The sequence below is a fragment of the Physella acuta genome, unplaced genomic scaffold (assembly GCF_028476545.2).
Source record: "Physella acuta isolate Inbredline_101_S28 unplaced genomic scaffold, ASM2847654v3 ptg001441l, whole genome shotgun sequence".
In the NCBI taxonomy this organism is placed as follows: Eukaryota; Metazoa; Mollusca; class Gastropoda; family Physidae; genus Physella; species Physella acuta.
In genome coordinates, this window is record NW_026732956.1 from 1 (window position 1) to 67,500 (window position 67,500).

General features: G+C 37.5%; 5 protein-coding genes and 1 long non-coding RNA gene across 10 annotated transcripts; 3 read left to right on the plus strand and 3 right to left on the minus strand.

Moving 5' to 3' along the window:
* Window positions 1–1,444: 1,444 nt before the first annotated feature.
* On the plus strand, window positions 1,445–8,303 carry LOC131927841 (uncharacterized). 4 transcript variants are annotated; one of them, XM_059283700.1, is made up of 9 exons: window positions 1,445–1,533; window positions 3,351–3,438; window positions 3,842–3,992; window positions 4,568–4,771; window positions 4,877–5,001; window positions 5,433–5,559; window positions 5,959–6,037; window positions 6,771–6,889; window positions 7,176–8,303. In XM_059283700.1, the coding sequence occupies exons 2-9, from the start codon at window positions 3,399–3,401 to the stop codon at window positions 7,474–7,476; spliced, it is 1,146 nt and encodes a 381-aa protein (XP_059139683.1). In that variant the 5' UTR covers window positions 1,445–1,533; window positions 3,351–3,398; the 3' UTR covers window positions 7,477–8,303. The 4 variants fall into 4 exon arrangements, with proteins under 4 accessions (XP_059139683.1, XP_059139685.1, XP_059139686.1 ...); XM_059283702.1 differs by having other exon boundaries at window positions 3,845–3,992; XM_059283703.1 differs by having other exon boundaries at window positions 1,480–1,526; window positions 3,845–3,992.
* Window positions 8,304–10,005: 1,702 nt separating this feature from the next.
* Window positions 10,006–17,996, plus strand: LOC131927847 (uncharacterized). Its single transcript, XM_059283713.1, has 8 exons — window positions 10,006–10,339; window positions 12,520–12,667; window positions 13,404–13,607; window positions 14,260–14,381; window positions 15,339–15,453; window positions 16,280–16,355; window positions 16,924–17,063; window positions 17,525–17,996. Exons 1-8 carry the CDS (start codon window positions 10,315–10,317, stop codon window positions 17,826–17,828), a joined length of 1,134 nt encoding a protein of 377 aa, XP_059139696.1. The 5' UTR covers window positions 10,006–10,314; the 3' UTR covers window positions 17,829–17,996.
* A 313-nt stretch (window positions 17,997–18,309) lies between these two features.
* LOC131927845 (uncharacterized) lies at window positions 18,310–26,199 on the minus strand. The gene is made up of 8 exons (XM_059283712.1): window positions 25,949–26,199; window positions 25,097–25,244; window positions 23,418–23,618; window positions 22,485–22,606; window positions 21,365–21,482; window positions 20,546–20,633; window positions 19,618–19,766; window positions 18,310–19,059 (listed from the first exon to the last, which is right to left on the minus strand). The coding sequence occupies exons 1-8, from the start codon at window positions 25,983–25,985 to the stop codon at window positions 18,657–18,659; spliced, it is 1,266 nt and encodes a 421-aa protein (XP_059139695.1). The 5' UTR covers window positions 25,986–26,199; the 3' UTR covers window positions 18,310–18,656.
* Window positions 26,200–26,533: 334 nt separating this feature from the next.
* LOC131927856 (uncharacterized) lies at window positions 26,534–29,866 on the plus strand. The gene is made up of 3 exons (XR_009383701.1): window positions 26,534–26,744; window positions 29,603–29,697; window positions 29,816–29,866. It is a non-coding gene; the product is annotated as an uncharacterized LOC131927856 (long non-coding RNA).
* LOC131927855 (uncharacterized) lies at window positions 27,305–32,616 on the minus strand. 2 transcript variants are annotated; one of them, XM_059283726.1, is made up of 9 exons: window positions 32,532–32,616; window positions 32,202–32,250; window positions 30,954–31,101; window positions 30,543–30,695; window positions 30,196–30,320; window positions 29,786–29,903; window positions 29,481–29,574; window positions 28,832–28,992; window positions 27,305–27,991 (listed from the first exon to the last, which is right to left on the minus strand). In XM_059283726.1, the coding sequence occupies exons 2-9, from the start codon at window positions 32,236–32,238 to the stop codon at window positions 27,883–27,885; spliced, it is 945 nt and encodes a 314-aa protein (XP_059139709.1). In that variant the 5' UTR covers window positions 32,239–32,250; window positions 32,532–32,616; the 3' UTR covers window positions 27,305–27,882. The 2 variants fall into 2 exon arrangements, with proteins under 2 accessions (XP_059139709.1, XP_059139710.1); XM_059283727.1 differs by lacking the exon at window positions 32,532–32,616 and having other exon boundaries at window positions 30,954–31,066; window positions 32,202–32,243.
* Window positions 32,617–36,328: 3,712 nt separating this feature from the next.
* LOC131927795 (uncharacterized) lies at window positions 36,329–52,271 on the minus strand. The gene is made up of 8 exons (XM_059283623.1): window positions 51,985–52,271; window positions 49,956–50,103; window positions 40,776–40,928; window positions 40,457–40,581; window positions 39,777–39,888; window positions 38,962–39,040; window positions 38,017–38,132; window positions 36,329–37,622 (listed from the first exon to the last, which is right to left on the minus strand). Exons 1-8 carry the CDS (start codon window positions 52,019–52,021, stop codon window positions 37,397–37,399), a joined length of 996 nt encoding a protein of 331 aa, XP_059139606.1. The 5' UTR covers window positions 52,022–52,271; the 3' UTR covers window positions 36,329–37,396.
* Between the last annotated feature and the right edge of the window lie 15,229 nt (window positions 52,272–67,500).

Sequence of the window (67,500 nt, forward strand, 5' to 3'; positions counted from 1 at the left end):
CGCAAATAATAAGGAGAAAAATCAATTGCGGTGTTATTTATCATTGCTGTATACCACAACTTTATACAGATCTATAATACCCCCATTTAGCGCACTAAAACTTGATGCATATCACCAGCCACACGCCGCTCGTGTTAAATAATATTATAATAATGTGGACCACCCCGTGTGACCACTGCAGTGTAGAGCTGCAAAAATATCTGTATCTAACATAACATGATGGCAGACTTGTGTTAAATATTGCTACAATAATGTGGACCACTGCATTGGTGCAGCTGCAAGACATATCTGGACCCAACCAGCAAAGCCCCCCCCCCGAAATTTTTTTACCGCCCCCCCCCCCCCCCCAACGAAATGAAATTTATATAATTTATATAGAAAATATATACTTTTAACAGTGTCCCCCGTCCCCCCCCCCCCCCCCCCCCCCCGAAAATTTCAAGTGCCCCCCCCCCGGAGAAAAAAGTCTGGAAGAAACACTGGACCCAACATGGCACTGTATCATGCAGGCCTATAATATATTGCAAACATTAGGCCTCTATCTAAAAATGCTACGCTTTTGTAATTTTCAGTGACTATATTATTGACCTACCACCATCATCCCTCCTCTGTGATGTTTCGACTTGTCAATGTCAACCAATCTATATATATAATTCTCTTCTGGGAGACGTTAGAAAACAAGCTGCAAGCGCGCCTTGCAGTCCCCTCTCTTCCTCTCTATCGCTACCACCCCCCCACCCCCCCTCACATAGTCTGGTGAGCTGTAGTTCACGCTAAATGTTTACATTTTACAATCGTAGAGCCGGGTTCGGTGACGGCTATTAGGGGCAGATAATTTAGTTTGAAACGATTTTAAACTTAGAGAAGGTAACTAAGAGGAGGCTTTTCACGGGGGGGGGGGGGGGGTTTAGTGTTTTAAAGTAAATATTTTCAGTGGCAGCATTAGTACTGTCGAATTCACAAATTATGAATTACTGAAAAGTAGAAAAAAAAAACAACAACTAAATAGCGGCGTATGATACACCGCGGGTCGGCTCGTACAAAATATTACTTAACCATAATTGATCGAAAAGCTACCTGAAAGAAACTATGCACCAAAAGCCAGCCCCCCCCCCCCCCTCTTTGTGTGTGTGTGTGTGTGTAGCCTAACATTGAGATTAAGGTTAGGTTTGTATGTCTATATAAGCCAATATAAGGCCTATGAAAATTGGTTACGCAATTAAGTTAACATGGATGTATGATGTCATGTCATCTATGGCACTACCCCCCCCCCCCCCCCCCAACCTATCAAAATAATGAGCCTATTGTAGTATCTCGGGGGTTACAGTTTCATCTCAGGTCGCCCCCAACGTTACCAGGTCATGACCTACCTACAAATAACTGAGTTCGTGGGACAAATAATAATAGGTCTCGGTCTCGGTGTTTGTCGCCAATCCCGCGTCCGTGTTGCTACCTGTGTCACACACGCCTGCTGGGACGTCCCGACCAGTAGCGTCACCATCGGATATGGATACACACACAGCAAGGTGAGAGGTAGGCCGCTTTCGTTTCTCTTCCTTCTCGTCGTTATTTCAACATTATTCAATGATTATAATAGACTGTTTCGCGTTTTCAGTGAAGCGTACGACAAGGCCGAAATATCCCGTATCAACAGAAAAGCATAAAATATCTTGACTAGATTCTAGATCTAGAGGTCTGTGAGGCCTACGGTATATTATAAAAACAGGCAAAAAAACTTCCAACTTTTTTATTTCACCTCCAATACCTGGCCTCTCTGACCAGGAAATGACAATCATAATAACAAATGATTCATTGACCAACAACTTCAATTTAAATATGTCATTCATGCTTATTTTTAAAATAATAATATTTCACTGTACAAAAGTTACACAGTAATTTTAGGCCTAGAATTTAGTTTTTTTAGGTTAGATCTAGATCTAGGTTTATTTTTTAGTTCAGGCATCTCTTATCTCTCTCCCCCCCCCCCCCAAAAAAAAAAACGAAATAGGATCTAGTAGAAAATATATAATTATATAGATCTAGATCTAGACCCCTATTCTTTTACTAGATCTAGATTCTATGTCTACTCTTACCAGTGTCGTCGTCCACGTCCGCCGATAAAAAGTCTAAAAGAAATACTGAGTTAGATAATGAGTTTAAAATAAACAAGTGGATGATAGATCTAGACCTTCTTATTTCTTTTTAGTAATGAGTAATTTCATTCATGTGATTTGGGGGATATATGGTGTTTATCATTTTGATTGCTTTAAATACTTTAATGACTGTAAATTGTGGTTGTGGTATTAGGCTTCTATAATATAACAATAAATAGGTTTACACAACTGGCTTAAGTGTGTGTGGGGGTCCTGGAAATGATAAATCTATACTAGAATCTACATGTAATAGATGTATAGATCTATATGATATGTATATAAAGTCCATTCCTCTTGGAAAATTTTGTTGTGTAGTCTTTAATGTAGTCTCTATCTCATCTGAAATGAATCAAAGTGTCATCTGACAGTGATTGTTCAGACAGCCAGTTCTGGTCCTCCAAAAAAAACACATTAAAATAATTATCCGTTTGCCACAACCTACTTTTTTTTTAGTAGAAACAACATGATAGGGCTAGAGATATGACTATGTTTTTGGTTATAGTTAGTATTAGTCTATAGAAAGATAAAAATACTTTACTATTATCAAACTTATACTCCCTACTATTAGCAACCTAACACCTCTACTATTATCAACCTAATACCTCCTGCTATTAACAAGCTAACACCCCTACTATTAACAAGCTAACACCCCTACTATAATCAACCAAACACCCCTACTATTATCAACCAAACACCCCTACTATTATCAACCAAACACCCCTACTATTATCAACATAAACACCTACTATTATCAACCAAACACCCCTACTATTATCAACCCAACACCCTCTACTATTATCAACCCAACACCCCCCTACTATTATCAACCAAACACCCCTTACTATTATCAACATAAACACCTACTATTATCAACATAACACCCCTACTATTATCAACATAACGCCCTTAACTATTATCAACATAACACCCCTACTATTATCAACATAACGCCCTCTACTATTATCAACATAACACCCCTACTATTATCAACATAAACACCTACTATTATCAACATAAACACCTACTATTATCAACCTAACATTCCCTACTATTATCAACATTAAACCCCTTTTATACATTATCTGATTATCATAACATCATAAAAGATTGATGTAGGTTCACTTACTATTGTTACTGTAGTTATGTATTTAATATGAATACAAAATATAATTATAGGTACTGTTAATATGATTACAGATACTGTTCACCTAAAAAGAACTAGAAGGAAAAAATACAGATAGAATAATGGACCAAAACACAGAAAAACAACGCTGTGAAACCTTAGGTGAGATTAAAGTTTTTTCTTCCTTTTTCCATTTAAAAATATTTGTATCTGTTTCTCTTTTTAAAAATAAGTACAATTTTGTTCACTGTCTTTGTGATTCTCTTTGCTAAAAATATGTTGTTTTTTTTTCTTACTAAAATCTCTCATATGTGTACTTATTTATTTGTGCATTGACAAGCATAGGCCAAAGGATATTGATTAATTTCTGAGGGCTTGGCTTAGTTAAGGAGCAATCACTGTGTATAGAGTAGTTATCCCCCTTGTTCCTTACATCTTGCTGGTTGTGATCAAAAATGAATAAGTCATCTATCAGTCAATCAATTAATGATGTAACTAAAAAGCTGTCCATTACTTCTATCAAAGACCAAAATTATTTTTATTTGACGACTGTATCATTGTTTAGCAGGCACCTATAATGAATTTATTGGAGAACACCTGACAGCTATGAAAAAAAGCTGTGAAGAGTACATAGGCTGCATTAATAACTTACTTGAAACTGAAAACCCTTTAGTGGTTCTCAAAGGTGGAAATATCAGCCTCAACCGGACGTGTGGGTTAGTAATTTTTACTAATACAATTAGCTATTATTGAAATCTTGCAAATGGTGAATATTAAAATCTGGCAAAAGGGGATTAGTAATCATCCATTTATGACATAAAAAAAAATCTGGAATTTTAGACCCTTTAAATTTTTAGACCCTCCCCACCACCCATGGAAGACCCCAAATCAAAATCTTGAAAATAAGGTGTTCCCTGACTAAAATAAATATAGAGATGTACCAGAGAAAAAAATTTCTACAAAAATGTTGAGTCGCTGACAACATGAGTGTGAATAATGCTTGGTGCTTCATCCTATTGTGGTCTGCCTTGCTCAGGAGCATTGTCATGCCCTTAAAAGAGATAAGGGTGTATGTGTATTTAAGGGTATTCAATTTACTATTAAATTTTAAACAAACCAAGGGAGACCACTCTTTTGATTAATCTAACATTTACATTTACAAACAACCCAACTGATGTTTAACAAGACTTCTTTAACATTTGTTTTATTTGAGTCAAAACCTTTATCACACGTAATAGTTATGCACTTAAAAAACAAATTAATGTTGAGATGTATATTTATTACCCTACAGTCTTATTTCCCCCAACGAAAATGGAAATTACACCACACTGCGAGGAAAATGTTCATTAACAGAGAGGGAGCAGATCCGTTCTTATACTGACACAGTTTTAACACAAACTTACAATGATGATAGAGCTTGGAAAAATGTGCGAACTTGTATAAATAATAACTATGGCAGTTTAGAGAGAACAACAGTGTTGGATGACATTTGTAGGTTAGTATTTATTTTTAAAATATTAATTTAAGACTTACTTGACTCAAATAATACCTCTGTTAATATTTTACACTTAACTAGAACAATAGTGTTTTTTTTTTTAAGGTTAGCGCGGCAACAGAAAGAAATTTGTAAAGCTGTTGGACCCAATGTGCACAACAGGGTAGAGGACTTTTTAAACAAACAAATCCAAAACCTGCAATGTACTTGTAGAAAGTTAGAAGATAAAGGTATGTTCAATTATTTGAAAAGTTGTCACTCCATACGCTCTGTTAACTAGACTATCATTTTTTCATATGCTTAGAAATCATTGATTCATATAGTATGAGACAAGTGTCCTCTATGCATAGAAATAACTGTTGTTAATTCTAATACTTAAAAATCTTTGTGCCAAACTGAAACTTAGAACTTGCTGTTTCATATGCTTACATTAATCAGCTCTTCAAGCTTTCTTAATGTAAATTTAATAAAATTTATTATTTAATGAATGGTAGGGTTCTAATAGTTATTATGCTATAGTATACAACCATACTCAGACATCTACAATCGTCAATACAATGTTTCACCCATGTTATGTGTATGTTATTAGCATATCTTTAAAATCAATCATCGCTCCAGTAAAAGTGAAAAAGCCATATTTTAAAAAGATGTTTTTATCTAGGTCCAGGTGATCACGACCATGTTTCTCTACCCATGCTGATTGGAGTTGGGGTGGGAGTTTTCCTTCTACTTGTCCTAGTCATTGTGCTGATTTTAGTTGTCTACAGATGTAGAAAATCCAGGAAGAAGTGAGTGTAAATTCTACCACCAATACGTATAATCATACCTGTACATTTTTATGTATTGTGTTAAGACAATCAGTAGTGTAAACAAAGAATCTTTATTACTTAACACTTAAATTAAATTTCAGCTCAGAGCTTTATTAGAATGAGCAAATTATAAAATTTAAACTGTCAATATTTGGATTAACTCCCCTACATCAAAAAGTGTTGTAAAAAAAAGTACAAGTAACAAATTCAAGAGTTCTTAATATTTTCAAAAAGTTTTAATTAATTTAATATTAATTAACAATTTATACCAGTTTATGTTTATCTTTTGTACTCCCACATCAAGGGAGGTAATACAAATACCAAATTGTTACCTACATTCACTCCAAATTTTTATTAGTTCACTGTCATTGATTTCAGGAAGAGGTCCCAGAATGTAATCTACCTGCCAGCCCCAAATTCTGAGACGCCAGTATATCAGGAAGTTTTTGATGAAAAGGTTACAGGAATTTTATTATTAAATTATATCAGGAAGCTTTTGATAAAAAGATTAAAAGAACATTATTGTTAAATTATATCAGGTTCAAGGAATTTTATTTTTACAATATATTAAGAAGTTTTTAATGAAGGGATTAAAGGAACATTATTGTAAAATTATATCAGGAAGTTTTCAATGAAAAGGTCACAGGAATTTTGTTAAAATAAACTTTTCTGATTATTACAAAATTGGCATTAAGGGATCTAGCACATATTAAGGTATTAGCATTGAAGGATCTAGCACATATTATCTAATGTAAATTAGGGATTGGTGGTTTACCATTTTGTTATTTTGTAAATAACCCTGCATTATTATTAACTTATATTTTCCTGTACAGAATGATAGGATGAATAATTTGACATTGTGGCTTACACATTTTTTTTAAAGCAACATAAAACTTTAACTACACTTGTTTCTGATCAAAATGTACACATAGAATTTCTATAAAGTGATGTGACACCAACAATTCATTTAAAAAGTCACAACATTTTTGTAGCACCAAATTGTAGTTTACCTGCTGGATGTTTAGTGACCTCCCTGTTTTTGTGTATTATAATAAGTTCATGGTCTTGCCTCCAGTTTTAATAGCTTAATTATTTCATAGATCTAATGCTGTTAGATTATTTTTTTAAAACCTGATCATTTTCCATTTTAGTTCTAAAAGGCGTTATTATATGTTTTATTTTACTCCCAGGGCTTCCAACGATATGGTCACTCTGTTTCCAACAACCCACCTAGCTTGCCTAACAGATACAATCAGGATGAACCAGCATATCTAGAGCCAGTTGTAGCGGGTTCGGGTTATAAATATAGGTCAGTTTTGTTAAATTAACTTGAAAGCTTACAACCTTTCCAAGATTTTATGTACAATCTTGTAATGTGTTAATGTAATCATATTTATAAGTTTCTTTGTTATTTTTTGTGTGTATAATTTAGTAATGTTAATGTATTTATATTTACATTTTTTTTCATCTTCATGTATAATCAAGTAATGTATTAATGTTTACATATTTACATGTTTCACTGTGATCTTGATGTATAATCAAGTAATCTATTAATGTATACATATTTATAAGTTTCCCTGTCATCTTCCTCCCAGACCCAAGCCAGCGATACCCAACCCAGGCTACGAGTACCCACCTAGATACAGCCAGTATGAAAAAGAAATAGCTGATGGAGAAAATGCATATTTTGATCCTCTGCCCAGTCCATCAGCGGAGGGCGGGTATGAGAAAATAGCTGAAGCTCGCTCCAGCCTCCCACTGGATGAGCCGCCAGTGCCACAAGAGATCGCCTTGAAACCTGTACCAGCAAAGCGAGTTGGATCAGATAAAAAAACTGAGTCACCGTATTATGTGTTAGAAGATGGTGCAAATGTTGATACAAGAAATACTGTCTAAATTTTTTACTTTTTTAATTTAAGGAAAAATAAAGCGAAAATCTTTTTTTTGTAAAAACTAATTAAACTAAATTTAACTGATTACATAATATGGTATTTTATTATTTTTCCAAGCATAAAAAAACAGCAATTATTTTGTTTAATAGTATTTGCTATATAAATCTTAGTTTTTTAACAACTTGAGAAAACTTTTGATTCTCTTGCTAAACAATTTCATCATCAGAGGATACCTTAAAGAAACAATTGGCCATGCTTAGGCCTTGCATTTATGCTCATCTTGTATGAGCATATGATTTTGTACTCTTGTAGAAAGATTAAGTATGTTTCCTTTAAAGCATGCATAATCTTTTACATGGGTGTGACTATTATTCAGGAATGGTTAGCAAAGACTATGTATGAGAATGATAATTGACACAGTTAACATTACTCACGCCTTTAACAAGAATTTTTTTTTAAAATTTGAATATCATTACTTATGGCTTTATCACAACTCATGCTTTTATCACAACTTTTTATCAGATACCATTACTCCTTTTATCTGAAATCATAACTAATGTCTCCATAAAAATCATGCCTTTATCATAACTCATGCATTTTTATCATATCTCTCTCAGCTGCATGTAACAAAAATGAATGCATGGTGTATTTGTTGAGTGTAAATGATGTAAATATGAATTATTTTTAGAAATTCTCTATGACTGTAGATAAGGTTTGTTAAAGGTTTGTTACAATGTTGAAGATATTTGGTGCAGAACAAAACTAGATAAATCTTTACTGCTGTTGAACTTATAAAAAAAAAAAAAAACACATAAAAAATTGGTACTTGCACTTAGTCCAGTGCAAAATATGATAAAAACTATGAAATTGGCAATCTGTTGCAGTTAAATAACATAGGAAAACTGTCCAAAGGGTTAACAGCTTGCCTGTTGTAGTAAGCAATTTTTAAAAACCCTCCATATATTGTTACATGATTTTGTTATTTTAACATTGTGTGAAGTGCCTTTTAACCTTTGTGTTAGAAATAGTTTTGACCTCTGTTAGGGCGTCATATGTCCAATAAATTCAAGGTTTTTTTAATCAAGTTTTCTAATCATTATTTTTACATGTTCACTCTCTTCTAAACTTTGTACACATTTTAATATTTTTAATTCTACTGTAAATTGTAAAGCAGATTTCAGATTATTTTTTTTTCATTTGTAAAACAGTTTAATTTTACTCTGTTAGTATATTTTAATATTGCATTTACTTTAAACCTTCAACACTTAGTTAAATATGTGAGTCACCTGCCCCCAGATGAAAACCATACATTCATATCACTGAATAAGTTGTTGGGCAAACAGTGCAGCAGTTTAAAACCTCAGGCTGCTGAAGACCAGTGATAAAGAATTTACAAATCAGCATCTCTTTTTCTCTAAGTGTTAGTCATATTTGTGTTATAATTTATAATGTATATTATAAACTTTTTACACTAAGACATATATATGTATATTGCTGTTCTTAAGATACTTAATTTGCTAATTTATCTTTTAAGTAACTTTTAAAAATGTATTTTTATTATTTTTTTTATTTTATCAAAATGTTACCAAACTGTATTTAAATAATTTAAATAAATTTACCTGTAGAAATAGGGTGTTTCCCTCACAGTAATCATATTTTGTCATAGATCTGTTAGAATATTGATTTTAAGATACAATTGAATTATGTGTGTTTCATCTAGGATCCCTATCATTTGAGTCTAACTACTAGCAGCCTTGAGATTTGTATCTCTGTTACACTGGGCTGGTGTAACAAAAAGCCCCAGATATACACCCTATCAGCTCTACCGAATACGCCCAGTGTTTCTTCCAGACTTTTTTCTCCGGGGGGGGGGGGGGGGCACTTGAAATTTTCGGAGGGGGTGTAGACTTTCTTGGGGGGGGGGGGGGGGTCGGACACTGTTAAAAGTATATATTTTCTATATAAATTATATAAATTTCATTTCGTTCGGGGGGCGGTAAAATTTTTTTGGAAGAAACTCTGAATACGCCCCTACCCCACTGTAACAAACAGTTCTTATTCTTTGTAATTAATGTACTAATAATAATTAGTTATAATTAATATAAAGAACAAATTAAACCTGGAATTTTGGACTTTGTTCGATATTTTAATTAACTAGCCTTAAGGTCACGAACCATATCCAAAAACAAATGCAGAGAATGGCCTCTGTGTGTGTGTTGGAGGGGGGGGGCGTGTTTGAGGAAAGATATCCCTAAGGTTTAAATAAAGAGGCAGTGCCAATCTTTTTTTTTTTTGAAGAAAGATCATTAAAATACCGAGTGAGATCGTTTTGCTAAACAGCGTAATGACACCTATTTATCACGACACCCCCTCTCTCCCAAAGCAGACATTTGAAGCTTCGCCCCTGTCGCTCTCTGTTTTATCCCACAAACCGACCCACGTTTGTTATGGTTTGTGAAACATGTCAACAACAAAAAATCCCAGCGAGCGAACTGAACTGTCATCATCGTTATGTTAGACCTAAACAAAACGTTGTTGTATTCGATGTCTCGAGTGTGGTACTTGTGTGAGGCTGTACGTATCCTGGACTTAACATCGGTACTTTTAAGTACCGCACTGTCACCGTGGCTTGAGAGATACGGCGTCTTCAAGTGACTAGAGGTCAAGTCACTGTGGACGGTGTTCATACTGTAACACGGACATTTTGTTTAGCTTTTAGCAGTGCTGACTCATTTAATTACTCAACGCGTTAAATGAGTTAAATTATTCATATGACATACTCGTTGTTTTAGTGTTCATTTGTGAGAGTAGGACATTAGACATTGTGAGCAGAGACCACATCATGGTAGGCCATTGCCAAACGTCTGGTGAGTAGTTTTATATGCACGTGTAGGTTACTCTTAGTGTTTCTTTCAGACTTTTTTCTCCGGTGCGCTGACACCGGTAAAAGTTTATAATTTCTATATAAATTTAATTTAGTTCGGAGGGGGGGGGGTAGGCTAGTTGTGGCTGACATCCCCCCCCCCCCACCGAAGAAATGTTTTTGTTTTCGTATAGGCGGACAGAAAGCATATTAAGGATGACCAGGCATAGAAGCGGTTTTGATCATGTTAATTACAATTGAAGTAATTAAGCGGTGTGGTAATGGAAGGGCAGTATCATGCAACATTCAAAATTATGACTTGTTCTTTAAAAAAAAGTTAGAAAAAACAAACAAACAAAGCATGTATTGACATGCGTCCATCAAAGAACAAAAAAAAAAAAGAAAAAAGAAACCAAAGAGTGAGAAAAAAAATGGCGTCACAATCACTTTCTTTTGATTTATTATGTTGTGGGTTTGGTGTTTTCGCTCACACCGGCTTCACTAAACTCTATCAATGTAACTCTTACATTCAGTTTTGTTAATATTACAATGTAAACAAGCGGCCGACAACTCGAGGCTCTAATGTTGCCGTCTGCAATAGGTTTTGAAAACCTGCTCATGAGAAAATCCTTTTCGAAATATGTGCTACAAAAGACATTTGTACCAGCTTTGATTGGGTCAAGCCGTTCTTTTCGTTAACGAAAGGGATATCTATTCAAGTTAGCCCCGATATGATTATGATGTAAATATCAAATTAGGCAGCTGCCAAGCATAGCTTCAGACTACCCTCATGTCAACAATGGTCAATATGCACACAGTGATCTGTTCTGTCCAAATACCGTTACATTACAAGATTCAAACACCCTTAAATAGCTAACGAAAAGCTAACTAAATCAAACGAAAATGTCAGTTGTTAATGTTATTCCTTCCCATAATCCTCCATTTATACAACGTCCCCTCCCCCGTTATATGCGTGACGTCATCAATGTAGGATGGATGCTTCGCCAAACAGTTCTATGTCTCATGCAGGTTTTATTGAGCCGTAGAACTGTTTGGTGACCTACTTACCAGCCCTATAGCCGAACACCGACATGCCGACATGGCGTTTTATTTTTTAATGAACCGATTTTTTAAAATGCTAAAATTTATATAGAGAAAATAAATATATACACTGAAATTCCTTGAAAGTTAAATATTAGGAGGGTCAACTGATCCTGGATGTGAAAGTTGTACGTGCGCTAGTGTTGGAGGGATGGGTGGCACTTCAGTTATACCACAGCCAACAGGAACTGCCGACAGGATAGGTTTAACATAAACTACCAACAGGATAGGTTTAACAGGAACTACCGACAGGATAGGTTTAACAGGAACTACCGACGGAATAGGTTTAACAGAAACTACCAACAGGATAGGTTTAACAGGAACTACCGACAGGATAGGTTTAACAGGAACTACCGACGGAAGAGGTTTAACAGAAACTACCGACGGGATAGGTTTAACAGGAACTACCGACAGGATAGGTTTAACATAAACTACCGACGGGATAGGATTAACAGAAACTACCGACAGGATAGGTTTAACAGAAACTACCAACAGGATAGGTTTAACAGAAACTACCGACAGGATAGGTTTAACAGAAAATACCGACAGGATGGTTTTGAATCCGGTTTTCGTTAGTATAGTAAAATAGTAAAAGAAAACATACAATAACTGTCAATAACACTATAATGAATATTAAGAGAACCGTAAATAAAAATATCTCGATATAACGTTACCAAAATTAAGACTCTTGAAGTAGGTATGTGTGTGCGTGCGTGTGTGTGACATGTGTGTGTATGTGTGTGTAGGCGGGGAGTTTGGTGAGTGGGAAGGGAGGTTGTGTCCGGTGACCCTTACTTTGAAAATACCAGATTATTCATTACGAAAAAAAAAGATTAATCATCACAAGTAATAGTTATTTTTAAAAACAATGTACACTATTTTCTTAAACTAAGGAGTTTCGTTTGTTATGTCGTTTTAAATGACACGACTTATGCACTTAAAATCTCCCAGCATTGATTGTGAATTTCTCTAAAATAAAAAGATTATGCGGATGATATTGCTTAAGCCGTACAATGCCTTGCTTTGGTAGAAAAGGCTCATTAATATAGGTTTTTAGAAAATGGTATTTATTTTTGTTGACAGATACGTATTCGGACTTTATAAAAAGCCACTTGGAGAGTTTGAAGATCAAGTGTGGTCAGTTTTCTGCGTGTATCGACAAGTTGCTGGCGGAGGTGAGCGTGACGGTGCTGCTGTCAGGCGACAACATCAGCCTCAACAAGACATGCGGGTAAGTGGGGTTGGTGAGGTTGGTGGGGTTGGTGGGGTTGGTGGGGTAGGGGTTGGTGGGGTAGGGTTAGTAGAGATGGTGGGTTAGGGTTAGTAGGGGATGGTGGGGTATGGTTAGAAGGGGTTTGTGGGGTATGGTAAGTGGGGTTGGTGGGTTAGGGTTGGGGTTGGCGTTGGGGATGATGGGTTAGGGTATGTGAGGAGTGGGGGTAAGGGTTTTAGGAAACGTGGGTTAGTAGATAAGGAATGTGGTTTAGGGTAAGTGGGGTTGGTGGGTTAGGTTACGTGAGAAATGTTGGTTAGGGTTGGGAATGATGATGGGTTTGGTTTAGTAGGGATAGTTGGTTAGGGGAGGTGGGGATGGTGAGTTAAGGTTAGTTGGTCCAAGTTTGTCTAATGGGTATGGGTAGGTATGGCTTATGGACAAGTAACGCTAGTAGGTTAGGGTAAGTAGGGTCAGTAACTAGGGCTTATGGATGGGGTACGACTGCTGGTCAGCGGATAAGGGTTTTAAGGTAAATAAAGCTTATGGGTCAGTTAGGCTAAGCAAAACGTATTGGTAAACATGACAAGTGAACTAGGTTTTCATACAAAGTAGCCGTGAATTAAGACTTGCCACGGTTATAAAAATTACCTGACAGGCATCGAGAGAGCCTATCGAAATTCTAAAGCTAAATTAAAATTTAAAACATCAGAAATACAGAAATGTTTTACACCCCCCTCCCTAAATCCCACAGCCTCATTCACAAAAACAGCCTAGGGAGCTACTCCACTCTGAAGGGGAACTGCACGCCGTCTGAGAGGGAGGACATACGTGGGTACATAGAGACGCACGTGGGTGATGTCTACGAGACCAGGAGCGAGTGGAAATCTCTGAGGAAATGTCTGGAGTTGGAGTACGTTGGTCAGGACATGTCGGATCGTGTGGAGGCCATTTGTGGGTGAGTCGTTTAACATGTATTGTGTGATTTTTAGGGTGTGATTTGTCATGTGTTGTGTGATTTTGGGGTGAGTGTTTTAACATGTGCTGTGTGATTTTGGGTTGAATAACCTTTCATGTGTTATGTGAATTTTGGGTAAGTAACCTTTCATATGTTGTGTGATTTTAGGGTGAGTAGCTTTTCATATTTTGTGTGATTTTAGGGTGAGTAGCCTTTCATATGTTGTGTGATTTTGAGGTGAGTGTTTTAAAAGGTGTTGTGTGATTTCTAGGGTGAGTAGCCTTTCATATGTTGTGTGATTTTGGAGTTAGTAGTCTGTCGTGTTGTAGGATTTTGGGTTGAGTGACTCGTCATGGTGTGTGATTTTATGAGGTGAGTTGTCTGTCACGTGTGATTTTGTTTTGACTGGACTGTCATGTTGTGTGATTTTGTGTTGTATGACTCGTCATTTGAAGAGTGAGTTAAGGCTGAATGTAAAATTAAATACGCCCCACATGTTGTGTCACCTGCCTGATTTAATTGCTTCTTCCTGGTGAGTGACTTTTCACCGGACAAAAGAATTATCATAGTTCTGATACTAAACTTTGATACCATAGTTTTAATATCTGTCATTATCATTTGTCTGTTGTAAATAACGTGTCCTTGTTTTTAGTTTGGCCCAAAAGCACAAAGAAATCTGCAACAGCTCCAACATACACAACATTATGGAAACTTTCTTCAACGAGCAAATCCAAAGCTTACAGTGTACCTGTAAAAATCTGGAGCTTATTGTAGGTAATGTGCTGTAATCTTGAAGTCTGCTTTACTTTTGAAGCTCTGCTTGACTACCATGTTTAATCATCAATAGGTATAAAAAAATGTTATTGTTTTATTTCGGAAAACTCATTTAATTCGAGTTTTGATGTTTGATGATACATGCAGTGGCGTAGGTATCCATTTGATCTGTGTGAGCTCAGGGGCAAAAGAGAAATTTTTCCCCCCTTCCTCCACCCACAAATACAGTTTCACGGTTGTATCTGAAAGTTACTAGATATATCCTTTGGGGGTCAGCCATAAATGACGTCACGCTTTTTTTTGGACATTTACCTCCCCCACTCCCCTCCGTCACACATCGTCACAAAAAGCCAACCCCCCCCCCCCCCCCCCCCCCCCCCAAAAAAAATGACGTTACACCTCAGTCTACAACCCCTTTCAAAATTGTAGTTGAATTTTTGGTGCGCGGACCTTTGACCACAGGTGCTTTGACTATAGGGGGTTTGACCATAGGGGTTTTAACCACAGCTGGGCTTTGACCATAGGGGGTTTGACCATAGGGGGCTTGACCACAGCGGGGCTTTGACCATAGCGGTGCTTTGACCATAGGGGGTTTGATCATAGGTCAAACCCCCTATGGTCAAAGCACCTGTGGTCAAAGCACCTAGGACCGAATTTTTCTTAAAACATCGATGTTTTTCCAAAATCTTGTCTGAACTCAGTCAAAATAGAGTATTTTAATCAATTCCTATTGCAATTTATTAAAATAGTTTTCTAAAACGCGAAATAAAGTCTAAAATTCGTTTTCTAACATTGCTTTTTTATAATGCAAAAATGTGACGTCGCACCATCTGACCCCCCCCCCCCCCTCATTACACACCGTCACAAAATTACGGACCCCCTCCCTCCCCCCTACGATTGTGACGTCATGTATGGACGACCCCTTTTCATATTTGTGTTTGTCGTTCCGTCTAACAGAAGATACAATTCCTCTGCCTGTGTGGGTGGCTGCCGGTGTTTGTGGGCTTCTCCTGTTGATTGCTATATTCACCGCCTGCTACTTTTGGAGGAGAAGTAGAACGTTAAAGAAAAGGTAAGCGCCCATCCTCCATTTGCATTTTTGGTATTAAAGTAAAATATTACAACAGCTAGAAACAAGTATCGTCTTTTCCCGTTCGTGCCCAAGACACATGGGGCAGATAAAGTAGAATTCGTCTGTTTCATAGATCTCGGCATATGAAGTGATAGTGTGGTCAGCACTAGCCAGCCGCCTTTTTTTTCCCTGGGTTAGGTACCCATCAGAGCTGAGTGAACTCAGGGACATTCTTTTGACTTAAATCCGGATTTGAACTCGAGACTTTCAGGTTAGCAGTCTAGGCCACGCCGCCACATAAAAACAAGTATAGCCAATTAAAAAAACCAACTGATCACAGCAAAATTCCCGACAACTTATGAATCTATTGAAAATTAAAGCTAGATCACTCTAAACACCGGTGGCAATATTAAAAACCGTGTTACAATTCAGGTGCAACTGCTAACATTTAGTATTGTCTATGTATCGTTATTATCATCATCATAATGATTCTATTGGACCCCATGGGCAACATTGGGATACAACCACACCTCTCGATCAAATGCGGTCCATTATATTACGACTACTTGTGTTTCACTAACAAGTGTATTTTTAAAAAAAAAAATTGTTTTGGCCTACTTTCACTTTTCCTTGAGGATTCCAATCTAATGTCTGTCAGTACAAATGGCTTAATTTAAAAAAAAAAAACAGTATAGCAACCAGTTTACACCTAGAAATATAATCTGCTTTCAAGAGGGTGGAAGACGGATTGTCTGTATGAATGTATGAACACAGTAAACTTAACATAACGATTATTTAGTTTTTATAAACCCATGCCGTGTTGCAGAGAATCCAAGAGGACAGACTACACGCAGGGACATAACTCCGACGTGCCGGTGTACCAGGAAGTCTACGACGATTCGGTCAGTTCTCGGGGCACTCAGATATTAAATAAAGCTCTCATTTCAGACCTAACGATCTATGGGGCAGATGAATTGGAGTTGATATGTTACTTGAACTCTGCATATGAAGGGATGTCGTGGTTAGCACTATGCCCACAGCCTTTACTTTCCCTAACGTGAGTTAGGTACCCATTAGAGCTGAGTGGACTCAGGGACGTCACTCACCATAAATCTAACTGTAGGCTTCACTTAAAAAGTTAACTCCGTCATGTGCTACATCATCAATTAAATTCCAGCTAAGAATTATTGTATTCCTGATAAAAATTCTTAAGGAACCCCAATGTAATTTTTTAAGCTTAGTCCTGATGCTAGAAACTGTAGAAACTGCTCTAAAATGTTGTCGACCTGTAGCCTAAGTCAACAACATCAAGAACAGAAATACCACGTTAAAATTAATAAAATAAATCACACATTCATTTCCTTACAATTATAACCATCATCTACATTTTTTCAAACATTGAGCTAGCATCTCTCCTTTTTATAACATTGATTCAAATAATAATAATAAAATATGTATGTTCTATTGTAGAACTTCCAGCCAATTCTTGCGGCGACTCCCCCCTCCCTCCCCCTGAGGTACGTAACCAGCCCTCCCGCCTCCTTCGGCAAGGAGCCACACACGGACGAGTCTGGGTATCTGGAGCCGGCTAATGTTGGATTTATATACAGGTCTAAAAACTAATTTTTCAAACCGTTTTAAAATATGACGCACGGAAACAATATCCACGACTTACTTGAGTTGACAGCAGTGTTTCTTTCACACATTTTCTCCTGGGCGGGGGCAATTGAATATTTCAGGGAGAGGGGGGCAGACTTAAAATTCCCGGGGGTGGACACTGGTATAATTTAGTATATAAATTCAATTCCGCGGTAGACGGGTTTCACCATCTCCCCCCCCCCCCCCCCAAATAGTTGCATGAAAGAAGCTCTGGTTGACAGCAATACAATTTTGATTTTTCAATTTTTCCCACACTATTCTAAGAACAGATGGACTGGGGCGCTTGGACTTCGGGAACAATCCCGTTGGACCGATAGAAACGTTGCTGTAATATTAGAACGTTTAGGCTCTATGTAACCCACACTGACTTGTACATTTGCTTTTATCTAACGCCAGAAAATTGTATTTCCAGGCCCAAACCCCCCGCCCCAAGGGAGTCACCGGACAGTCCCCCGACCTACAGCCAGTGCGAGCGGGATGCAGAAGAGAATGGATACTTTAATCCACTGCCGAGTCCAACTGACGGCGTGGATGGTGGATTTAAACCGCCGGAACACAACAAGAACACTACTGATGGAGACACGGACCAAAAGCTTAGCTCTCCTGTAGAACAAGTCTCAAAACAAAAACCCAGCCCGGCAAAGAGAACAAATATAGCCGATAAAAAGACGGAGTCTCATTATTTTGTACTGGAGAAGGAGCCAGACATAAGTTAAAAGCGGGTCAAATAGTGTTATGCTATTTTATAATTTTATAATTGTTATATTTTTTTTATTTCTAAAAGGAATGTAAAATCTCAGTTACGTTTGGCTGAGCTGGTAGGTTACAAAATCAAAAACAATTACAATAAAAAACGGAAACAAATTAAAACTGTTGAACTTTTAGCTGGCGTATTGTACTTTTTATAAGCTGAATGCAGGATACTTCTACATGAGTAATATATAGCCTATATATTATAATGTTGTGTTGTAAATAAGTGACTGTGGAATGAAGACGTAAAAGCTTCCTAAACAAGTATATCCTGTCACACGATTCACATTTATATGTGTATTTGAACACTTTGGATCGGGCCTCAAGCTCTGTCTAGAAACTTAAGGTAGTTGTAAGCGGAGTTAATTTCTGGCACGTCTCCGGAAGGGTGTGTGTTGTGGATGGGGGGGGGGGGCAAGTATCGTGCCCGTCCGTCCCCCGTCCCCCGTCCCCCGTACATTTCAAGTGCCTCCAGAGGAAATATTTTTAAAAGAGACATTATAGAAAAATCAAATTTTTAAATTTGATTTAAAAAAAAACACCTAATGCTGGAAAGCGATTATTTTAAAAACATAAAAATGCTGTATACATCTGAGATAGTGTAATTAAAAAGTTTGCAAAAGCTTCGGGTAAACATATTGAAGCTACAGTAAGCCTTCAGGTTTCTCGGAAGTAAAAAATATTTAAAGTCTACAATTAACTTAATGGAAGTTTTTTATTAACTGGACATCCGCAGGTGTCTAATTAGTCTGACGCTTGCCACGAGACCAAGTCACGTGCCACAACATTTCAAATCATTCATGCGGCTCCTCCACATGGGCGTTCTCCTCCAGCACGAAGTAATGCGACTCCGTCTGTCTGTCCTCTTTTTTAACCCTCTTCACGGGTACCGGCCCCAGGGGTTTGGGCGCCTCCTCGGGGGGACAGCTGGACCGCTGGTTGGTCAGTTTGTTGAAGCGTCCATCTAGGCCCGGAGTTTTATCCCGTGCTAGGGTCTCGTACCCCCCGTCAAGGTCGCTGGTCGGGCTAACCTGTGCGGTCTCCTCGCTGGACAGGGGCTGTTTGACGTCGTCCTCTAGGGTGGGGCTAGGGAGGGGGTTGAAGTAGCCGTTTTCTTCCGAGTCTCTCTCACATTGGCTGTAGGTCGGTGGGCTGTCCATGCCATTGGAAGCCTCTCTCTGAAGGGGGGCGTTGGCTCTGAAATAGTTTGTACCATGTTAAACATTATTAATGACAGCTGTTATCAGAAAATATCATTAATGACAGCTGTTTTCATAAAACATCATTAATGACAGTTATCATAAAACATCATTAATGACAGTTGTTATTAGAAAATTTCATTACGGGCAGTTGTTATCAGAAAATTACAGAAAAATGTTCACGGTAATTTTTGGACGCTAATGATCATTAAAAAAAAAAAAAAAAAAAAAAATTGAAACATGTTTTTTTTTCCCGAATTTAATGTTCTTTTTCAGATATGTGATTTTTAAAATAATTTAAAAAAAGCGACTATATTTAAGCCCTGACGGAGGGGGGGGGGGTCTAAGACTCAACTCTAATCCAATGACTTTCTATACATTATACCGAGTAATGAAACATGTCTGACTTGTTGGGAAAGTGGTTTTTAGACTGACTTCCATTAAACTTACATAGCAGATTAAAATAATAAAAAAAAGTTTTTTATATAAAATTAAGTATAAACTATACAAGTATAAACTATACAAGTATAAACTATAAAATAAAGTAGAGGCCTACCTGTATTTGACCGAGACAACAGCTGGTTCTAAGTAGTCCGGCTCATCATTAGACGGAGGACTGGTTCTATTGGCTGTTGGTTTGCTCAGATATCGGACAGGAAGTGACGGAGGGTCAGCAGACGGGGGTGCGCAGTAACCCCGCGCACTCTGTCAATTCAATAATACAAGAATAAAGTAGGTGGATAGAACAAGTTTTAAAGGTTGCAAGTTGCATTCTCTGTGCTTTCTTGTTAGTTGTGAGAACAGAAAAAAACAACTGAATTATGATATCGCGGAAAACAATACCTAAACCAAACCAAATTCTAGCTCAGTGGTTCTTTCTTAACCTTTTGGAGGTACCGAACCCCACCAGTTTTAGATGAGCATACACCGAACCCTTCTTATCTCAAAGATATTTCGTCCACACTGACAAAATCTGATGGTGAATCAAATGAATAGGGTGTTTGTCTTGACCTCCGTCGAACCCCTGAGACCGACTCACCGAACCCCTTGGTTTCGTTCGTACACAGGTTAAGACGAACCACTAAAGTTGCTCTAGTTATAACAAAAAAACACTGCCACTTAGCCACACCATTAAAACCATCGTTTCTCTGTTAAATGTATAAAATTAAATTAACCGCTCACACAATTCTCTACAAATGTGTTTCGATACTCCCATGCAGTGCCTTTGGCTTAACCTCCGTCGAACCACTGAGACCGACTTACCGAACCCCTGAGGTTCGTTCGTACACAGGTTAAGTCGAACCACTGAACCAGCTCCAGCTATAACCACGAATACCTAGCCACAACATTAAAAGCTATCGTTTCTCTGTTAAATGTATAAAATAAAATTAACCGCGAACACAGAGTTCTCTACAAATATGTCTGGATACTCCCGTAAGCATGCAGTGCCGTTATGAAGCTGTTAGCTGCAATACACTACTCACGTTGACCCTGTGGTCGTAGATCTCCTGGTACACAGGTGCGTCAGGACTTGGGCCGGGCAGGTAGATGACGTTAGGTGTGGTAGTCCTACTGCAAGAGGCGAACAGGTTGTTTTAATGGGGGTGGGGGGGGGGGGGTGGGTGGGGGGGGGGTGGGAGGGGGGTAGGTAGATGACGTTAGGTGTGGTAGTCCTGCTGCAAGAAGGAACCAGTTGTTTTAATGGGGCGGGGGTCCATAATTAACGTCAAACCCCACCCGCTACTTTCTCACTTCATCACAAAAAGTCAGACCCACATTAAGATTAATGACGTCACTTATTTCTCATTCTCGCCCCTCCCGAAAAAAAATCGGTTATCATCATTTTTGTCCTTAACAAAATGCGACGTCACTCTTTCGTTACCCACCCCCTCTCCTTCGTCAGATATTGTCATAAAAGTCGGAACTACCCCGAGCTCTACCGGAATGTGTCTCATCATTTATGAACAATGCCTAGAATAAAACGATGCCCTGTAGGTATCAATGTCACCAGGTCAAATCCGATTTATGCTAGTCATATAGAGCCAACTCCATGTCACTTAACTTTAGGCATCAACAATGCCCACTACATGGGGACAACTTGGTCAAGCGGTTTCAAATGCGGGTTCAAGTCAATAAAATATCCCCGAGTCCACCCAGCTTTGAAAGGTACCAATCTCACGTTAGGTGAAAACATAAAAGACTGAGCATAGTGCTGATCACACTATCCTCTCAAATTTATCTGCCCCAAGAACGGGAAAAGAACGCGATCACACCATGAAAAACAATCAAGTCAGCTGACTTACTTTTTGCGTGCAGATTTCCGACTCCTGTAGAGCATCAAGCAGACGACACAAATGATGACGAGCAAGAGAAAGCCGCCAACACCAACTCCAATAAATATTGGCAAGTTCACGTTTTCCTCTGTCATGGGGTAATGAATGGGGGGATATTTTTTTAGTGGATCGATGTCTAAAAAAGGTGAGCAGTGTATGAATAAATCCCCCCTCCCCCCATGTTCTTTATGTGTAATCTAGAGATGTTAGAGGGGCGGCGCGGTTGGATTGTAAAGCGTTCGCCCGCTTACCCGAAAGTCTCGAGTTCGGATCCCGGGTTTGAGTATGCAGAACGCCCCTGAATGCACCCATCTTGATGGGTGTTTGGCTCACGTAAGGGAAAGTAAAAGACGACTGGGTACTATTTCCTCATAAGCCGAGCTCGCTAAAACAAGTGAACTCTACTTCACCTGCCCCATGGACCGTCAGTTATACTAAAAGATATTATTTCTTAAAACACTGACCCCAATCTCACGTGATCTTCCTAACCGACGCCCATACTGCATTTCCTCATCATAGATATTCTATTCTTTTAATTTCCTTCGATATGTTTTTTATACTCCCCCTCCCCCTTTTGCTCTATATTGACCTCCGTATATCTCCTACATTAACCCCACTATATAGCTCCCATTCTGACCCCTTCCACCTCCCATATTGACCCCCTCCATCTCCCATACTCAACCCCCTTCCATCTCCCATACTGACCTCCTTCCATCTCTATACTGACCCCCCCTTCCATCTCCCATACTGACCCCCTCCATCTCCCATACTCAACCCCCTTCCATCTCCCATACTAACCTCCTTCCATCTCTATACTGACCCCCCCTTCCATCTCCCATACTGACCCCCTGCCCTCTCCCAAACTGACCCCTCCCGTTTCCATCTCCCATACTGAACCCCTGCCCTCTCCCATACTGACCCCCCGTTTCCATCTACCATACTGCCCTCCCCTTCCATCCCCCATACCGACCCCCCCCCCTTCCATCTCCCATACTGACCCCCTTTCCTTCCTCCATACTGTCCCCCCTCCTGCTCCAATACTGACCCCCATCTCCCATACTGACCCCCCTCTTCCATCCCCCATACTGACCCCCCTCCTGCTCCAGTTTCCTGCACGTACACTGCAGACTTTGAATTTCTTCATTGAAAAATTTCTCCGTCATCCTGTGAATCTCTGAGTTGTTACAGATTTCTTTCTGTCTCTGGGCCAGTCTGAGGATGCAGAGTTCATAGGTCAATTGTAAGTTCATAGGTCAATAGATTATTATGGTATGAACAATATTTAAGTGCACTTCAAATATGTAATTTTAAAAATGGAACAATTAGTCATAGAATATAAAATATACTTAAAACTATAAATAAATTTATTATTTTTAATCTTAAAGTATTTTCAAATAACAAGTAAATGTTAATGTAAATTAGCCCACTCAATGAAAGCTTAATTTATATTCAAATCCAGTAAAATTTTAATATAGGCTCCCGGATAATACACTTGAAAAAAAAGGCCAGTGATTCAATCCAATCCTTGAAATAATACTATTTCAAGTCTACCGCCCCCCCCCCCCCGAACGAAATGAAATTTATATAGAAAATATATACTTTTAACAATTCCCCCCCCCCCCCCCCCCGGAGAGTCAACCTTGCCCCCCTACCCGAAAATTTCAAGTGCCCCCCCCAGAGAAAAAAGTCTGGAAGAAACACTGCCTCCAACGCAGTTTATGTTAGGCACCACATAGGCCGTTTATGATTTGCTTTCATAGCCTTTGTCCATCCGAGAACAAAATATAGGCGACAGTTGTTAGATATTGGAGTTTTTTCTCACCAGCTATCGAACTCGGAACTTTCCGTTTTAGCGACCATGAGCTTAACGACCAGACCCTAAGTTACAACCCAATTAATTAAGTAATATTCTATGTTGCTCCTAAAATGATCTAATCAACGAGTATGTACTATCAGATCTAGGTTGCTCCTGAAATCATCCAATCAGCGAGACTGTACTATCAAGTCTAGGTTGAATACAAACCCACAAATCTCCTGCACGCGGGACGTCCTCTCCGTGTCGCCATACGCGTTGGTGAGGCATCTCTTGAGGTTCTTCCACTTGTTGCCGTCGTACACATCGCCCACGTGTTCCTCCACGATGCCACGGATCTCCTCCCTCTCCGTCTCCGTACAGTTTCTCCTCAGTGTCGTGTAGCTGCCGGTCACCGATTTGTGGATCAGGCTGGGGAGGTTTGAGATTTGTGGATCAGGTTGGGAGGTTTGAGATTTGTGGATCAGGCTTTGGGAGGTTTGAGATTTGTGGATCAGGCTTTGGGAGGTTTGAGATTTGTGGATCAGGTTGGGAGGTTTGAGATTTGTGGATTAGGTTGGGGAGGTTTGTGGATCAGGTTGGGAGGTTTGAGATTAGTGGATCAGGTTGGGAGGTTTGAGATTTGTGGATTAGGTTGGGGAGGTTTGAGATTTGTGGGTAAGGTTGGGGAGGCTTGAGATTTGTGGGTAAGGGTGTGGAGGTTTGTGGATCAGGTTGGGAGGTTTGAGATTAGTGGATCAGGTTGGGAGGTTTGAGATTTGTGGATCAGGATGGGGAGGTTTGAGGTTTGTGGATCAGGTTGGGAAGTTTGAGATTTGTGGATCAGGTTGGGAGGTTTAAGATTTGTGGATCAGGTTTGGGAGGTTTGAGATTTGTGGATCAGGTTGGGGAGGTTTAATATTTGTGGATCAGGCTGGGAGGTTTAAGATTTGTGGGTCAGGTTGGGGAGGTTTAATATTTGTGGATCAGGCTGGGAGGTTTAAAATTTGTGGGTCAGGTTGGGAAGTTTGAGATTTGTGGATTAGTCTGGGAAGTTTGAGATTTGTGGATTAGGTTGGGGAGGTTTGAGATTTGTGGATTAGGCTGGGAGGTTTGAGATTAGTGGATCAGGTTGGGAAGTTTGAGATTTGTGGATTAGGTTGGGGAGGTTTGAGATTTGTGGATCAGGTTGGGGAGGCTTGAGATTTGTGGGTAAGGGTGTGGAGGTTTGAGGATCAGGTTGGGAGGTTTGAGATTAGTGGGTAAGGTTTGGGAGGTTTGAGATTTGTGGATTAGACTTGGGAGGTTTGAGATTTGTGGGTAAGGTTTGGGAGGTTTGAGATTTGTGGATTAGACTGGGGAGGTTTGAGATTTGTGGGTAAGGTTTGGGAGGTTTGAGATTTGTGGATCAGGTTGGGGAGGTTTGAGATTTGTGGAATAGACTGGGGAGGTTTGAGATTTGTGGGTAAGGTTAGGGGGGTTTGAGATTTGTGGATTAGACTGGGGAGGTTTGAGATTTGTGGGTAAGGTTGGGGGGGGGGGTTGAGATTTGTGGGTAAGGTTGGGGAGGTTTGAGATTTGTGGGTAAGGTTAGGGGGGTTTGAGATTTGTGGGTAAGGTTGGGGAGGTTTGAGATTTGTGGAAAAGGTTGTGGAGGTTTGAGATTTGTGGGTAAGGTTGGGGAGGTTTGAGATTTGTGGAAAAGGTTGTGGAGGTTTGAGAATTGTGGATCCTGTTGGGAGGTTTAAGATTTATGAATATATGTATATTTGTGTGGTAAAAGCTTTTAGAGGAGTTAAAATCAGTTTGATTCTTTAAAGTCAAATGTTGCTTTAAAATCAATTTTTAAAATAAGAAAACCATTCTATTTATTATAGTGATTGTTGACAGTTTTTGGTATTTAGACCTACCCGCAAGTCTTGTTGAGACTGATGTTATCTCCCTTGAGCAGGACCGTCACGCTGACTTCCGCTAGCAGCTTGTCAATGCAGGCGGTCACGTGACCACACTGGGCCTTCAGGCTCTCTAAATTCTGTTTGATGTACGCTTCATACTTATCTAAAAGCAAGGTCGATTGGTTACTCACACACTGTAAAACGTACACGGTAGTTTTAGGTAAAGGCTCGAACGCTAAGGGGGGGGGGGGGCACTTGAAATTTTCGGGGGGGGGGGGGGCGGTAGACTCCCCCCCCCCCCTTGCCCGAAGAGATGCCTGGAAGAAAGTCTGGCTAAGGTTTAGATTACGACTCTGGCTGAATAGCAAAGGCTGGCATATTATTGAAAATGATCAAGTTGGTTAGTAGATTATAGGGGCTGCGTTGACTGGATAATAAAATCCAAAATTGATGTGCACGGAAATTTTCGTTATTATATATTTTACAATATAGATACAGAAAAAAAAATGACTCCCCACCTCTGTACACAACATAGCTTAATTAAGTGTGAAGCTGGTGTGGTTTTACTAAGGGGACCACTGTGTTGACAGCATTCGTAACTACATCTTAAAATTAAAATATAGATATAGAGCACAGACACTGCAATAGAACCCATACACAACCCCCTCGCCAACCAATAGCAACAGCTAAACTCACCAGATACTTCAAAAATACTTATGAACATACATGAAAAAAAAACAGCATAATCGATGGAATATATACCGAAAACACCCAATCAACAACAAAACTCAAGAGATATTGCTAGACATTTGAAATATATAAATAAATAATTAACTATTTAATTACTGTTAATTGTAAAATACTTACTAGAGGCTTGACAGCGATCAAGATGTGAGTGCGACATAGTAATCCAATAAATCAAGTAGCAGATTGTGAAAATGTAACATACAATCACTGGGACGTTGTATTTACTGGATTAAAGATTAATTCATCTACCCCTCAACCATTGTTGTGTTATGAAGCATCAAACTAAAGCGTTAATTAACACAGTTAAGCTAGGCTTTAACAACTTGATTCTAAACTAGGTGAGGCTATAGAAGAGTTTCGAGTACTTCACAAAGGAGAGTTCAGTGGACACTTACTTGATATTTTTAGGTGAGGCTAAAGGAAGAGGTAATAAGGACACTCACTAATGGAGACGTATAAGGACACGTACTTAAGGAGAGTTATGAGGACAACCACTAAAGAGATGGTATGAGTACAACCACTGAAAGGGAGTTTTGAGAAGACCTACTATGGGGAGGTCTGAGGACACCCACTTGATATTTCCCGGATAAACAACGGCTCTGAGAGTTGTTACTTTGTCAGCTCCCAATTTAAGTAGTCACGCGCTGTGACGTAACAGACAAGGGTCACACTACTATCATACGGGTCAGTGGGTCTTGTACGAGATAAAAAAAACATATAATGGGTTTCCATAGTTGATTTCCAGTCTACATTGCCCAGTTTGTTGATTACCTAAGGGCTCAACCCCTGTTTGATTTCGAAGTTTTCTTTACTGGATGGTTTGCTGTCCACATCTATAGGACCTCATCTGCCCGGGGTTCGAACTCGTTAATTTCGGGTTAGCAGGCACAAGCCACAATCTCTCACACATGACCACGTGAGTTATGTTAGGTTTTTGTTTGTGTTAACTTCAACATACATTTCCCTACTGTGATTTAGATTTGTTTTATTTTTTAGCTTTGGCACACATTTATATACTGTGATTTTGCCTTTTTCTGTTGATTAAATAATGTTGGACATATCTTTAATATTTGTGCCCAATGGGATATTTTTTTTTTACCTTATGTTGTTCGAAATTTTCAGTGCTTGTGCCCACTTTGATATTACCTTTTCTACTTTGTTAACTGTTTCAATATTATCAATATCTGTGACCAATGTAGGTTTAAATAAGGCTAGACTTTTCTAGTTTTTTGACAGTTCTTAAGCCCCCTATTCAAAGTATTTTTCTATATGCGAAAGATAAGAAGTTCATTAAACGAAGCTGCTCGTGGACTTATTTCTACCTTAAAATGGAATTTTGGCAACACATTTAAGTTTGTATTTTTATTTACAATATTAAAGCATTGTTTTTTAACAAGAAATACATTTTAAAAAAACTACGGGAGGTAAATACAAGAAAAAAAACATTTCAAGAACGATAACCATGTAATGATTTTTATTAATGAAGGAGACAACACAGAGCCTTGTTCTTTAATTACACTTAAAATACTCAATATTGTAATGTCGTTATGCTATTAATTTTTTTTTACACTAGACACCGTGGTCTGAGAGCAGATCTCACGACCCCTGACACGAAAATCTCGAGTTCAGATCCCTGACTCGAGTCCGTTGACTGTAGGACCTCCTTGAGTCACATTAGGGACATTTAAAGTGAGGTCATTGAAACAGATGAACTCTGCTACGTCTGCTCTTTGTGCTTTGCACACAAACAGGAAACGATAATGATGAATTCTTTCATCAACCAGACTCATGAAGTGAAGTGTAGCTTATCTAACTGAAACAGGAATTTCAAAAATCTAAAATATGCGGAATAGTTGAGATTTTTTTTACATCCCTGTTACATAGGCATGTAAGGTCTGTATACGTTTGTTTTTTAAAGAAAATTATAAATTTTTATTTCGTATAATTTTATTTCTAAAAAAAAATTAACACATTTAATGTCTCAGCAATGGATCTAAGAGATATTTTAAAATGTTACTACTTTCGTTTCGTCATTTCCGGTTGATCTAAGAAGTTTACGTTTTGATCTCACTGACTTGTCTCCCTTCCTCGTCATCTGTCGGAGGGAGTGGAATAAAATAGCCGCTATCTCCAGTCTCATTGAAGTAAGGGGTCGAGTACTGACTGAGATAAAAAAAAAACAACAACCAATAATTAGATTAGCTATGTATCATCAATACAGAATCAACCATCCCTACATAATCAACAAACACTACAGAATCAACCATCACTAGAGGATCAACCATCACTAGAGGATCAACCATTTCTACATAATTAACCATCACAACAGAATCAACTTTCTCGAATATTCCTAGAAAGCACTATTGAGGATGGCAACTCCAGTACAGTCGGGATATAGACATGCTTTTTAAAATCAATTTTTAAATACTTGATTTTTTAAAGGGAATAGAATCGCGTAAAATAAAAAAATAAATTCTTATGCGTTTTTTGAAAAAAAATCGGAAATAGCGTAGAGTATTCCGGTCATCGGAAAATTCCTAAAAATTTGACAGTTTCTAGAGAATTAGATCTTTTACTTATTCGTGAAATTTCGTCTGCCTAACTGAAACCGAAAATAGAATAAGTGCCACTTCCGGTTATCGGAAATCGCTAAAAAGTTTATACAAAATACAAATTTGATATTGTACGTACATGTGAAATTCCGTCAACCTAGTTGTAACGATACTGGATGTTTCGTGTTTACAGACACACAGAAACACAGACATACAGACTAAACTGCAAAAGTGTTTTCTGCTAAGGGAGGTGTAAACTAGTAAAAGGTCAAGATTTGTAAAAATATTATTTTAATTTTTTTGCACGATTACATTACTTTTTCTATACTCAGTACAAAAGTAAAAAAGTAAAAAAGTAAATTCTTGTACAATAATTATGATGCTACCAGAATTTCACAAATTGACTAAACTCTCTTTACTTATCTCTATTTACTTATTTCTATTTACTTGCCTCGATTGAACTCTATTCATCTCGGGAACTAGATAATCAGCCACTTCCATAGATTGATTTTTCCCCACCGCGGGTACTAGATAGTCTGGTTCATCCATTGGCTGGTTGATACTTTTATTATGTATCATATTTACATTTCTTGGAGGCAGAGTAGGAGGTACCTGAAGAGTAGTTGAAGAAAATAGAACTACCAAAATTAGATCACAACTCGAACATTTTAAAAAGTAAAAGTATCAGAACAAACAACATTTATATTTTCAATTTGAAAAACAACAAATAAACTTTTTTCGTCGCAAGAACATAAGCAGAAAGCGACGATTTTCATTCTATATGTTCAATTTATCAACAATCCAATATTAAACAATAGCTTATGTATCTCTTGTCGATTAGCAACCACTTAAATTTAGAAATAAATAATTGAAAATGTCATTTTAAAAGTATGAACTGGCAGGTGTAATAATATAGACTTTTTGTATGCAAAAGTACTGAATAAGTGCTAACGTTCTTATAAACGGCCCATACGCTCTTGAGTGAATAAGTGCTAACGTTCTTAAACACGGCTCATACGCTCTTGACTGAATAAGTGCTAACGACATGTGACTTCAAGTTAAATATGTTTTTTTATCCACCCAGATTTTTCTCTACTGACCGCTTTGTCATCAATTTGATAGTACAAATGGTCCTCGTAGTTCACATCAGCTGCACCATATTTACTGTAACCATCAGGTGTGGGATGACTTTTTCTGTCATTACATTAATGATTTGTTTCAGCTGGGATGATGTAATGTAAAGTGAGATGGACAATAAGACGGATGATCGGATTTATGGATGTGTACATGGAAGGATGGAGCGATGAAAAAACTCAGGTTATATGTAAACGTGTGATTGTGTGATATACACAATCAGTAAAGAATCATATACTAGTAACAGGGATTTAAAAAAAAAAAAACTAACTTGTTCTTCACACTTTTCCTCCTGTACCAGATGAAGCAGACGGCGAAGAGCGTGGCTAGAAGCAGAAACCCGCCTACACAGGCACCAATGACAAGTGGAATGGACAGTGTACCCGTGTCTACAAATAAAATAAAAAATATCGATTTCATACATACAAATCCCGTTTTCTTTCCTACATTTTTTCTTGCGGGCGGGGAGCACTTCAAAATTCGGGAGAGGGGGTGGGGCGACGACAAAGAGATGCCTGAATGAAATTCTGCATAAAAAATGCCCCAGCAAACATTACCTATAATGTCCTAAAGAAAAATGATTATCTAGCCTCCGATACTTAGTTTACAACAACATTCCAGGTTTCGTAACTCTTTTGGACGTGTGACGTAACGTTTTTATTTTTAATGTTATCAACTGACCTTTTTGTGTTTCATTCAATTCTCTGCAGCCGCAGTCCAAATTTCTTAGCTGTCGATTCACAAATTCTCGCGCTATTCTATGTGTTCCGTTAACTTTACACACGATGCTTGACGCTTGAACATCACTATAAAACAAAGAAAACCAAATGTGAAAAACGTTTGTAATTAAATTTAAAATTTGTTACAAAAAAGTTTTATTTTAGTATTTCTACAAGAAAATGTCTCACAGTCAAGTCCAGATAACCAGATACGATCAGACAAAAACAAAACAAGTTGTGCTTTTTATAATATTTTTTTCTTTTCGACACATTTTATCATCTGCGACTTCCAAACCAAATTTGACTCACCTGCACACATTATCAAACGGTGTAGAAACTCTACTCTCCCAACACGACTTAAATGTACTGTTTGATGTCATACGCTGGTTCAAGAACTTGGAAATCTCATGTCTGTCATCTCGTTTACAGTTGTCAGACGTGTTAGAAGATCTTGCAAGGAAACTGGCAAATTCATACATGCATTAGCCTAAAATTGTACATTCACACATAGACTTACATATACACCACAAATCTGTATGTATACATACATATATAATATAATATAATATTATTTATATATATATATATCTATATATATATATATATATATATATATATATATATATATATATATATATATATATATATATATATATATATATATATGTAATATTATGTGTATGATCGTGACATCAAAGCTAGCTTTGTTACAGTACTTACCTACAGATTTGCTTTAAGTGCACATCCTTTGTGCTTCCTATTAAGATTCCATTAGCTTGTGTATACAAGTGGTCAATACACTTATCAAACTGGTCACATTTCTCCTTAAATAGCTTGGTGTGGTTTTCAACAAATTTGTTATCAATAGCTTTAAAAAAATGCAAGAAATATACGCAATCTACACTTTTTGTTTCAAATACTTTCAAGCAAATATGTATAACTATGTCAAAGTCTTTCTTTCATTTAATAAAGTATGAAAAAAGTACTGTTGTAACAGTAAGAAAAAAAATATAATTATTTTGTCTTAAATCTTCCAAAACTTTCTAATGTCATCTCTATTACGAAATAATAAACTTAGAGGGGTAGCCGGTGTTTAGGAGTGGGAAGAGAACCCACTCCCCCTGACTGTCATTTTGGAACAGTGGCTGCTTTTATTTCTTAAAAAATATATAGTTTTGCATCATCTTGTTGTCAAACAAAAGCTCGTATCTTGGAAGGTGGTACCTATACCTTCAGGATGATTAATGAAAGCGCCTTTTTAAGTATCTGCAAGTCCTTGTTAGTTAATGAAAACGCCTATCTTTAGGTCAATGTCTTTTCCTTAATGCTTGTTAATGAAGGCGTTTTGAACGGAGCAGAATTTCTTCAAAGATCATAGGCGTAATTTATTATACGAATGATATAACGATGAAATCCTTCAGATTACTTGCTTGATTGGTTATAGTTGTTCCCAGTTAGGTATTATGTAGACATTTTTATATGGACACTAGCATGAGTAGAAAAACAACTCTTCATGCGTAGAAACGAGTTCGAGTTTGTTTTAATTTTAAAGGAGCTAAGTAGTGGGGAAAAAATTCCCCATCATCAAAATGTATAAATATACATAATGAAATGCTTTTCTATATACTCTACCTCTCTCAACCCTCTAGTCTCTACCCAGAAAGTTTGTCTAAGCCTCTAGACTCTAGACAAACAAAAGCTTTCGCTGTTCTTAAGGAGGTATCTTCGTGTCTCCGAAACTTATCTCCTATTAAACATGGTGTTCTGTCCAATTACAAACTTAATGTCCTGCTCAGTAAATAAACCAATACACGGAGCAATTACAAAGATAATGTCCATTACAATAACTAACATAATGTGCTCTACTGTAGTTAACATACTGTCCAGCTACCAACGTAATGTCCTGTTTAATTACTTGGATAATGTATTGTTAATTACATAATGTCATAAAAATAAAAATAAACTAACCTGCATTATCACACTCTGTTTTGCTTCTTTTAGACATTTTAATTCTGACCTGAAATAAATACTTTACACTGTTAAAAACTATGATGCCGATTTTTAAAAAAAAATTATTTACACAAAAACTAAATCACATTATCGTTCTTGAACATTTTAGTTTAACATAGTTAAAAAAATATTTAGACAGAAATTTGAGAGAAAATTATGTAAATTCTGATTAACCATGTCAAGTATAGCGTACGTGCCCTCTTTTTTTCATCTTCTATGGCTTTAGCTTGTAATAGTACTACGGAGCAATGTCCAGTAACTAGCATGATGCCGTGTCTTATAACGTACCTGTTTTAGTACATAATGTAATCCTTTCAATTTTTCAAGTCGTGTAATGCAACAGAATTTCTTTCTTTATTTTTTTAGCTAAAACAATTATATAGATCTAGACAACGTGATTATTTAATAAATTAATATCGAGTAAATCAGAAAATGTTTTCAGTGAATGATGATACTTTATTATTATTATTACAATTAAAAAATAAAAGTGCAGAAAAAAACAACTCTTTTTATTTCAGAACCTACATCCAAACGCCTATGTGAAAGTGGCGCATATTGACGATCATTTGTTTCATTGGTTGAAGCCACACTTAGGCTGACGTCATAATCTGTGTGTTTCCTTGATGATAGTGTAGAAGATAAGTAGGTTAACCTACGCTCATTTTAAGATCATCTAGAGAATTAACGTTCAATTGAACATACTATAGTACATCTAATATATAATTTTATATAGTCTGAACCTGAATGTTGGGGTTAAAAGTGGGGGGGGGGGGTGGTGGGCTTGAGGAAGGTGTGATTTGTTTCACCGTTCCCATACTTTACCAGCCTTAAAAACAGCCTGTATATCAAATATGAGAACAACGGGTAAGCGTAAGGGGGGGGGGGGAGCTCTTCTCGAAATCATGTTGATGTCAATTGCCTTTTATATTGATTTACTTATTCGAAACCCAGTTAAAGCAAATAAGTAAATAAAACAGGTTCAGTATTGCCACATAAATAAATAAAAAATCGTGGCGTAAGAAGTCCAAGTAAATGTGCTACAGTTCTGGAAGAGCTGATGTTTAATATACTGTTACTATTTATAAGAAGTCTGACAATTATCATCATCCCACCAAAGCCCAGGTGTTAGAGATATTGGCTGCGTATAAACAAATTAATCAACCATGTCACTCGATGAGAAATTATAGATCTGCAAAGATATGCGCAGTGTTCAGATAATGCAAAAGCAAAACGCAATAATAAAAATATTCCCGATATGTTCACACATATTCTTTTTTTATAATGGCTATTTCATAACATGTTAGCTGTTGCCGATCCACGGTATTGAAATATGACTTTCTGAAATCCATTAAGCCTACTATACTCTCCAGTGGGTATAGCCATTTTGACAGCTGAGCTATGCAGATCTAGCCTTTAAGTTGGAGGGAGGGGGTGGTGGATTTATTGACGGTTGACTGGGTGGGGTTAGGCCTCCATGTCACTCTTGTGAGCTGACCATATCTATGCAAAGATTAAGATACATGAAGCACATAATATTTTTACATACAAATTTATAAAATTAGAAATAATCTAAAGATATGCTAACTTATGTCTACATGTTCTCCACATTTCTTTCCTAAAAAGTTTTGAAAGGGTTGGGGGGAGAGGTGAGGGGGCTAATGTTACCCCCTCCCCCTTTTTTTTAATAAGCCAACTACTAGTTTTATTTTGGGAAGATTCGGACTTTGTTCACAAACATTGTGAATTCCCGTCTTTCGTGAATCACATCCTTGTCTTTCTGCATCTGATTCATATCCCTCTTTTTTCATCCCCATCTCAGTTGTCAAAAATGACCTTTACACCGAAAGTTAGATCGCTCTATACTCATATAAAGACACATTTTTATAAAAGATTTCAACAACCTTATTCATTAATTTGATTTTAAAAAAATATTTTTTAACTCCAAACAATAATATTATTTAATAAAAAATATTTTTAATAAAATATTATTTTATAAAATATTTAATAATAATAATAATAATCTTATAGAGCAAATAATTAAAATATTATAATAATATTTTTTTTTATCATCCGCGCATTTATTGTTTGTTGAGATAACGTTAAATTTTATTGCTAGTTTATTTTTTAAAAAAGATATTAAAAAAAATTAACTTAATGGTGAAAAATTATTCACGGGTGTAGTTTTAATTTTAATTACTAAGCAAAAAAATAATTCAGTACTCTTTATTGATTTTTGGTACCTATGTATGCGTCCAATGTTCTTTGCTTTCTCTATAGTTCTAAAGTAAGTTTCCCGTAAAAGTAAGGGGTCAATCAGTACTTTATTTAATTTTATTTTGTTGTTAACGTTATGTGTTTTTCCTTAGCCTCCGCCCCCCCCCCCACCTATTCACCCTATGTTTAATGTTGCCAGAGTTAGCATATTCTAATTGTTTGAGAGTTTCTTTCTCACATCAATTTTTGAAGGGGCGAATGTTGGTGATCTTTTGACGCCTACTAATGGTATGAATATCTGACACGAACCAAAAGCATACAATAAAAAAAAAACAATCACGCAGGGTACGGCGACCGGGACGGAGAAGACGAGGAAGGCAAAGTGGAAACTGGATGGGGAACATCAAGGAATGGACTGGGCTCCCTGCTGCAGAGTGTAACCTCAAGCAGTAGAGGACCGAGGTAAATGGCAAAAATATAGGGGAAAAATCAATTGAAAAGCTCCAATGATTGATTGATTGATTGATTGATTAATTGATTGATTGATTGATTGACTGACTGACTGACTGATTGATTAATTGATTGACTGATTGATTGACTGACTGATTGATTGATTGATTGGTTGATTTCCTCTTGCTTTCTCATTGGACCTTGTCTCGAACTTTGCGATAATTATATTGCAGGTAAATGTGAGTGGTTTAAGATGAGTACTTGACTGTATGACGGTTGATCTGGCTTCTTTTGTCGTTGGAGTACTCTATTAGCTGTTGTTTCTTTTATTGTAAATTTTAATAGGTTTTCTGAACTCGTGGAGTCCTTTAGCGGCTTTAACATATCATTTATTGTTTCGTCCATTTCTTCCGAATAATCTTCTTCCTCTTCTTTGTATCTTTTATGCCGTTTTTGACTTGCGATGTTGTTTCAATAGTATCATCTAGCTCAGTTTAGTTAAGTGTATCAGCATTCTTAAACCAACATTGCACCCATCTCCCATTCAACATTATTCAACCAACATTGCACCCCCCCCCCCCCCCATTCAGCATTACTGAACCAACATCGCACACATAAAAAATTGGATCCCCCCCCCCCCTCCCGGCTCATACATGTAATTTGCAGCGTCAGTTTGCCTTGCATGTTCGTTTTAGTATTACACTTTTCATCATCGGCTTCTGAGAACTGATACAGATTTACAATAGTAATAATACACATTAAAAAAGTAAGAGCTAAAGGAGTAATATACGCATGTCGGTCTCAAAATAAAATACTTGTATTTTTAATGTCAGAAGTTGTTACTTTCATGATTTACAGCAGCTAATTACATTAAAATTTTAAAAACATGTGATAAACTCGAATGAAACACATTTTATTACATTAGTATAAATAAATAAAAATCAACAGTGGCTTGATAAAGTAAATATTATTTATATATTTTTGTACAACTTTCTTAAATATTGGGATTTTAGTTTTAGTTGTTTCCCTTGATATCTAATTTCAGATTTATTGTCACTAGTAGGACTACACCTCTGCACCTATAAACTTAAAATGGAGCGCTGACATATTTTAAGTAGTTAGGCGTGGCTCTAACAGAAAGTAAAGTTTACGAGCACACTCGGTTGGTAGGTTTGTTGGTTGTTTAGGGGGGGGGGGGGGGGGGCAGTAGCGTAGCGAGCGGGGGGGGGGGCGGGGGGGGACATATGTCCCCGGGCGCCGACCTTAGGGGGGACGCCAAATTGAAAGTTTGAGGGGGGGTGCAAATGAAAAGTTCGAGGGGGGGGGGGGGTGCAAATCGTCGAAAGTTTGAGGGGGGGGGGGGTGCAAATCGAAAGTTTGAGGGGGGTGCAAATGAAGAGTTCGAGGGGGGGGAGTGCAAATCGAAAATTTGCTCCCAAGGGGGCGCCAAATTGAAAGTATGTCCCCGGGCGCCGGGAAGGGTCGCTACGCCTCTGGGGGGGGGGGTTAAGCTTTGATCTTAAAAAAAACTTTTAGAGCTTATTTCTTTTTTTGCGTATCTTTTTCCGGCTTGAATCGGTCGGCCAGATATTTATTATTGCCTTTCTGTCCGATGTTCTTTTATTGCCGATAGCGTACCCCAAGTTTACTTTGTGTGCATAATTATGTATAAGAGCATCTGAATTATAAAAGTTTGATGAAATAATGTACTACAAGATAAATAGAAATTTTGTGTATACTTTGTCATGTGTACAGTATCGATATTCATCCCAAGTCTTTCTAAATGAAAATGTTTAATTATATAGTTTCTATAGTTATTTTCAATGCTTAAAGTAAAATTTCAATTGAAATTATTATAAAAAATGTGACGCAAGATTTGTGTTTATTTTAATTGCATTTACTAATCTTTAACTGAGTTTTGAAATTTTAAGAAAAGTTTCACCCTTTGCTATATCTGATAGATGTGGAGCGGAGCTAGGAGCTGTGGGACAGCTTATTCTTGCTGGAGCCGGGATGGAATGAGAGCAGGGGAACTTTGGTAAAACTCAGAGCTCCAGTAAAGGGAAATAATCATTAATTTGTGTAAAGTTTCTCGTATTTTTTATTAACCGTTGAAAATATTTCATTACTTAATGTTTAAAATGCCGGTCGAGATTTGGCACATCCATAAATGTACTTTACAATTTACAAAAACATCTTCATGAAATATAAAAAGAACTGCTAAAATCAAGTTTCAGATTTTTTTCTTTTAAAAGAGTGTATGCCAACACACTTTATATCCCACCCCCCACTCTCAAGTTTTGCTACACATAGTCTGACATAATCACAAAACTCAGACACTCCTTATGGCCTTTATACATAGACGACCCCTGAAGGAATGTACAAAAAAATTAACCAACAACTTTTTTTAAAAAAAAAAAAAAAGGCTTTTCACATGTAAACGTTTGTAATAATATTTCGCTGATATCGTGTCAGGTGAAGAGAAACAATTAATTATTTCCTTCTTCGAGCGTAAAATAAGGTGACTCAGGTATTTTTGTTCTCTTCGCAGGAACAGGTGCCGTGAGTTGCCTTCCTTGATCATCTATCGTATCGGGGAGCGGCACAAAGTATCCGCTGTCGCCATTTTCTACAGCGTCCCTCTCGCTCTGGCTGTAAGATGGCGGGCTGTCCATACCGGGGTTAGAGGTTTCTCTCATCATCGATCGACTTACTCTTAAAAACAAAATGTTTACACATTCAAACGTTGGCACATACACACTAGGTTGTACTCAATTAGTTTTATTCTACTAATGTTTAGAGGGGCGAACAGCTGGGGTATCATACACAGTCACGGTTTAGAAAGTAAAAGGATACATGATTCTTCTCTCTGATTTAACTATTTTCTACATCAATTGTGTGGTTAAAAAAAACAACCTTTAGGGGATAATGACTGGTAAAAAGCGCCACCAACCTTTCCAACTAGTTGGGGGGGGGGGGGGGGGGGTATTATCACGAATAACTAAATATATTTAAAAAATGGACGGGAGGGGGGGGGGAATGGGTCGCTACGCTTCTGGTCGCTACGCCTACTCTCATATGACAGATGAAAACAAATTATCTCACCAACCTGTATTGCATCCCTTTAATAACGGGATCTAAATAGGTATGTTCCTCCATTTGTTGACAGTTAATTTTCATGCCAGGTAACATGTCTTCATTTCTCGATGGCAGTTTTGGTGGAATCTATGAATCAGTAAAGTATATAATTTATATTTGTATTGTAGGCCTGTATGCTTTCATTTCGTCGGAAGAAACCCTCCCCCGACCCCCCCCCCCCCTTTCAAGAAAAGATGCTTGAAAAAACACTACTTTTCCACAATGATTTTTATGTGGAAAGGCATTTTATCACGAGCTAAGAGGTCGTCACTATTTCACTTCCCTTTCTCCCTCGGCACATATGATTACAGAAAGTCGAACCCATCCACAAAAATGACAGAAATAAACCTGACCCCTTCCTCATTTCTTTTTTAAAATATAGTTCTATGTCAGAATTAGGTAGCCTCTATTGATAAATTTACAAAAAAGTCTTTTAAAATGCTAAAAAAAATAATCAGTTTTTTTTAAAAATGAAAAATAAAATGTGACTTCAAGAAATTTTGAGCCTCCTTTCCCTTCGTCACACATCGTCATATAAATCCAACCTCCCCTCCCTTATGAATGTAAAAACTATATATGGACTACCACCTAACAGTGGGGTCGACTGGCATGTGAATATAAGCAGCCACTTCTCTCCAGTGTTTCTTCCAGACTTTTTTCTCCGGGGGTGCACTTGAAAATTTCGGGGGTGGGGGGGGGGGCGGACTCAAATTTCCGGGGGGGCGGACACTGTTAAAAGTATATATTTTTTTATATAAATTCCATTTCGTTCGGGGGGGGGGGGGGGGGGGGCGGTAGACTTTCTTCGGGGTGCCCCCCCCCCCTTCCCCACCGAAGAGATGCCTGGAAGAAACTCTGCCTCTCTCCCAAACCACGCACCCCACCAGTCATAGACAGCCTCTATCATTTCACTGACCTTGTCGTCACGAATTTCATGATAGACCGGGTCCTCTTTGTTGGACACGTAAATCACATTCGGCATGGTCTGCCGCTTTCTGAAAACACATTGTTCTCAATAGATGAATCAGAACTAAATATTTTTAAAAAATATTAAAAAAAAAACCTTTATAGCACTGAAAATAAAAAAATAAAACTTATTTGCTTTCTTTAATAAAGCTTTTGTCGCTAAAATATGTAAAAGATCTTATGAGCGACTAAACATTTTATTAAAGAAAGCTAATTAGTTTTATTTTCTTTTTTCCTTAATGTGAACGAAATGGCTGCATTAGAAGTTTGTCAAAATTGAGCTTCTATATTTTGCCACAAACCCACAAACGAACGTTGTGAACTAAGTAAAAATTTGTACTAACAACCCACTCTGTCAGTGATTGAAGTTTACAGTAAAAAAAATGATTTGGTCGATATATTATGCCTACGTCTCATTTATTATTGCATTAGAATCTTATTCCAAATTGATAAACTAGACCAGTAACATCGGCCTAATTTGACAGCACATTTAGTGGCTTATATTTCTCGAATAATTTTATATTTTAATTGGTTTAAACGGTGCCTAATTTATTTCTTTCAAAATCAATAAAATATATTTTATACTATTTACTTGAATGTAATGTATTTACTATACTACAAGGAGAATGGATATAAAATTCAAATATTAAAAACCAATGTTTAACAGTTTTGAAAACCTGCGCAAAATTTCCCTTTATTTAAAACCACAAAAGACCCTTGTCAGTCTTGGTATCTATCAATTATGTAAACAAGATGGCGGCTTACTTTTTTTTCGATTTGTTCCTCTTGCAGCAGATATAACTGACGAGACAAATGATGACCAGAATCAGAAATCCGCCAATACCAACACCAATCAAAACTGACTTTGGCAGTCCACCTAAATAAATTTGTTTTGTTTTTTTAATTGCAGGAAACTTTTGTACGTTTAGCAATATATCTTACTATATTGGTCGACGGTGTCCGGCATAATTGACGCAACACTCCTAGATAATTTTTTATCACAAAGTTTTAAGTGTCGAGGATTAGCAGCAAGATTATAAAGAAAACTTGTCTTCATTAACAAAATATCTAACATATCAGACAATCCATCCTCACTCAGTTATGTGTGTTTGATTATTATACAATTTTAAAGTTAGGACTTTTCATTTCTCTAGGACAGTCTTTCTGTAGAAAGAAATGTAGATTGCGTGGCAACTACATTACCAGTTGAATATTAAGCAGGTAATGTAGCATGAGTATTAGCCCCCTCACCAGATGTATAATTAGCAGGTAGTGTAGCCTGTCTATTAGGTTTAGAGATAGCCATAATGGAATCTAATGCCAGAGGTGTTGGTGGCAGGTTGAAATGCTGAGTCACGATTTGTGATAATGGAAAGATAAGAATCGTCTAAAAAGTTGTTGTCATTTATGGACGACCCCTATGTTGTAAAATGTAATCAGCCAACCTTTTTGTATTTCATTCAGTTGTCTGCAGCCACATTCCAGATTTCTTAACTCTTGATTCACAAATTCTCGCGCTATTCTTTGTGTGCTGTTAACTTTACACACGATGCTTGAAGCTTGAACATCACTATAAAAAAAGAAATCCAAATGTGAAAAATGTTTGTATTTAATGAGTTCAAAAACAGTTTTATATTAGCCTTTTAAATTGTAAAAATGTTATATACTTAAGTCCATACAATCCAAAACAAACAATTGTTTTCCCTATACCACTGTTTTCCATACATCTTATGTACCGAGACCTTCACATCAAATTAAACTCACCTACACACATTATCAAACGGTGTTTTAGCTCTTCCTTCCCAACACAACTTAAATGTATTGTTTGATGTCATGCGGTGATTCAAGAACTTGTTAATCTCAATTTTATCATCTTTTTTACAGTTGTCAGACGTGTTAGAAGATCTTGCAAGGAAACTGGCCAATGCATACAAATATTAACCTATAATTGTACACATATACATACACTTACATTTAAATACGTATACACTACACATTCGTAATATTTATGCATTTGCATGTACGAGTTTATACACATACTCAATATAAAAATCTATTTTATATTACACACACACACAAACATACACACACACACACACACATATATATATATATATATATATATATATATATATATATATATATATATATATATATATATATATATATATATATATATATATATATATATATATATATATATATATATTATAATTCTCACATATATTAGCCTACTATTTTACATATACACATACTCTTGCCTATATAAACATCTACACAAGCAAATGTGCATAATAAATAAAAGAACGTATACACACATATAAATACACATACAATATATATATATATATATATATATATATATATATATATATATACATATATATATATATATATATATATATATATATATATATATATATATATGTGACGAGCGAACATTTATCCTGCCGACAACGCCAATTGTAACGAGCCAACAGTTACCATGCTCGCAACGCCACATGTAATGAGACCTAATTGCCTGTAGTGCCACGTGTTAACGAGTTTAACCACTCATTCTAGACAACATTGACCACAGTATAGATACTCAAGATGCAGGTTCGCTATTGATCCTTTATTACATGAATCAAGAAATGCTTCATAATAACACAATAAATCAACAGGAATGCTTCTCAATAATAGTCTGAATCAACTGACCCCTAACAGTCCTTCACTAGGCTTTATATAACTGAATCCACATGTCTATAATCCTCCTTAACACAATACGGCTAACCCGTTCTATAACCGACTTGACATAGTCACACAGACTGACTGATCTAAGCGAGCGATGAAGATGGAAGAGAGCTCGCTGAAACGGGAAGAGAGAGCCGAGCGAGAGTTCTGCCGTCCCCTCCTATTTATGCCTTGTATCCGTACTCGTCTCCGTACTTGTATTTCTCCGTAATCGATACTTGTACTCGATCTCCGACCACCAGTTGCGTAGTTCAAACGTACAGACCGTAAAATAACATCTGCGTCCTATCCATCAAAGTTGACAGGCCGTCTGAATACCGTTTCCCAAAATAGCACGCGCTGGCTTTGAGGTTGTTATCAGCCCGACCCAATAAGCCACCTGTTATCGGTTGCATCAGACCAACACCGCGTCTCGGCCTCTCGTTCGTTATCATTTGTAACTGGTAGTTAGGCCTACCCCAGTTACATCCACCCCTGCTTTTTTTGTGTGTTTTCAACCACAAACAACGCCTGGCAGGTGCACTCCTCCAAAGTCAATCGCACAGTCGTAAAAAAAAATCTATTGTTCTACTCACTGTCCACGACGTTCCATTCGTATACGATTGACAGTTCCACCTATTTCACATATCAACTGTGTCTACATCATCTTCCTGAGACACAAAACAGTTCTAGAATTCACATCCACCCTTTCCATTTGGTGCCTTCACCAGTTCACTTCTATAGCTCTTTGAACAGTCTGTTTTCATACCAGCGCGACCATGAAAGAATTGATGGTTGCTGACAAAAAATTTCGTATTCCTTCTGTTCCTTAAACTTCTCCGCGGACCACTTATCTGATGGTCTACTGTCTCTCTGCTTCTGGAGGGACCGGGATCCTCATTGTTGCCGGTATCCTCCCCTTGCGTATCGCTGTTGTTCTGTTGATGGTGATATGGTTCCGGAATGGGTATGTGAATTTCCGTTATAACTTCCGGTTCCCTAATTGTCTTGGGTTTCTCTGTGTGTAACTGCTCTTCTTGCCTATTCCAATATTTCTTTAATTGAGCAATATTCGCCCACCGATCCGGTTTGGCGTGATCGATGGGTCTTATCTTAAAGGGGCCACCTGCTGCTTTAGGCATCTCCACGACTTGCCATATCTCCTGTCCCCAGAGATCGTGGATTTTGTTTCTGCCTAACGGGTGGCTACGCAGTAATACCCTGTCATTCAGTTTGAGTGGCGGGTCCTTCGTCTGTATCGGCGGTTCCCTTCGCCGAGATTCATGTTCTAGTCTTTCCTGTACTACCCTGTACATTTCTCTAATTCTTCTCATATGTTCATTCACATATTCCAGTGCGGTGTATGAGCCAGTCATACTCTCCCTTTTTCCTAGGAACAAATCAAGAGGGAGTCGAGCCTCTCGTCCGAACAGCAACATGTATGGCGAAAAGCCGGTTGTGGCATGTGGTGTGCAGTTGTATAGATATACCAACTCTGGGAGAAAATCAGGCCAACGTTTTTTCTGTTCAGGTTCTAGCGTACGCAGCAAATCATGCATGCTGCGGTTGAACCGTTCACACTGTCCGTTTCCTTTCGGATTAAATGTGGTTGTTCTAGATTTGTTGATCCCGTAGTGGTTGCACAGTTGGTTAATTACTTCTGACTCAAAGGCCCTTCCTTGGTCAGAGTGTAATTGTCTTGGTATGCCATATTTGATGAACCAATGTTCTAATAATACCTTTGCCACTGTTTTGGCAGTCTGATCTCGTGTGGGCACCGCCACCGTCCATTTGGTGAATACATCAGTCATTACCAACACATGTTCCGTCCCATCCGATGATTGCTCCAACGACGTAAAGTCCATAGCCACAATCTCTAGTGGTTTTGTCGCTAGTAGGTGTCCTGATGGCTGTCTCATTTTGACAACTGGCATTTTCGCATGCTGACACCTCACACAAGCCTCACAATGGCGTTTGACCTCCATTTCCATATTGGGCCAGTAACACCTCCGTCGTAATATTTTGTGGGTTCTGTCCTGACCCTGGTGTCCTGCCCTGTCATGTGCCAACCTTAGCACTTCTCCTCGTAATTGTCCCGGCACCACCACCTGGTGTATTGTGCCATCAATTTGGTCATGAATTCTCCGCATGAGAACACCATCCTTTATACTGAGACGGTTCCACTGACTCAGTATTTTCTTTGTTTCTCGACCAAATTGTTCTCTTTCCCTTCTTCCTGGGAATTTTTGTTCCTGGACGTGTTTCAATAGCGGTTGTAAGCCACTATCCGTTCTCTGGGCATCTCTTATCTTTTGGTGATTAAGGCAATTAAAATCACTGCTGTCCATATGTTCGGGTTCCGTGGATGTGTGCTCCACCCCGGTCTGCCCGTTCTGCATCACTTGTACCCCATGAGGGATATCTGTTGACGCTCTGACCTCACATATTCCTGTCAGTGTTTCTTCCTCATCACCCGGTCTCTCGTAAGGATTCCTTGATAAGGCGTCCGCATTGCCATTGGACCGCCCCGGGCGATACTTTATCTCTAGGTCAAAGAGTGCCAATTCTGCTGCCCATCGCTGTTCGATGGATCCCAACTTTGCTGTCTTTAGGTGACTCAAGGGGTTATTGTCAGTGTATACCACACATTTAGCACCTAATAAATAGTCCCTGAATTTTTCCGTCACAGCCCATTTTAATGTCAAAAGTTCTAGTTTCATGGCGCTGTAATTTGTCATGTTCCTCTCTGATCCCTTCAGAGCTCGACTTGCATACGCAATAACCCTGAAACCTTGCTTTTGTTGTTGTGATAGCACAGCTCCCAGACCTTTAGAGCTGGCGTCAATTTCTAACCGAAATGGTTTGTCAAAGTCCGCGTATCCCAATATCGGTGCCTCTGTCAAGGCCTTTTTCAAGAGTTTAAACGAGTTCAGGCATTCATCAGTCCATAGTTCACCTATCAGTTTTGTTTTACCTTTCTTTTTCTCCTTACTGTGTTTCTTTGTCATTTTGTTTACCAAGTCATGCAATGGTGCGGCAATTTTTGCAAAACCCGGCACAAATTTTCTATAATAGGAAGCAAAGCCCAAGAATGACCTGACCTCTACCGTAGTTGTTGGTTGTTTCCATTCTTTAACAGCTGCAATTTTATCTGGGTCAGTGGCGATGCCATCCGACGAAATCACGTAACCCAAAAAATGTACCGATTTCAAACCAAAGCAGCATTTGTCTGGGTTCAGCTTTACTCCTATCTCCCTAAGACGGAGAAACACTTGTTCTAATCTTTTTAGATGGTCCTCCCAAGTTTTTGAGTAAACTAGAATATCATCCAAATACACCAACATTATTTGAAATAGAAAGTCACTCATAGCACTCTGCATTACTCGCTGGAATGTAGCAGGTGCATTAGTTAGACCAAACGGCATACGGGTCCACTCGTACAGTCCCAGTGGAGAAATAAATGCAGTTTTATGTTGATCGTTGGGGTGCATGGCCACTTGGTGGTAGCCACTAGCCAAATCCAAGGTAGAAAAAAATCTTGCTCCCCCCAACGCATCGAGACATTCATCAATACGAGGCAAGGGGAATGCATCCCTTCTCGTGATATTGTTCAATTTCCGGTAATCACAACACAGTCTTATCTCCCCTGACTTCTTTTTTACCACTACTATCGGTGCCGCATACGGACTCGTACTGGTTGTAATAATTCCCTTTTTTAGTAGATCATTCAGGTGTGCTTTCACCGCCGAGTAGTGACTCGGTGGTAATCTTCGATAAGGTTGCGCCACCGGCTTGTCTTGTAGTAAGGGTATCTGGTGTTTTATTACTTCCGTGTACCCCAAATCACCCTCATACGAGGCAAATATATCACTGTATTTATTCAGCAATTCATTTAGTTTTGGGTCCTCAGTTTCCGGGAATGTATATGATCGGCCAACCTCTTTCTTCACCTCGGCCGTCACATTGACCGACCTAATTGTTACTTCATTACTGCTGGTATTGCTCAGTTCGATGCACTGTGCCGACCTTAGTACCTCGACGTTCTGTGGTACTCCTACCAGAGTATTAGGTGGTATAAAAATTTCTTCATCCAAAACATTTGCTACCAACCCTTGAACTAGTCCGTTTTCCGCTGATGTGTATGTCCGCAGTAACACGACGCCTGCCCTCAGTGCGGCGCCACATGGTTCTATCATCACATCACCATTCACGCTTCTATCACCAATTTGTAATGTGATTGCCTTGACCGTGTTTGCCGGGACTGATATCCTTCCTCTGGTCTTGGCAAACCTGGCCAACTTGGATCCCCGACCTGGTGTGGTCGATCCGACAATATTTGTAAGAAATTCTGGCAACTGGCCAAGAATATTCATGCCCAACAGGCAAGGTATATTTGACACATTTGTCTCTAGGTTGTGTTTCGTAACGAACACCCCAACCTGCTTCAACCTATGTCCTGCCACCACGACATCCGCCAGAAAATAACCACAGTATGGAATGGTTAGTCCATTAGCTGCCGTCAGGCGCATGCATGTGTCAGACCTCAACCTATGGTCTTTTCCTTTCATCCATTTGGTGTAAAAATTTTCCGTGATTGTCGTCACCTGGGAGCCTGTATCCACAATTGCCTTCACCGCGATGTCCCCAATCGTAATCACCATTTCGGGACAGACTCCCATCATTTTGCTTCTTGGGCCATAACCTCGCCCCTCTGTAGCCTGGCCCTGCCTTACAGAGGACGACCGTTTCCCTGGCAGTACCGTGCCATATGTCCGGGTTGTGAACAAGACAAACAAATTGGTCGACCGTCTGCCGTCCATTGGAGTGATGGCTTGGCAGGACGCGGCCGTCCAACCCGTCCCTGTTTTGTCCCGTTCTTTTCCTGATTCTCAGCTGTTGACCTGCTTTCCAACCACTTCAAGCGTTGGTCAACCTTCTCTAGGTGGGCCAACAGTTGAGCCATCATGGTCTCCATCGTGTCGGCCCCTGTGGGTGGGGATTGTCTCTGTTCAGGCACAGAGACTTTGTCCACCGAACAGTTCGATTGGTCCTCATCCTCGGACCTGCGGATCGCTGAGTTCCTGACCTGAAGGAAGGTCAACTGCTGGTCTCTGTGGACCTCCTCTTTCAACTCTCTCCTTAAGATCGGGGTTGCTAGCCCCTCGATGAAATGGTCCCTCAGTAGGCGTACATCAATGTCCGGTGATTTGCCCTTTACCAAATCAAAGGCCCTGTTCATCCTGTGTGAGTACTCCATCACACTCTCCGCCATTCTCTGCTTTAAGCCCACGAATCCCGATAGCAGTTGCACTCCCGACCGTCTCTCCCCAAAGGTCTCCATAATCAGATCCAGCACCTTATCTGGATCTGATTGGACGGTCCTATCGTGGCACTTAACCTCTGCCCTAACCGTTTCACCTATACTGCCCATCAGCAGTCTTAATCTTTCCTCTGGTGACATATGTCTCGAGGCCCAGGCCGCTTTGACCTCTTCACTGAACCTGTTGGTTAAAGTTGGGTCTCCGTCCCCGTAAAATTTGTTAATATGGGACTCTCTGGGTAGGACCACTATATGGGTCTGCTTCTCGTCCAGAGTAGACATTTTCTTCCTTAAGTACTAAAAAAAAGAGAGTTCTTTCTTACCGTGTGTGTATGAAAAAATTTTCCTCGTTCCTCAATTTTCACAGTTCCTGAATGTCCGAATTCACACACACACTAAACACAGTTATGCACAAGGTTGACTATGGGTGCCTTAAACGGCAAGTCTAGTTGAATTCATCCTGATCGCAGCGCCAATTGTGACGAGCGAACATTTATCCTGCCGACAACGCCAATTGTAACGAGCCAACAGTTACCATGCTCGCAACGCCACATGTAATGAGACCTAATTGCCTGTAGTGCCACGTGTTAACGAGTTTAACCACTCATTCTAGACAACATTGACCACAGTATAGATACTCAAGATGCAGGTTCGCTATTGATCCTTTATTACATGAATCAAGAAATGCTTCATAATAACACAATAAATCAACAGGAATGCTTCTCAATAATAGTCTGAATCAACTGACCCCTAACAGTCCTTCACTAGGCTTTATATAACTGAATCCACATGTCTATAATCCTCCTTAACACAATACGGCTAACCCGTTCTATAACCGACTTGACATAGTCACACAGACTGACTGATCTAAGCGAGCGATGAAGATGGAAGAGAGCTCGCTGAAACGGGAAGAGAGAGCCGAGCGAGAGTTCTGCCGTCCCCTCCTATTTATGCCTTGTATCCGTACTCGTCTCCGTACTTGTATTTCTCCGTAATCGATACTTGTACTCGATCTCCGACCACCAGTTGCGTAGTTCAAACGTACAGACCGTAAAATAACATCTGCGTCCTATCCATCAAAGTTGACAGGCCGTCTGAATACCGTTTCCCAAAATAGCACGCGCTGGCTTTGAGGTTGTTATCAGCCCGACCCAATAAGCCACCTGTTATCGGTTGCATCAGACCAACACCGCGTCTCGGCCTCTCGTTCGTTATCATTTGTAACTGGTAGTTAGGCCTACCCCAGTTACATATATATATATATATATATATATATATATATATATATATATATATATATATATATATATATATATATATATACATGCTTAGCTTAGTCCTCTTTGCTCCTTATGGAGCAAAGGGCCTCCACCATTTCCTTCCATTTCTTCCTATCCTCGGCTATTAATTTTGACATCTCCCAAGACATCCCTATTGGCTTCAGTTCTATATATATACATATATACGCATATATATATATATATATATATATATATATATATATATATATATATATATATATATATATATATATATATATATATATGTAAGTCGCGTATGGTACACTTATCAATCTATATATATAATTCTCTTCTTGGCGACGTTAGAAAACAAGCTGCAAGCGTGCCTTGCAGTCCCCTCTCTTCCTCCTCTCTATCACTACCCCCCATCCCCCACATGGCCTGGTGAGCTGTGGTTCACGCTAAATGTTTACTATCGTAGAGCCGGGTTTAGTGACGGCTATTAGGGCAGATAATTTAGTTTGAAATTATTTGTAACTTAGGGGAGGTAACTAAGAGGAGGCTGTTTTCACGGGGGGGGGGGGGTGCAGGGTTGGGGCAAGGGGGGGGGGGGGGGTAGTGTTTTAAAGCAAATATTTTCAGTGGCAGCATTGGCACTGTCGAATTCACAAATTATGAATTACTGAAAAGTAGAAAATAAAACAATTAAATAGCGGCGTATTATACGCCGCAGGTCGGCTCGTATATTATAACACCCATGAGACCCTACGACTTGTATTGCAGTAGTAATAAATACGATATTTGTTTTGTGCTAATTTAACTATCCATCAACTTTTTAATAGCATCAATGTTTCGAAAATTAGTACTTTACAAATAAACCGGGAGTGATCTCCCCTAAACTGTCTCGAATGTTCTTATTTGAAACAACAGGGGATGGCAACCCGGGATATAGACATGATTTTTAATCACTTAAAGTTTTTAAAATAGAATAAAATCTCGTAGAAAAAAGAATTGTACACCAAGTGAACGCCAAATAAAATGTGCGTAATACTTTATAAATTTACATTAGTATTTTGAGAAATCGGAAATAGCGTACATTACTACTTCCGGTCAACGGAAATTACTCAAAATTGACAGAAGGTAGAGAATTAGTTCTTTTACTTACATGTGAAATTTCATTTATCTATCTGAAATAGTACTTAAGTTATAGGCTTTTGAAGAATTCAAAGTAGAAAAGTAAAAAGGCAGTGTTAATTAACATTATTATAGACTCTATACCAACCGTTTCCCCATAACAATTGTTTTTTTAAATAAAAAAATGATTAATAGTAATGATTAGTACCCTCTTCGTAATATGCAGGCCTAAATAATAATGTAATAGGCGTGATACAAATTTTTCATAAGTCAAGAAATATTATAATATACTGCGTTTTTAGCAGGTTAGTAACAAAAAATAAATGGGTGACCGGAAAGATGTGTAACGGAAAACTGCGCAACAGAAACCTGCGAAACTAAAAACTGCGCACAAAAAAGAGCGCAAAGGCATTTAATTTTCTTAAAACTAGCATTTATAGACATTAACAAAGAGTGACTGCATGTCCATGTTAGTGTAATAAAACATATTTTAAAAATTTAGGTTTTCAATAGTGAGCTTATTACTACAGTACTTACCTACAGAGTGGCTTTAAGTTCACATCCTTGGTGCTGCCTATTATGATTCCGTTAGCTTGTGTATACAACTGGTCAATACACTCATCAAACTGAACACATTTCTTCCTTAATAAATCGGTGTGGCTTTCAACAGAGTTGTTATCAAAATCTTTCAAAAGATATAAAAATACACGCAAAATAGTATTTTTTTGACAAATACTTTCAGGCAAAAATGTAAAAATTATGTCATAAGCTTATCGTTTAATAAATAATTAAAAAGAAATACAGTCGTAATTATCTTTATCCGAAGAAGTAAAATTGAGTGGTTTTCTGTTTCATATTTTCAAAAACTTTCATATGTCATTATCTATTAAGTAAAAATAAACTGGGTGGGGTAGCTGGTGTGAAGGAATGGGAAGAGCCCCTTAACCCCTTCCCGAGAGCCATTTAGAAACTGAAGGCGCTTTTTTATGCCAGCATCTGTAGATTCTTGAGAAATGATAAAGACATTCATATTGAAGTTAACGTCTGTTCCTTACAGCTGTTTAATGAAGGCATCCAGAAATGCATGGATTTTTCTCTCAAGATAACATGCAAATTTCTTGTGGAGTATTGGAGGTTAGCTTTAGAATTGTTGAGGATTTTGAGTGCAATCTGGTACAAAATTGCTGACAGTATATTTCACTTCGTGTGCTGTTGGTTGTAGAACATAAATACGGAATGAGACGCCAGCAGAGCCCAAGTCGTCTGCATAGCCGTCAAATCAAATTTGTGAGAAGAAAGAGAAACTGGGATAGTTCGCTTAGAACCAAAAGCATTGACAACAGCATTAAATATTTTTACAGCAGCTTTTTATGATAGTTTTTTTTTCTTAGATATAGGCTGATTTAATCAAAGCAAATTCCAAAGTTTTCAGTGTTTAAGTTATTGAGCACAACTTTATAATAGTTAAAATTGTCGTACAATTTCCGCATATGTGTAATATAGTTGGTGTCCAAATAATATGCCTGCCTGGAGCCACAATCATTCACATATCAAAGAATTTGTTGTGGGGACGATACAACGACCACATTTTTCAGTTTACAGCTTGATTGACGATAAACGTTTCAATTATCTATTAAACGATTTCCCATTACCCATTTAAGACGATATGTAGATCTTTTATACGAGAAAAATGGCCCGTTGAGGAAGGATACAACGGGCGCTAGGCTGATAGTGCTGTCTCTTTTCTCTAAACTAAAACCACCCCCCCCCCCCACCCCCCAAAAACATGTCTACCGTCCCATTCAACGAAATATAATTATATACTTTTTCCAGTGTCCGCCCCCTCCCCGAAAATTCTACCCCCCGCCCCCGAAAATTTCAAGTACCCCCACCCCTCTCCGGGGAGGAAAAAGTCTGAAAGAAACACTGGTGTCGCGCTTAGCCACTACCCGAAGAATTGCATTAAAGAAATTGCAAAAAAACCACTTTTTAGATTAGACACATTAATTAGGCGGTAATTCTATTATAGAGTATCGATGAAGAAATTTCTTTTGAGTTAGGGAGGGGGGGGGGGGGGGGCTCAGACGTTCTTACGCGGGGGGTGGGGCTTCGCCCCTACCCGAAGAATTGTATGAAAGAAACTCTTCACGCAAACCACTTAGATTAGACAAAATTGCCTTTTTATTCAATGTTTACTCGAGAATCAATGACGTCATATTACTGTGTGCACTCACCTAAATGTATATATACATGGGCCCCAAATTGAGGAAATCGTGTTGCCGTTCTATCTACTCTCCCCTCCACCCAGAAAACTTGTCTAAGCCTCTAAACAAACTAAACATTTTTTCTGTTCGTGTGTCCAAAACGTATCTCCTATTAAACAACATGATGTCGTGTCCAGTTACATACTTAATGTCCTGCTCAGCCAATAAAACAATGTACAAACAATAACAAATATAATATCCTGTACAATAACTAACAAAATGTGCTCTACTGTAATTAACATACTGTCCAGCTACTAACATAAAGTCCTGGTACTTACATAATGTCATATTAAAAATCTAACCTGTTTTATCACACTCTGTTTTGCTTCTTCTAGCCATTTTAATTCCGTACTGACACAAATCCTTTACACTGTTCAAATATATTCGGCTGTTTTTTTTTAATTTTAATATTTACACACTACTTAAATTACATAACCGTTCTTGAAAATATTAACTTCGTAGGATCTTTTAAAATAGTTACTTAAAAAAGAAAACTTAAAAAAGAAAAATCCAAATAATTATGTAATTGCTGATTATCCATTGTCAGTAATTAATGTATATCCTCGTTTGTTTTTTCCTTCTTGAATGACTTTCGTTTGTTTATTTTTTTTGTGTGTCCTGCACTCACCATCTAGCGTTAAGTGAGCGACAACCAAAGACCAATGAGAGAAAGTTGCGGATGTGAATCATCTTTCGCTTGTTGGACACACCAACACTTGAGATTAGATCCTGATCGCTGACGTCATGCGTTGATGGTCTCGGCGGAAATTTCGTGAAAAATTCGTTTGAGCTTTGTTAAACGACGCTTAAGGATTCAATTAACCCCATCCCTTTTTTACTTTCTCGTATATACGAAGTATAGAGAAAGTCTTGTATTCGTGCAAAAAAAAAATAAAAAAAAATCGAGATTTTTGCAAATCTCGACGTTTTATGGCTCCATGAGTCGGAAAAACATAGTTTTGCAATCTTGTCCGTATGTCTGTGTTTATGTGTGTCTGTGTGTCTGTGTGTCTGTGTGTGTGTGTAAATACGATAACTTGAGTACCGTTACAGCTAGTTGATGACATTTCATATATAAGTATTATATCAAAATCGTAGATCCGTATCAGCTTTTGAGCGATTTCCGATACCCGGAAGTGGAACTTTTTGTACTTTGAATTTTTCAAAAACCTATAACTTGAGTACTATTTCACATAGATAAATGAAATTTCACATGTAAGTAAAAGATCTAATTCTCTACCTTTTATCAAATTTTGAGTAATTTCCGTTGACCAGAAATAGTAATTTACGCTATTTCCGACTGCTCAAAAAACTAAAATGAATTTATAAAGTACTCACATTCCGCACTATTATACTGATATTGTTTGCCATTCACTTAGTGCGCAATTCTTATTTTCTACGAGATTCTATTCTATTTTTTAAAGTTTACGTAATTAATAAACCAGGAGTGATCTCCCCTAAACTTTCTCGAATATTCTTCTATATAACAACAGCGGTTGGGAACTCGGGCTATAAACATGATTTTTAATCCATTTTAAATACTTAAAGTTTTAAAAAATAGAATAAAATCTCGTAGACAAAAGAATTGCACACCAAGTGAACGCCAAATAAAAAAGTGCATAATAGTGCGCAATATTATTAGTACTTTAAAAATTTACATTAGTTTTTTGAGAAATCGGAAGTAGCATAAATTACTACTTCCGTTCAACGGAAATTACTCAAAATTTGACAGAAGGTAGAGAATTAGATCTTTTACTTACATGTGAAATTTCATGTATCTATCTGAAATAGTACTCAAGTTATAGGCTTTTGAAAAATTCAAAGCAGAAAAAAAAACACTTCCGGTTATCGGAAATCGCTCAAAAGTTGATACGGATCTACGATTTTGGTAAAATACTTATATATGAAATTTCATCAACCTAGCTGTAACGGTACTCAAGTAATCGTGTTTACACACAGACACACACAGACACACAGACATACAGACAGAATTGCAAAGCCCAGTTTTTCAGACTGGATTTCGCATAAAACCTCTTAATTTTGATAAATCTGGATTGATAATTTTTGCCCGATTAAAATAAGTCCTCTATACTTCGGATGTGATGAAGTACTGAGGTGTAATGCGGTGAAAATTGTTAAAATTTCAAGTGATTTTTGTGCACGATTACAATACTTTCTCTTCACTTCGTATATACGAGAAAGTAAAAATGGATTGAAAATCATATCAATATCCCGAGTTGCCATCCCCCGTGGTGTTATATTAGAATATTCGAGAAAGTTTAGGTGAGATCACTCCCGGTTTATTAACAAAAGTATGCTACAAAGTGGTGTTCATAACGCGTGTGTGTGTGGGGGGGGGGGGGGGGGGTCAGATTCTTTTCTTTTGTCTGAAGTTCAGGCAATGCGTTTGATTTTCTTTGTTCTTTTATTTTGCAAGATTTTCGCCCATTGAATTATTGCTTACACATTCCTACCCTTAACACGGTTAATGTTCAATCGAAGACAACAGTTCTAAAATCCCTTAAGTCACAAAATTAACATTTTGTGTAGCTTACAAAGCAAATTGGCATACATTTTAACCATGGGTTCATCTATAAATTAACGTCATGATTTTAGTGTGATTTGGGGCTAATACAAGTGGAGGAAACAAGGGGCCCAATCAAGGAAAAGGGAAGAGGGTGAGCAAACAGAACTAGGTTCGGGTAACGTTAACGGGGAAAACTTTAAAGACAATGAGCCAACAGCAACCAATATATAAGTACACACATTTCAAAGAAAAGCAGCAGCAAGATTTACCACTACAAAAAGTATTAGTATAGGCACGGAAGCAGAGTTTCTTCCAGGCATCTCTTCGGCCCCCCCCCCCCCCCCCGAAAAAAATTCTACCGCTCCCCCCCCCCCCCCCGAACGAAATGAAATTTATATAATTTATATAGAAAATATATACTTTTAACAATGTCCGCCCCCACCCCCCGAAGAAAGTCTACCCCCCCCCCCCGAAAATTTCAAGTGCCCCCCCCCCCCCCCCCCCCGGAGAAAAAAGTCTGGAAGAAACACTGCACGGAAGATGTCAGTAACAACAGCAAAAAACACTCGTTTGTCGTTAAAGACAATATCCCGCTTAGAACATTCATGTGATATAACTACGAGGTTAACCAACGGGTGGTACCCTAGAAATACAGAAGACATATTTTACACCATACGCACGACCTAGCACTGACGGGGTACACGGGCAGGAGGAAAACGAAACCAAACCAAACGAATAATTGCGACGACATTTCAGTGGCCAGGCACGGACTAAGGCATAACAGAGTACATGAGATCATGCCAAATATATAGGAATAAGGGTACAGCCAAACCGCCAGTAGCTCCACTTCAACCTACAGATTGGGGAAGCAAACCATTTGAAAAAATAGCGATCGACCTGATCTTATCTATGCTACCCCATCTAAACGGGGACATCGTTATATCTTAACTGTGGTGGACATCGCAACAAGACGGCCGGAGGTGTTCCCACTGAAAACTACCACATCAGAAGACATTGCCAGTGCTAGATTAGTACGGTGGGCTGGTGGACAATGATGTTACATTTAATATTTTTAGAATCAATGCTATACAAGTTGCAGATCCAGAGAACTTGTCTTGAAAATAATGTGTTGAGTTTAAGGCTACATTTCTATTTATTTTCATCAAGCCTAAGTTATAACCCGATGTTTCACTTTCGTAAGACAAACATTGATTGGCTGTACAGGAACTCCGTGATCGATTTCTGACAGCCCCACTTTATAGTTTTTTTTGTTTACAAAACTTTGCAGATAAAGTTTTTAAATAACAATGCAAATTTAAACACCATGACCTAGTTTTTCTATTTTTAGCTTACAAAGTGTACAATAAAATTGTACACTATCGAATAACAAGATGCCATTGTTTATGTCGCCATTACACGTGAAAACCAAACTGTTTTTGCTTTCTTTTTAATTTTTATTTAGTTACCGAAAATATTAAAAACATCAAATACATCCAATCTTTAGTAAAGTCAGAAAAAAACCAGACAGACAGGATTTTACAACCATATTAATTGTAACTACGCCGTGCAAGATTTTTAAATTAATTTATGGACCTCTCAAATACCTTTGAAACTTTTCTCGCTGGTGTCCATTGCCTGTGTCCTTTTTTTAAAATTTCTTTCCAAATTTAATTTTTCATTGTATTAATTTGTTATAAACGGAATGGGAATGATTATGTACTTGCAGACATATGGGTGTGAATAGTGCCCAAACTCGTGAAGATGGATCTACAATCATTTGTAGTTTATGTGGGTTTTTTTTTTAATGTCCACATATTCTACACATGCTTGCTATGCAGCTATTTTAAGTAATGGCTTGTGAAACTTGCTCATGTCCTATTTGGTTACTAATAGTCTCTTGCAAGAAATATGTTCGATCCTGTAAAACTGTGTGAGTATTTATGTTAAGTCGGTTAAAATAGTCAAGGTGCAGATCATTCAACAGATCACTCACAGCTATTGTACGTGTACATTATTTTTTATGAGCTTTTGTATCTACATGAATTTATGAAATGTTGAGTTGTTTTTTGTTTGTTTGTTTTTTGTGATACAAATACAGGTTAATTCCACTGATTGCATAAACTAGGGACAGATGGAGGGTATGAGGTGATGTGGAATTTATGTGGGAGGGAGTGCTGAGTGTTTGTGATTGAGAACATATAAATAGTTTCACCCTAACCTCATCGACTTGTGTTGGTCTGTACTTACTTGTGTCCTTACGAAGGTCGGCGCTCTCACAGGTTAGTAAATTTAATTTTCCAACAATTTTTTTTGTTTTTGTTAGTTAAGTGATCGTTATTTACACAACAAAGGCTACCTTAATGTGAGTTTTTCATTTAATAAAGTACATTTTTAAAAAGGGCGCCCTCTGTCCTCTAGTATCAACATCAGCTGTCATCGCTTTCTGTTTTAAAACCATTTACCTAAATCATGGGTTCCCAAACTGGGGGCTCTTGTAGGGCTTTCTGGGCGGCAATGTTTCTTCCAGACTTTTTTTTTCGTGGGTGCACTTGAAATTTTCGGGGGGGGGGGGGGGGGGCGGACACTATCAAAAGTATATATTTTCTATATAAATTCCATTTCGTTCGGGGAGGGGGGGCGGTAGAGATGCCTGGAAGAAACTCTGCTGGGTGGTCGCCAATTTGTAGACTTAACTCTAGCGTTGAAAAAACCGTTAATGTTTAGAAGAATATCAGAAATTCGGCTGAAACAATGCCTACTGAGCAAAGTTGTTTTCCGTCATGAGTCTATGAAAAACATGTTTAACTTAGACCCGTGTGCTTATGACTTATCCGACTAATGGTAAAAAACAAAATGACCAGTAAAGCTATAACGTAATAGAAATATTATAGACCTACTGGTCTGCAACGTTAAAAAACACCAAGTTTTTTAAATGTATGAAGTGTGCTTTGAATGTTTGTTATTTGATAGGTCGGCTGGGGAAGTTGTTGCACGAAATAAATTTTAATAAGAATTAAAACCAAGCCTAGACACAAAGTGGGAGCAACAAGGATATGAAAAAATGAAGTTGCTCATTGAAAGTGCGGATAAATGTGTGTGTGTGGGGGGGGGGGAGGAGCTGATAGTGTTTTAGTGGGCCCCAAAATTTTCTTATCAACGAAAATTAAATAATTTTCCTATCGATCCCTATCGACTTTTTTGGTATTTTTACAATCTAAATTGACTTTTTTCATTTTCAAATTGTAAGTTGCTGTTTATTTTTCTAAGTTTACCAATACAAAAATATAAGTTAGCCGAACACACGTGTTAAGTGGACTGATCACACTAGGCCTAACCAACATAATATAATTTATAAAGCGACATATCTATTTTAATCCTTCGCCTTTCACTGGATTCAGACTAGCAGCGCTATAACATTAACATATTTACAAAGTACTTACAAAGATATGGAGAGAAATTTTCAAATCTGAACCAAATCTTAAAATAAGTATACTTTTTAAAATATTAAATTCTAATCAAACACGATTGTAAAGGTACTGTAGAGTAGATGCTAATTATAAAGTATAACCCGGTTTATCGTAGATTTATATTTATCATGAATGAGGCTGAGCTTGATTATTATTCCCTGGTACGTCTTCTTTCTTCTGTTAATTTTCACCCTTTTCTAGTACATAAAGTTGACACATGAGTGTTCACTAGGTGATGTTGGTAAACTCTGTTGTTTCTCAGTCCCTGAAAAGTGCTATTTTGTTATTTTATTTTCAATTTTTCAGTATATCGTAATTTGTGAATTTGACACTACCAATGCTGCCACTGAAAATATGTGCTTTAAAACACTATCAGAAGCTCGTGAAGGACGGTTATCCTCAACGTCCCCTCTCCCTTCCGGCAGTTTACAGACGACAATAAAAAGATCGATAAGAACTTGTTATTACCTCCTCTTAGTTTCAAATAGTTTTTAAACTAAATTATCTGCCCCTAATAGCCGTCACTAATTTGACCCGGCTCTGCTATTGTAAACTGCTCACCAGACTGGCCGGGGTGTTGAGCATTCCTGGAGAGCGAGGGAGGGGGAGGTTCGGCGAGCTTACGTAGTGGTGTCCCACATGGTCACTCAATGAAGTGAATTAAATATATAGATTATTAAAATCTCAAAGATTCTAAAGATGCTTATGTTGGTTGTAATAAAGTTGTAGTTCAGACTTTATGCTTGGAAATAACGTTAATTAAAATATAAATATATATATAAATATATATATATATATATATATATATATATATATATATATATATATATATATATATATATATATATATATATATATATAGGCCTATATATATATATATATATATATATATATATATAAATATATATATATATATATATATATATATATATATATATATATATATATATATATATATATATATATATATATATATATAGGGCCCCAAAAAAATTCCGCTCAATCATAATCCTCCCCTTGTTGGTACTATCAAAATTGTTGGGTTTCGCAGGATAATTTGAGAAAAGAACTCATTCCGAACAACAGTTGTTCCCCCCTGCTTGACCTATAATCTGTTGTAACCTACACTAATGAATTGTGAAATATTATTCATTAAAATTATGTCTCTAAATAAAAAATATTTACTAATCCGTAGGCTTAATTATAGGTCAATTATTCCATTTTCAAATGTATTTTGAAATTATCGGTTAAGATTACATAACTTATGTTAATTATATATTTTTGCCGAATAATAATAAAAAATAAACCGGGAGTGATCTCCCCTAAACTTTCTCGAATATTCTAATATAACACTACGTGGGATGTCAACTCGGAATATAGACATGATTTTTGTTTACTTAAATCTTAAAAATAGAATAAAATCTAGTAGAAAAAAAAATTGCGCACCAAGCGAGCACCAAAACCAAATGTGCGTAATAGTGCGCAATATTATTAGTACTTTATAAATTTACATGCGTTTTTTTTTTGAGAAATCGGAAATAGCGTAAATTAGTACTTCCGGTCAACGGAAATTACTCAAAATTTGAGAGAAGGTAGAGAATTAGATCTTTTACTTACATGTGAAATTTCATTTATCTATCTGAAATAGTACTCAAGTTATAGGCTTTTGAAAAATTCAAAGTAGAAAAAGTACCACTTCCGGTTATCGGAAATCGCTCAAAAGTTGATACGGATCTACGATTTTGATATAATACTTATATATGAAATTTCATCAACCTAGCTGTAACGGTACTCAAGTAATCGTGTTTACACACACACACACAGACACACAGACACACAGACATACGGACAAGATTGCAAAATTATGTTTTTCCGTATCAGTGAGGTGTAAAACGTCGAGATTTGTAAAAATCTCGATTTTTTTTTTTTTTGCACGATTACAAGACTTTCTTTATACTTCGTATAATCGAGAAAGTAAAAAGATATAAATAAACCGGTAGTGATCTCCCCTAAACTTTCTCGAATATTCTTATATAAAACAACAGGGGATGGTAACTGGGGATATAGTTATGATTTTTAATCCATTGTAAATACTTAAACTTTTAAAAATAGAATAGAATCTCATAAAAAAAACATTGCGCACCAAGCAAACGCCGAATAAAAACGCGTATAATAGTGCGCAATATTATTAGTACTTTAAAAATTTACATTAGTTTTTTGAGAAATCGGAAGTAGCGTAAATTACAACTTCCAGTCAACGGAAATTACTCAAAATTTAACAGATGGTAGAGAATTAGATCTTTTACTTACATGTGAAATTTCATTTATCTATCTGAAATAGTACTCAAGTTATAGGCTTTTGAAAAATTCAAAGTAGGAAAAGTACCACTTCCGGTTATCGGAAATCGCTCAAAAGTTGATACGGATCTACGATTTTGATAAAATACTTATATATGAAATTTCATCAACCTAGCTGTAACGGTACTCACGTTATCGTGTTTACACACAGACACACACACGGACAGACACACACACACACAGACATACGGACAAGATTGCAAAATTATGTTTTTCCGTATCAGTGAGGTGTAAAACGTCGAGATTTGTAAAAATCTCGATTTTTTTTTGCACGATTACAATACTTTCTCTATACTACGTATATACGAGAAAGTAAAAAGCGCATGTTCCTTCCAAAATAATGATAACTATATTTAGATCTCGACCTACGTTATCCGTTGTAATGGGTTGCCCATAAAAGATAGCCCGCCGGGGAAGATGTTGGGGGGGGGGGGGCGAACTTTAGTGACCATATATGAGTAGCCTACTGGAAGGGGTTGGAGACGAAAGGCGTCACGGTTTTGCTTTTAAAGTCATGTTATAAAATAATTACAGTAATTATTTAGCATTTTAAAATACTTTTAAAACTTTTACAAGTTTTACAGTACCACAAACATAAAGTAAGCTTTGTTTTCATTTTGAATAGAGCAATACATTTTCAAGTGGAGAATTTGAAATTCCCAAAATCTCCGTACAGCAAATGTTGTTTTATTTCCTATTTCAAATTAAACCCTGTAAAATAAAAACTTGCGTGGGTAGTCTGTAAGCTCGGAGTGAGTTTTTGTGAATCATCTCCTACATTGAACATAAAGATTATGCTATTCAGTCTTAGCGCCGGCCCTATATATATATATATATATATATATATATATATATATATATATATATATATATATATATATATAGGGCCGGCGCTACATATAAGGCGAACTAGGCGGTCGCCTAGGGCACTGTCCGTAGGGGGGCGCCAAAATGGGTTTTACTGGACCTCCAACTATTTTTACTTGCTCTTGAGATCTGTGAATTTTCCGCTCCACAAATGAGTCGTTTTCGAATTCAGCAATTGCATTTAAAGCAAACCAGCGTCGATTCCAAATAGCTCAAAGTTAATCTCATTTGTTTTTGTGTTGAGAGGGTCTACAATGAACGTCCGAGTACTTGCATTTATTTTAATTGCTCAAATCTCAGGGGTCGGCGTGGTCGAGTCGGTATAGCTCATGGTTGCTAAACCGAAAAGTCTCGAGTTCGAACCCTCGGGCAGATGAGGCTCGTTAGCTGGGGACAGACAACTCCAAAAATCAAACAACTGCTGCCTTGTAGTGTGTTCTTGGTTGGACAAAGGCGATGGAAGCAAATCCAAAAAGAAAAGCAGGCTGAAATGGAGTCAATGGCCTCAATGGCGCATAACCAGTTGACACGTAACGCTTAATTGTGTTGGAGGCGTGGTCGAGTCGGCAAAAAGCTCATGGTTGATAAATTCGAACAAAGTCTCAAGTTCAAACCCACTGGCAGATAAATCTCGACCCCTTCAACACTAATAATTAAGAACGAAGAAGAAGAAGAAGAAGAAGAAGAAAGCTCAAATCTCTCAGTGAATCCATCCTTCGTTTTGTTTGTTACAAGCTTTTATTTAACTTACTTCCTCTGTCTGTCGTCAGTCTAGATCGAAACGCAGGAGTGAAAATTCGGAAACTTCTACTTGACCGATACGATTCACATTTGGCACGTGGGTCAAGACATGAAGACAATGCAATCTGAAACTAAATTTGACTTAATTGGATGCCTAATTATTTTTTTATCAATTAATTAAAATTTGGACTCAAATATTAGTAAAAGTATAAAATAGGTACTAAAGTACTAAAGTGAACCACGCTTTTCTTTATAGTTATTTAAATAGTAGTCTATAATTTATTTTCTACTTTTTAGTGCATTAGTACATAAAAGCTTGTTATTAAAACGTTTTTTTATGATTTTTTTTTCAGTACTTTACATGTTTTATTACAAGCTTTTATTTAACTCACTTCCTCTGTCGTCGGTCTGTCGTCAGTCTAGATAAAAACGCAGGAGTGAAAATTCGGACAGTTCTACTTGACCGATACGATTCAAAGTTGGCACGTGGGTCAAGACATGAAGACAATGCAATCTGAAACTAAATTTGACGATTATATAAATAAAGTATTATATAAATACTATTTATAAAACGATTATGTATTTTGTAATATGTATGTTATAATGTGCGGTAGAAGAACGTAATACAAGTGTTACGCTTATGGGTGCTCAGTGAGAGGGTTTGAGTCACTTGACTCAGCCAACTACCATTTAACTCCTCTCCAATACCAGGGAGAGAGTATTAAACCTTGAGAACCACTAATGTTGTCTTACATTCAGACAGATCAACGACGTTTAGAAATAAGATGAACTAAATACTTCTTGTACGAATTTTTATTACTGTATTCACGTATCTATCTTCCTAGAACCTATCTCTCAACTTGAGTCATGCCAACCAGCACACGTCCTTTCACACCGACGATCGAGATTCAACTGCTCACACATAAACTCATAGCAACCAACTCTCTACCCTACAACGTCACTACCTTTCGTACCGCGTCATCATACCCATGTGTTCACTATGTTCTCCGCACCAACCTGCACTCAATTCAATACCTACTAAAACATACATCATAACAACAAGCCTTATGTGATGTGGCACAGGCCTGTGCTCATATATATATATATATATATATATATATATATATATATATATATATATATATATATATATATATATATATATATATATATATATATATATGTTACGGTCAAAGCTCGAAGTGGGCCAATGCTAGGATTGGCCGGCCAATCCGCGCATTGGCCAATATCGCCTCCCATAGGTCGGTCAAAGTCCGAAACTTTGCTTGATTTCGGCCTTTGGCCGGCCAATCCGCAGACTGGCCATGGTGGACCGGCCAAAGTCTTAATTAGAAGATCATCTGGCTAGGGACGACCGGCCAAAGTCCGAATTAGAAGATCATGAGCAGATTTTTTTTTATGAAGTAAGGATCATGAAATTAAGTCTTTATTGATTATTAATTAAAGTAAATGACAGAAACATTCAATTTTTTTATTGCACTATAGTCTCAATCTATCAATATCATAATTTGTTACAACAAGTTGAACTTTTATGGCATTTAGAATTACATAGCAGCTTGTTATTTTTACACTTGCAGCGATTTGTTGTGCACTTAGTTGTGCAATTGCAGCGAGTGTAGCCTTGGCCCCCAGTCAATGATTGTGAAGATGCGATGGTTCGTAGTGATTTTTCCTCAGTGCCATTTGACGACAATAAGAGCAGTTTTTCGTGAAGAATTGAAACCTCACTTCTAGCATACAGTTGTTTTAGAACACCATGTTCCGTTCCTAATTTGTAGAAACCGCCCTCGACGCTCATGACAACTGCAATCACGCTTCGGGGATCACCGTGACCTCTGTCAACATCTGGAAAACGGATGCGTACATTGTCACCCACTTCACCATCTTTAAATTTTGTATTTGATGTTTTAAGCATCTTAGCACCTTGAGTTTGCAAGCCAGTATGAGCTGCTGATCTGTGTTCCATGATGTCTTGTTTGTTGTGACACAATCTGCAGGTAATGTTCCCTCCGTACCCTTCGTCTGCTTCATTTGGGTATTCCACAAATAGCAAGGACATCGTTTCCACAGGGTCCAAAAGAATGAGCTACACTACAATGTTTTTCACAAACTATATAGAATCTGTTGGCCAATCTGTTGGCCACATTATTGTCACGCAACTGGTCTGGACGTTCCGCCACGGCAGTAAATGTGTTAGCTGAGGATGTCGTTGCATTTATGGCAACCTCCATTTCTTGTTCAATGTTCTCATATATGGAAACTAACATGGATTTACATTTTTTTTCTTTTGACAGCCATCTGCTATGTCTGTCTCATGGTCTGACGGCCCTTTCGATTCATGTAGCCTTGCATATAGAATGCTATACAAACAAGAGCTAAACAATACGTTACTCTCAATAAAAACGCACCCAGAATAATGAAAATGCGATCACAACTTAGTCTAGGACATCCCGACCAGTGCGCGCATTGGCCGCCAATGTACAAAATACGCTGTCAAGTGTAAGCGCTTTGGACTTTGGCCAGTACGTCCCGGCCAGTGTGCGCATTTACCGGCCAATGTACGAAATACGATCATAGTGCTAAGTTCTTCAGGCTTTGGCCAAGAGAGCCAGTCAATGCGCGGATTGGCCGGCCAATCCGCGCTTTGGCCGCATTTCGGGCTTTGACCGTAACATATATATATATATATATATATATATATATATATATATATATATATATATATATATAGTCAAGTATAAGAATAAGCACTTTTCAACACCAATAATAATAACAATTTTATACAAGTGTTGAATAACTTTAATACATCGACGTTACTTATTTACTTGTATTTCTTCCCTTTTTTAAAATTTCATATCAACAAAGGGAGCTCACGATGATTGTTAAAAATACATCACACTTTTTTTTTTTAAACGAATACAAAAATTTTATTGGATTAAAACTTTCTTCACTATATTTATCAAATAATACTTATTTAACGGTTTGATTACTTATTATAAATTTTAAAAAATAATATTATATTACTGCTGTAGAAAAAAGACAAAACCACAATTTTACAAAGTTCATTTATTTATAAACTTAAGAATCTTCTTTCATACACATTGATATATCCGTTATCGCCACACACTAATATCCTACTAATTCTAGGCCAGGGGTCGGCATGCGGCTCTTTTGGTGTCCACTTGCGGCTCTTCAGCTCCTTGCGCAAATATTAATAAATATTTTATTTTCAGAATTCATTAATAAATATTTTATTTTCAGAATTCATAAAAATATTAGTCTGCAACACTCGGTAATAAACGATATTAACATAAGATATAAACAATAAACATTCACTATTATATTAGAATATTTAGTTAGTCCCTATCTCAATGTACTTCCTATTACATTGTCCATTCCGAATTGAAACATTCAACTTCATAGTGGATATCACAAAGAAACTTAACCAGCCAAGTGTAAAACTGAAAGGAAAACCCAGCCTATGTCTTGCTTGAAGAAGTGGTTTGTTTCGAAAAAAAAAATACTTTTTTGTTGAATACGTGGTGAGCGGTAAATTACTTAATTACGAAAAAATCTGAAAAAATATCGTTATAAAACCAATGCTACTATTCAATCACTTCAGCATTAATATAAACAAAATGAAGGGTTTTTTCACTGAGCGATTTGAGCTATTCAAAACAAATTGACTTACATAGTAGATCATCTCAACACAAATTCAAATGAGATTTTATATATATATATATATATATATATATATATATATATATATATATATATATATATATATATATATATATATATATATATATATATATATATATATATATATAATATAACGCTGCTGGTAGTGTGTCAGTCCTTCCTTCCTTCCTTCCTTCCGTCATCGCTATAGATTTTGGAACCATAAAAGTAAACATTCGCACCATGCTGTGCTTTTCAGTGCACCGCAGTGTCTTATTATAAGTATTAGAGTAGGGTTTGTTTATATAGCGGCATAGAGCTATTTTATAATTGCCACGGTTTTTACTCTTTCGCATAACGTCAAGAAAATATTAAATACACGCAAACTGCTAAAACGTATTAAAAAGATTAATGTCAAATATCATTTTCGTTTAGGTTCCCAGAAAAAGTGGATACATTTTAATAAGATAATAACAGTACGGTAGAAAAATCAAATTAATTTAACTCTTTTTTTCTAATTTTGACAAAAGAGGTAATTTAAAAATACATTAAACTCACGCTAATAAAAAATGTGAATGCAAATATACGGTCGTCATAGAAGGAATTAGTGTTGCAATAATATAATTAGCAAAATGTGAATGCAAATTATTCGGATGTGTAAGAGGAAATTATTGTTAGAAAATTATAAATAGCATGGATTGATAAAAGGCAATCTTTTATTTATTTTATTCACTGAATGTAGGCCCTACGTTTTATTGCTTATAATTTTTAATCAACTATTCAGCACTATTATAGACGCGTCATCACGTTCATTAGGTGCGCAATGGTTTTAGTTATGAAACTCTTTTGTAAATTTTTAAAATTTAAAGTACTGGAAAAAAAATGCGTGAATGGATAAAGTGAAATAGTGTAGGTAAAACACGGTATTTTAAATACGGCCTATTATTTATACTGTTTTCTAATTATTATTCTATCTTTCGGGTTTTATAGGAGAGGCGTAGCGAGGGGGGGGGGGGGGCATATGTCCCCGGGTGCCGACCTTAAGGGGCGCCAAAGTGGGTTGGAAAAAATTTGCGAGGGGGGGGTGGAAATCGAAAGTTTTAGGGCGGGTGGGTGGAAGGGGTGCAAATCGAAAGTTTGAGGGGGTTGCAAATCACCGGAAAGGGCGCGATTTGGCGCTACGGGCTAGACTGTGAGCAATGTGCCTTTATGATTGCATTTAAATTGTGTTAATGTTATGAGTGTTGTGTTTGTTTTTTCGTTGTTTTTTTTTTCGTTTGTGTTGTGTTTAGTTTTGTTCTTTTCCCAAGTTGGTACATTTAAAAAAGATTTACCGTGGCGGAGCACGGGATGCAGTTAGTATATATATATATATATATATATATATATATATATATATATATATATATATATATATATATATATATATATATATATATATATATATATATATATATATATATATATATATATATATATATATATATATATATATATATATACTAGCGTACCCGTCCCCCGCGCGTTGCCGCGGGGATAGAATAAAGTCTGACGAAATATATTAGAAGGATATCACCAATGCATTACCAATCATATGTTCTTAGACGCATCACCTTGTTTTCTAAAACTGTGTTATTTAAATGTCAACATTGCCTGCGCTTGGATAATAATTATCGGGACACGGGTTTTCCTACACTACCGCATGAAAATCTTGAGTGTATATTAATCACTCACCGAAATAATTAGGTAGAACACACTTCAGTGACCACCCATATGTCAGGGACGTAGAGGGGCGCTCTCAGGAGCCCCCCACCCCCCCCCCACCCCCCGATTACACTACCGCAGAGGCGCAGCGTAAGGCCCCTGGCTCCTTAAAACTAACAGGCGCCATCGTGCTCATAGGATAACCCAGCGTGCCAAATAGCATCCTGTAAACAATGATGCCGATTTCGTCATTCGCTAAAGTGACACAAATGAACAGGATTTTTTTCTTTAACACATACACAAATTATTTGACGTGTTTTAAACATCAGTTCGACTGATGCAATATGCTAGCGTTACTAATGGTCTATTATTAGATGCTCGGTCTCAATTTCGGCCTGTATCGTCTAAAAATAGATGCTTATTGCATCATTCGCAAAGTGACGAAACTCTAC

What these genes read in the sequence shown, in the direction of transcription:
- LOC131927841 (XM_059283700.1), top strand. Translation starts at nt 3,399, where the DNA reads ATGGACCAAAACACAGAAAAACAACGCTGTGAAACCTTAG. An exon ending in GTGTTGGATGACATTTGTAG is followed by an intron (nt 4,772 to 4,876) that starts GTTAGTATTTAT and finishes TTTTTTTTTAAG; the next exon opens with GTTAGCGCGGCAACAGAAAG. An exon ending in TGTAGAAAATCCAGGAAGAA is followed by an intron (nt 5,560 to 5,958) that starts GTGAGTGTAAAT and finishes CATTGATTTCAG; the next exon opens with GAAGAGGTCCCAGAATGTAA.
- LOC131927847 (XM_059283713.1), top strand. Translation starts at nt 10,315, where the DNA reads ATGGTAGGCCATTGCCAAACGTCTG. An exon ending in CGTGTGGAGGCCATTTGTGG is followed by an intron (nt 13,608 to 14,259) that starts GTGAGTCGTTTA and finishes CCTTGTTTTTAG; the next exon opens with TTTGGCCCAAAAGCACAAAG. An exon ending in AATGTTGGATTTATATACAG is followed by an intron (nt 17,064 to 17,524) that starts GTCTAAAAACTA and finishes TTGTATTTCCAG; the next exon opens with GCCCAAACCCCCCGCCCCAA.
- LOC131927845 (XM_059283712.1), bottom strand. Translation starts at nt 25,985, where the DNA reads ATGTCGCACTCACATCTTGATCGCTGTCAAGCCTCTA. An exon ending in AGTCTCAACAAGACTTGCGG is followed by an intron (nt 23,619 to 25,096) that starts GTAGGTCTAAAT and finishes AAACCTCCCCAG; the next exon opens with CCTGATCCACAAATCGGTGA. An exon ending in GTTGTCTCGGTCAAATACAG is followed by an intron (nt 19,060 to 19,617) that starts GTAGGCCTCTAC and finishes AAACTATTTCAG; the next exon opens with AGCCAACGCCCCCCTTCAGA.
- LOC131927855 (XM_059283726.1), bottom strand. Translation starts at nt 32,238, where the DNA reads ATGTCTAAAAGAAGCAAAACAGAGTGTGATAATGCAG. An exon ending in CACTTAAAGCAAATCTGTAG is followed by an intron (nt 30,696 to 30,953) that starts GTAAGTACTGTA and finishes TGAATTTGCCAG; the next exon opens with TTTCCTTGCAAGATCTTCTA. An exon ending in ATTGAATGAAACACAAAAAG is followed by an intron (nt 29,904 to 30,195) that starts GTCAGTTGATAA and finishes TTTTATTTGTAG; the next exon opens with ACACGGGTACACTGTCCATT.
- LOC131927795 (XM_059283623.1), bottom strand. Translation starts at nt 52,021, where the DNA reads ATGGCTAGAAGAAGCAAAACAGAGTGTGATAAAACAG. An exon ending in AACAGAGTGTGATAAAACAG is followed by an intron (nt 50,104 to 51,984) that starts GTTAGATTTTTA and finishes ATCTTTTGAAAG; the next exon opens with ATTTTGATAACAACTCTGTT. An exon ending in AGGAACAAATCGAAAAAAAA is followed by an intron (nt 39,041 to 39,776) that starts GTAAGCCGCCAT and finishes ATGTGTTTTCAG; the next exon opens with AAAGCGGCAGACCATGCCGA.